At 41.3% G+C, this 72089-nt stretch overlaps 1 protein-coding gene across 1 annotated transcript; it reads right to left on the bottom strand.

Annotated features, from left to right (window-relative positions):
• Positions 1 to 19412: 19412 nt before the first annotated feature.
• LOC311231843 (beta-galactoside-binding lectin-like) lies at positions 19413 to 51659 on the bottom strand (the record flags this gene model as incomplete). Its single annotated transcript, XM_084318464.1, has 4 exons — positions 19413 to 19759; positions 24429 to 24600; positions 27373 to 27446; positions 51642 to 51659. The coding sequence occupies 4 exons, from the start codon at positions 51657 to 51659 to the stop codon at positions 19610 to 19612; spliced, it is 414 nt and encodes a 137-aa protein (XP_084174590.1). The 3' UTR covers positions 19413 to 19609.
• Between the last annotated feature and the right edge of the window lie 20430 nt (positions 51660 to 72089).

Raw genomic sequence — 72089 nt, 5'->3', positions numbered from 1 at the left:
CATTGGAACTTTTTAACTTCAGAGCTGACTTTCATTGTTTGTTTGTTGTATTGGTTGTCCTTTTTATCGTTTTATCGTCAACTGCACTGAGCTGAGCTATATGGCTATATGGGATACCGGCATTTTAATAAAGTATCTATCTAATGGCTCTTCCCTACAGAAGCAATCCAAATTAAAAAGTTTTGATGACTCTGGAACACCCTCCCCCTCAAACAATCAGAGACTCTCCGCGTGGAGAGCCATGCTAATCTTCTCTGTATCGATCGAATTTTATTATGCGTGCTGCCTGAGCGAACACAATGAACACTAGCGGTTGCTAGCTATATAACACCCCTCCCGGGAACGGGCCGTGCTGCCCGGACATAGCGGAACAAATTAATAATAGTAATAATAATAATAATCATTCATTTATTTCGTATAGCGCTTTTCGAGGACCCAAGTCGCCGACAATAGGCAAAAGCAAGGACAGGAGAGGAGAGGAGAGAAGGTAGGGCAGGGGGAAAGCAGGTGGTGGGATGGAGGAGGGTGGTTATGGGTAGGGGAGGGTTTGATTGCTTGGGACAACAGGTAGGTTTTGAGTCGGGAGGTGGAGAGTGACTAGCAACCGCTAGTGTTCTTTGTGTTCGCTCAGGCAACACATATAATAAAATTGGATCGATACAGAGAAGATTAGCATGGCTCTCCGCGCAGAGAGCCATGCTATTCTTCTCTGTAATCATCCAATTTTATTATACGTGTTGCCTGAGCGAACCACAGCGTCTGCCAGCTATATAAGCCCCCTCCTGGGAACTGGCCGTGCTGCCCGGACATAGTGGAACAAATTAATAATAATAATAATAATCATTCATTTATTTCGTATAGCGCTTTTCGAGGACCCAAGTCGCCGACAATAGGCAAAAGCAAGGGCAGGAGAGGAGAGGAGAGAAGGTAGGGCAGGGGGAAAGCAGGTGGTGGGATGGAGGAGGGTGGTTATGGGTAGGGGAGGGCTTGATTGCTTGGGACAACAGGTAGGTTTTGAGTCGGGAGGTGGAGAGTTTGATTGATTGATTGATTGAAAACTTTATTAACAGATTGCAGAATGGGTACAATACAGTACAGCTCAATACACACAATTGTTAAGGGGATGCAGACCAGAGAAAGACTTTCGTCTTGTTTACATCAGGGTCCCCCATTTTCAATTCATCAGGACATATGACATACATGACATACAGATAGTCAGTACTGCTACATCTATACATTTATGACATACCAGATTTGCAAATACAGTACTGTTTGTGATACAGAAGGAGTCAGGAAAAGGGAGTATATACATTTGACGTAGAAACTGTACATTGGAGGAGGTTGGGTGGGGGGGGGGTTGGGTACACTGGGATATTGACAACCATACTGGGTAATCTACATTGGAGGTGGTTGGGGGGCACACTGTATATACAAGCAAAACTGTACATTGAGGGGGGGGGGGGGGGAGACACTGTACAAACAAACAAAATTGTACATTGGACTATTGACAAAACCATACTAGGTAAATGACTGTACATTGGAGGGGGTTGGGTTAGGATATTTACAGGGGCCAGTGTTGAATTGCAGTCTCCCGTAGGTGTCCCTTGAGAGAGGTTTTGAAAGTGGGTAGTGATCCACATTCCTTTACAGCTTTGGGTAGGGCGTTCCACATTGATGTGGCATAATTGCGAAACGTGTTTAGTCCCTTATTTGAGCCGAATCTGGGTTTAACATGATTTGTGGAGCTCCCTCTGGTGTTGTGATCGTGGTATTCACTGACCTTTGGGAAGTATTTTGACATGTACATGGGTACCTTGGTCGTGTAGTGTATCTTGTAGACCAGGCCCATTGCAAGTTGCTGTACTCTGTCGTCTACTCTAAGCCATCCTAGGTTGTCAAAGTGGGCAGGGGTGAGGTGGGTTCTAGGAGTAAGGTCAAGCAGTAGTCTGACCAGTTTGTTTTGAGATGTTTGTAATTTTGTTTTTAGCGCCTTTGAGGTGCTTTGGTACCATGAGGTGCAAGCATAGTCGTAGTACCCCTGAATGAGTGCTCCTGCCAGAGTCTTCAGGGTATTCTTGTTTACCAGAGAGGAGATCCGGTACAAGAATCTAGTTCGTTGGTTGACTTTTTTTATTACATTGGATGCCATTTTGTCACAGGAGAGATTAGCCTCTAGGATGGAACCCAGGTAGGTAATTTCATCTTTTCTTGTGACAATATTGTCACCCACTGTAACTGAGAAGCCGTCGGTCTTGCTGAGTTTGTTATTTGAACCGAAGAGAATGGACTCTGTTTTGCCCATGTGTAATGATAGTTTGTTATCAGCGAGCCATATGCAGATTCTGCCTAGTTCCGAGCTGAGGGTTTTTTCAACCTGTAACTTGTTCTTGTCAGAGACCAGCAGGGCTGAGTCGTCCGCAAACAGGAACAAGTTGCAGTCACAAGCTGACGACATGTCATTTGCATAAATTAGGAACAGTAGCGGTCCTAGTATGCTTCCTTGTGGAACACCACAGCTCACTGTGAGGGGGGGGGATAGGGTACCGTTTACCTCCACCATCTGTTCCCTCCCCTCAAGGTAGGATTGCATCCAGCTCACTGATAGACTATCAAAACCAATTGCTTTTAGCTTGTCAATCAGAATGGAGTGATTGACCGTGTCAAAGGCCTTTTGTAGGTCCAGCATGACCATGCCGCAGTATTTGCCTGCGTCCACCTCTTGTTTGATGTGGTCATTCAAATAGAGAAGGCATGTGTCAGTGGAGTGGGATGTTCTGAAGCCAGATTGGAATTCGTAGATTAGATTTTTTTCCGCTAGGTACTTTTCGACCTGTTCGTAGACTATTTTTTCCATGACTTTCGAGATGGAGGTGAGAATAGAAACAGGGCGGTAGTTGCCTGGGTCTAATTTGCTGCCCTTTTTGTGCAGAGGGGTCACCCTAGCAATTTTGAAGTCCTTGGGGACGTGTCCCTGTTTTATGGAGAGGTTTATTATGTGTGTGATGATTGGGGTGATGGCGGCTGCTGAGTCTCTGAGGAATTTGGAAGGGATGTTGTCGTGGCCAGTGGCCTTGTTAGGTTGGAGGGCGCTCAGTTTATTGAGTACCTCATCTGTTGTTACCATTTCCAGCTTGAAGTCGTCCTTGCGGACCCCTAGGTTTTTGTAGTAAGCTACTATGTGTTCTACCCCATAAAGCCCTGAGTGGGAGGGTAGTTTGTTTACCAGTGTTGTGGCTATGTTTGTGAAGAAAATGTTTAAGTAATTGGCTACATCCAGCTTGTCTGTGATGAGCGTGTTGTCCGTTTTTATGTTTATGTTTGAGAATCTGGTTTTAAGTTTTTTACTGCATCCTAGTTGATTATTGAGTAATTTCCAAAGTTCACGTGGTTTGTTTTTGTTTTCCTCAGTTTTGTCATTGATGAAATTCTTTTTTGCAGTTTTGATCATGGAGTTTACGTCGTTTCTTAGTCTGTTTCTTTCTAGTTTGAGTTCAGTCACGTGGGCTTGGAGTTCACTGCTCGTGCTTTTAGTAAGCTTTGACTGACTTTTACGAAACTCAGACGGAGAGTCTCTGATTGTTTGAGGGGGAGGGTGTTCCAGAGTCGGGGTGCTGACTCTGGAACTTACATGAGAAAGCCTGATCATCAAAACCTTTTAATTTGGATTGCTTCTGTAGGGAAGAGCCATTAGATAGATACTTTATTAAAATGCAGGTATCCCCATAGCCATAGCTCAGTGCAGTTGACGATAAAACGATAAAAAGGACAACCAATACAACAAACAAACAATGAAAGTCAGCTCTGAAGTTAAAAAGTTCCAATGAATAAATAAATAAATAGTGAGCACTATTGCACAGTGTTAAGTAAAAAAATAAAAATTGCACATTGTCCAATGGAGGAGGGTATTGTTTTGAGAGAGTTGGTTGGAGAGACATGCTCTCTGTCCGCTAGAGAATCTATGCCCAGTAAACTGGTTTATGGTAAATGGAGTAAATAAATATTACATGGAATATTGCACAAGGAATCAAGGGATGATAAGCTGCACCTATAGCAGGAGAGGTTTAGCATTGCACCTCCCATGTGCTGACTCTCTGTGTGAGGACTGTGTGCGCAGGACCGAGTCCACAGGTACAAATTTGCGATTCGTAACCGTTTTCTCAACATGCATGTGTAGCCACCTGAATATGTCTGACTATTATTAAGGGTGTCTAACGCTAATCTTTTGCATTCCCTGTGTTCACGAGGACCTTGTAACCGGTTTGAATGAATGAATAAAAACTTTATTTAACAGATTGCAGAATGGGTACAATACAGTACGGCTCAATACATACAATTGTTAAGGGGATGCAGACCTGAGAAAGACGTTTGTCTTGTTTCCATCAGGGTCCCCCGCTCTTGATCATCCCTACCCTGACATGGACACCTAACGTGCGGCTCTCTTTGATTCTCCCTACCCCGACATTGACTCTTAACTTGCTGCTCTCTTTGATTCTCCCTATCCTAAACACTGACGCTTCATAGTGGGACAAGATACATGTGCCGCCAGGGGCGCTGGTGGGCACGGTGGGCAGGGAGCCACAGGTGAAGAAGAATGGGTTCAGAGCACAGTATCGAGGGAGGGGCTTCCTCTTCAGCGTTTTCCACGGAGGAAGAAGGACGTCTGGAACGAGAGCTCCAGAGATTCAGCACGCGAGCAATAAACTCAGTTACAAAACGGGTTATCCTAGAAGTATGCAGTAGTTTAGCGTTTGGTTAATGCGCCAGATAAACTCAGTTACACAACGGGTTATCCTAGAAGTATCCGGTAGCTTAACGTTTGGTTAATGTGCCAGAGACACTGTGAATGAACCAACAGGCGAGCATCGCCGAAGACCAGGTGGTAGATATTGTCCACCTTGCGTTAGCTGTGTATAGGCGTCATAGCAGGGGGGTTCACCACGACCCACAGCTTAGCTTTGTTTAGGCTAGCACCACAGTTTAGTCCGCGTGTCGGCCCACCTCTTCAGCCCAGCAGAAGACGCCACTACACTGCCTGTCTGTTATCGCGGGATCTCCAACGGCCATCTTAACCCCCGGACTAGTGGTGGTGAGAGTAGGCCTGCCATCGTCGATAAGTACAGCAACGCTCCGAGTGCTGAAACGTTATCGGTAGACAATTCACTGTGTGGCGCAGGCTCTCTAAGGGCGAAGATAAACAGTGCTTTGAACGAACGCTGGCAGCAGTGTATAGGGGCGCCCCAACCATTTATTGTTTTGGGGAAAAAGCCGGCTTTAGATAGGACTTTTATTTGCTATTGTGGGCCCACTGTTAATTTCTTTTGAGTGTAATAATAACGTGTGGTTCTTTATAAAATTCCCATTGAACTCCTTTACTATTTACCTTGTGCTCACCTACCGCGAAGCGGAGCAGTAGATAACCCTTAAAGGGAAGAGGTTCTTACTGTGTCTGTAATATAGAGTGAGAGCACTAGGTGCCCAGTGTGGGAATAACTTTCCTCCATGTGTATTGTAGAGCGAGAGCACTAGGTGCCCAGTGTGGGAATAGCTTTTCTAATTGAGTAATACAATTGTACATTGAACCAGACTTTATATAAAGGAGACGTAAATGGGAACACTGTGTGTGAGTCTTTAATGTGCATTTTGTCTAACCCTTTTCCTCTCCGGGTAATGCTCATTATTGTTTAACCCTTTCCCCACCCCCTGCCTATAGTTTATTGTGAAAGGTCTTCACTCATCATTAAGGAAGAGTACTGCTTTGGGGAGCGAATATTCATCCATCTTGCTGCCATCAGGTGTGGGAAGGCTCAGGAAGTATTGGGGGAAGTGTGAGTGTGTGGGGAGCTACTGCTGATCGCCCTGGAGGGCCAGAAGGACCAGAGTACCATCCCTAGGTCAATGAATCCTAGGCCCCATCCACTCCTGCTGCTCGACCTCCACTTCAACATTCCTGGCCTACAGTCGGGGATCCAGCTGGACTCAGCTCTGCTGCATTCTCGCTACCAGGTGGCCGTGTACAACCACTCCCATAAAGCAGGGATCCATAATCCACCCTGCTACACATGCAATTTGATTGATTGTACCCACGTATTCCACAACTCGATCAGTGTATGTAACGGGGATTCCTTTCCTTAACATGACACGTCGGAGGCGGGATTCGAACAGACGACTCTCTGTCTGAGGTGAGATTCAGACACTGTGCCCCCGTGCACCCATCCTCCTTGCACCTGCAACAGAGAACATGGGCAGGTTCATCATCTTTCATGCTTGTCACACTGCTTGCACCCGCATCTGCTGTTCTTACCTTTCTGACAACAGTACGTTTACTTTATTTCATGATTCTAGTCTAATGACACATATATATATATTACTATTGCTATTGATAAACCTAGTTAACATTAATGCCACAAAACGAATGCCTTTGTTAAATCATAACTTTATTTGGGTTATAAGATAAGATATTCCTTTATTGATCCCCTTGGGGAAATGCAGGCATCATAGCAGCATGGGGGAGGGGGTACAGCCTAGGTAGTATAAGACATGGTACATGATTACTAACAATAGACAGGCATCGATTAGATTAGATTAAAATGTATTGCCATTATACAGCACAAGTACAGCGCAACAAAAATAAGATTGACATCCAACCAGAGTGCAAATGTAAACAAGTGCAACAGCAATATACAATGTACAGGGGATTCAACTGGGTATATAATATATAAATGAGTACTATTGCGTGTAGTGCTAATCAGATGTATGGACAGAGTTGTAGTATTAATATGCAGAGTGACACAGGTATAAAGATAGTATGGTAGCAGCATAACTAGTAAGAGTAGGTAAGGGATATGTACAGATATAGATATAGTATCTACAGATATGTAAAAATAATTATATGCAGGTATGTACAGACAGAGTGAAGTCGATAGATATATATACGGTAAGATATATGGTATTATACATCATTATTGTACATGTTATCATACAGAGTTATATGGGTTATATGCAGGTGTATAAGTAGCTATATAGAATAGGTATATTCAGACAGATGAGAAAAGATAAGATAAGATATTCCTTTATTGATCCCCTTGGGGAAATTCGGTATCATAGCAGCATGGGGGAGGGGGGAGGGGAGGTACAGGTAGTAGAAGACATACAGGTACAGGTCACAGGATTATAGTACAGTGGAGAAGTAAACATTTTAATAGAATAAAAAGGCAGTGTAAACAATATACAATATAATTAACTCTGGACATGCGCATATGGGCAACAAGGTGCGAGATGAGGGTATGTATGCCCTCTCAGTTATTTTGCCCTACAATAAATATAGTTACAATATATAATCTAATAATCTAAATCGAATCTAATATATAATCTAAAAATGCTGAATGCTAAAATACTAAATGCTAAATATATGCTCTGATGAAGCATACAGTATTCACATAAGGTGCGGTATGTGTGGTACTCTCAAGAATATGTGCATAATCTTAAATAAACAGGTAATAAAATAGACATAAAATAGGCATGATAAAATAGACATGCTAAAGTCCTTAGATAATGCAATACAATGTTAGCTATACGAATTAAGGCACTGGGTCCTATGTACACTACTATACAATATACAGTCTTTACTCTATATCCTTATGCTATACTTGCCATTTCTAAGCTATACTATACAAGAACCACATCACTTCTATTCTGTTCTAAGGAGGGACTTACTGTGGAATATAATATCATTCACCAACAACTGAACAACAAACTTGTTGTGGTACTTAGTCTAGTCTTAGATTAGATTCAAATGTATTGTCATCATACAGCACAAGTACAGTTATTATTATTATTATTATTATTATTATTATTATTATTATTATTATTATTATTATTATTATTATTATTATTATTATTATTATTATTATTATTATCATCTTCTCCGCATTGGTTGAGCGTAGGTGCGTCGGGTGACTTCACAGGTCAGAGTTCATTTGAAATTTGAACTTTGACCAAGCAAGTGATACAGTATTCCTTCTATACAGGGGTGTAAAAAGTAGCCAGAAATTATACTTAAGTGAAAGTATGGGTACCGTCTCAAAATCGTACTCAAGTAAAAGTCAGAGTATCTGGCTAAAAACACACTTGAGTAAAAGTCAAAAGGTTTCTACTTTTAAATGTACTTAAGTACTAAAAAGTAAAAGTAAAAACTTTCTTTCTGACCTTCTATTCTTCTGATAGCAGGTGTTTAATCAAATATCCCTGCTTTCTAGTCTTGCACAAGGACCAATCAGCATGGGTATGGGCGGGTTAATTTTCCATGATGGGGATTTGATTGGCAGCTGTTTTTAAATAAAGTTCTGCCGCAGGATTAATAACGTTAGTTCGGCCAGAGAAACAAATATACTCATTAAAATGGTTGGATCTGCGAGATTTGTACTTTGTCATTTGTAGGTCTGCATTTTAAATGTAAGTCGTAAAAAGTATGTTTTTTTCTCTGAAATGTAATTGAGTAAAAGTACAAGTATACAAACCTAATAATACTCGAGTAAAGTACAAATGTCCAAAAACAGTATTGTAACAAAGTACAATTACTCAATTACTTTACACCCCTGCTTCTATAAGGCAAATGGTGTGCCACAGTTTAATGTGGTTTTGAATGATGATTGTGAGATGAAAAAACAACCATACAGTCTCCTGCAGTGTGATGAGGCTTCAAACCAAAATGTAGTAAATTTGTTATTATTTAGTTGTATGTAGCTCACTTTATTAATACACATGAATGAACAAAATGTGGACGCTTCACGATTATGCGTGTCATTCCTGCGCGGAGAGCCATGCTAATCTTCTCTGTATCGATCCAATTTTATTATGCGTGTTGCCTGAGCGAACACAAAGAACACTTGCGGCTGCTAGCTATATAACACCCCTCCCGGGAACGGGCCGTGCTGCCCGGACATAGCGGAACAAATTAATAATAATAATAATAATAATAATTCATTTATTTCGTATAGCGCTTTTCGAGGACCCAAAGTCGTTGAAAATAGGCAAAAGCAAGAGCAGGAGAGGAGAGGAGAGAAGGTAGGGCAGGGGGAAAGCAGGTGGTGGGTTGGAGGAGGGTGGTTATGGGTAGGGGAGGGTTTGATTGCTTGGGACAACAGGTAGGTTTTGAGTCGGGAGGTGGAGAGTGACGGAGAGTATCTGATTGTTTGAGGGAGGGTGTTCCAGAGTCGGGGTGCTGACTCTGGAACTTTCGTGAGAAAGCCTGATCATCAAAACTTTTTTCATTTGGATTGCTTCTGTAGGGAAGAGCCATTAGATAGATACTTTATTAAAATGCAGGTATCCCATAGCCATAGCTCAGTGCAGTTGACGATAAAACGATAAAAAGGACAACCAATACAACAAACAAACAATGAAAGTCAGCTCTGAAGTTAAAAAGTTCCAATGAATAAATAAATAAATAGTGAGCACTATTGCACAGTGTTAAGTAAATATTTTTTTTTTATTATAAAATTGCACATTGTCCAATGGAGGAGGGTATTGGTTTGAGAGAGTTGGTTGGAGAGACATGCTCTCTGTCCGCTAGAGAATCTATGCCCAGTAAACTGGTTTATGGTAAATGGAGTAAATAAATATTACACATTAAGCTGCACCTATAGCAGGAGAGGTTTAACATTGCACCTCCCTTGTGCTGACTCTCTGTGTGAGGACTGTGTGCGCAGGACCGAGTCCACAGGTACAAATTTGCGATTTGTAACCGTTTTCTCAACATGCATGCAATTTGATTGATTGTACGCATGTATAACACACCTCCATCAGTGTATGTAACGTGGATTCCTTTCCTTAACGTGACAGGCGGGATTCGAACAGACGACTCTCTGTCTGAGGTGAGATTCAGACACTGTGCCCCCCGTGCACCCATCCTCCTTGCACCTGCAACAGAGAACATGGGCAGGTTCATCATCTTTCATGCTTGTCACACTGCTTGCACCCGCATCTGCTGTTCTTACCTTTCTGACAACAGTAAGTTTACTTTATTTCATGATTCTAGTCTAATGACACATTACTATTGCTATTGATAAACATAGGTAACATTAAAGGGGAGATGAAGCATAGCGATATAAACATAGTCATAGCATCAAATTAGTATTTAGATAAACCACAGAAAAAATCACGCTATAAAAATAAGGCGTTTCTAAGAAAAAACGATTTGTTATGTCCATTTATGTAGCATTTATGAACATGTGCGCCGCCATTTTGTTGCTGACGTCACGGTGTTGGTTTGGTGTATACACTGCTGGTTAGCTGCCTATAGTAAACATGGATTGTCGGGTCAGTCAGTAAATAAAATGTTGCCTACCAAACAACGGGACCGCAGTGGTTCTTTTTGTATTGCTCCTGGCTGTTCAAACCAACATGTGAAAGAGAGAGGAAAGTTGGTTCATTTCCACAAACTACCAGTGAAAAAAACAGTGTTATTGGCACGTTGGCTGGCTGCACTCAGGTGGCGCAATCAGCCTGTTGGACAGGGAATGAAGATCTCCAGCGAACACTTCATTGCCTTGGATTATGTTGTTGGGGGTGGGAGGTTTGTCCAGAAGACCACTAATCAGCTGAAGCCCGATGCGGTTCCCTCGGTCTTCGACAGACAGACCGGCGCAGGCAGTTCAGCGTCGGGAGCATTTAGCCTGCTGGCTACCTAGCTCCACTTCAACCAGCGTCGGGAGCTCCAGCAGCTTGTCGATGTGCTGGTAGCCTCGGCAAGCTAACGTTAGCTGGCTCCAGCAGCTTGTCGATGTGCTTATAGCCTCAGCAAGCTAACGTTAGCTGGCTCCAGGCTATTAGCACATCGACAAGCTGCTGGAGCCAGCTAACGTTAGCTGGCTGAGGCTATTAGCACATCGACAAGCTGCTGGAGCCAGCTAACGTTAGCTTGCTGAGGCTATTAGCACATCGACAAGCTGCTGGAGCCAGTTAACGTTAGCTTGCTGAGGCTATTAGCACATCGACAAGCTGCTGCAGCCAGCTAACGTTAGCTTGCTGAGGCTATTAGCACATCGACAAGCTGCTGGAGCCAGCTAACGTTAGCTTGCCGAGGGTACCAGCACATCGACAAGCTGCTGGAGCCAGCTAACGTTAGCTTGCCGAGGCTACCAGCACATCGACAAGCTGCTGGAGCCAGCTAACGTTCTTGGGTAATTATTCTCTGGCCTGCAGTCGGGAGGAGCGAAAGAACGCTTATCGCCTGGTGATCTCCATGATGAAGTGGAGTCCTGGGAGAGCATGCGAACTCCGGTTACCAGCCGGGAACATGTTTAGGGTGATCTTCCAGGACCCCAACTCCCCAGCCGACTGCCAAGCTGCTAACCCTGTCAGGCCCTTAGCAGATAGCAAGGCCTCTGCACCTAGCTTAGCCCCTGCTAGCTTACTCCAGATCACCTATGTAGCCTCTGTAGCTGGTGCCTTAGCTCTTCCTGCTAGTATACCCTCTACAGCTAGCACACCCCCCACTGCTAGCAGACTCTCTGCAGCTAGTACTGCTAGTACACGCTAGAGTCCCTACTGCTAGCGCCTTAGCCCCGCCGGCTGGTGTAGCCCTAGCAGCTAGCACAGGCCCTGCAGCTAGCATTACCCAGGTAGCTAACCCAGTCTCTACTGTCAGCTTAGACCCTGCTAGAGCAGCTCTAGCTGCCCCTGTTCCTCCTCCGGCTCCCGGGGATACCCTGACGTCTAGTCCGGGTCGTGTTCCTGCTCCTGTCCCCGGGGACTCTCCTGCCTCCGGCTCGTCGTCTGGTACCGGCTCGTCGTCTGGTCCCGGCTCCTCGTCTGGTCCCGGCTCCTCGTCTGGTCCAGCCCTGCGCCGTGGTCTATGCAGTGGTCTACGCCGTGGTCAACGCCGAGGTCTGCACCAAGGTCTACGCCAGGAAGGACCCCCGTCCGGGGTCCTGCACCCGGTCCCGAGATCTGCACCTTGAGAGTCGTCTGGCCCAGCCCTGCGCGTGGTCTACGCCGTGGTCGACGCTGTGGTCAACGCCGAGGTCTGCACCGAGGTCTTACGCCAGGAGGGACCCCCATCCAGGGTCCTGCACCCGGTCCTGAGATCTGCACCTGGGGAGTCGTCTGGCCCAGCCCTGCGCCGTGGTCTGCGCCATGGTCTACGCCGTGGTCGACGCTGTGGTCAACGCCGAGGTCTGCACCGAGGTCTTACGCCAGGAGGGACCCCCATCCAGGGTCCTGCACCCGGTCCTGAGATCTGCACCTGGGGAGTCGTCTGGCCCAGCCCTGCGCCGTTGTCTACGCCGTGGTCGACGCTGTGGTCAACGCCGAGGTCTGCACCAAGGTCTACACCAGGAGGGACCCTCGTCCGGGGTCCTGCGCCCGGTCCCAAGATCTGCACCTGGAGTGTCCCCCGTTCAGGGTCCTGCTCCGGGGTCGTCGCCTCCGCCCCTCTTCTCCTGGCCCCCTGGTTCGGTCCCGAGGTCTGCACCTGGAGTGGCCCCCGTCCGGGGTCCTGCTCTGGGGTCGTCGCCTCCGTCCCTCTTCTCCGGGCCCCCTGGTTCGGTCCCGAGGTCTGCACCTGGAGTGGCCCCCGTCCGGGGTCCTGCTCTGGGGTCGTCACCTCCGCCCTTCATCTCCGGGCCCCCTGGTTCGGTCCCAGGGTCTGCACCTGGAGGGGCCCCCGTCCAGGGTCCTGCTCTGGAGTTGTCGCCCTCGCTCCTTTGTTCCGGCCCCCCTCATCGGTCCTCTGTCCCCGTCTCCAGCCCCCCTTTCCGGGCTTCTGTCCCTGTCTCTAGCCCGCCTCTCCGGGCCTCTGTCTCTGTCCCCCTCTCCGGTGCCCCTGGTCCCGTGCCCTGTGCGCCCTTCTCCGGGCTCCCCTCTGGTCCTGTTCCCCGGCCCCCCTGCTGCTGTGCCCCTCCTGGGTTATTTTCTCCACCACCCGGCTCCTGTTTTCCGTGTCCTCGTCCCCAGTTTTTTCCGGGGTCTCGGCCCTTCGCCCTGCCTGTTCCGGGTCGATCTTGTGGGTCGTCTGGGAGCCTCCCCTTCGGGGGGGGGGGTACTGTCATGATCTGAACTTTCTGGACAATCCTCTGGCACCACCTTGTGGTTTATCGGGGAATGAACTCCTGTCTACTGTAGCCTCAGTCCTTGTGTGGTTCTATTTGTCTGTTCTCTGCCTTATTACTGCGTATGATTTGGTTTCTGTAAATATTCCTGCCTGTTTAGTCTAGTGTCCCTGTCTTGTGTTATTCATTCCTGTCATGTATTTGGTGTCATTGTTTGTCAGCATGTGTTGTCTGTCCAGGTGTTTCTCGTTGTAATTAGTCTCCCTATATATTCTGTTCTTCCCTGCCCTGTCGGTTCGTTATCATATCAATGTTTGTGATTCCATGCAGCACCCTTCTGTGCTCTCCACGTTTCCTGTACCCTGTAGTATCGGGTTTTCGTATTATATTCTCTGCCAGCATTTGCTGATGTCTTAGTTCTTGTTTTGTAGTGTAAGCCTTGTGTAAATACAAGTAAAGCCTTTTGTTGAACTACATCCCGTTGTGTCTTGCCTGTCTCTCTACCCTCGTCCTGTGTTTGCTATTGGGCCCACACCACCACCACCGAATCCTCACAATGTCTTCATTCCTCTTGACCATCACTCTATTGTTTCAGGGAGTGAATGATGACATCGGCCGCATCATGATTTGTGAAGGTACCCGATAGCCTTGGGACTTGTAACATATGCATAAGGTAAGTATATTGTCCTTTTAGATGGGAGTCAGCTACTAGGTTCCTGCCCACTGTTGTGGAGCCTGATGGCTGCTGGTATGAAGGACTGGCAGAGGCGGTTAGTTGTATATATATACAGTATATACATATATATATAGGTGGTTAGTATGTATATATATACAGTATATATATATATATATATACATATGCAGTAAATATAAATATATAGGCAGATGTCTTTGTCGTAGAATCTTTAAGGCAAGTCAAATATACTTTTTTTGTTGATTTTGAGATTTTGTTATATTTTGCTTCCTAAACATGTCTTCTATGAAACTAGTGACAATAAAACGTCAATAACACACATTTAGTTGTTTATTTTACATCATTTTGCCTTATTGCATCCATAAATGTGCACATATTTAATGGGGAAGTGCCTCATTTGCATATATAAACATAAATTTCAGAAAACTTGCAATATATTTTTTCTTAGTTTATATGTACATAACAAATTGGGAAAGTTTCATAGTGATATCTATTCAAATATGTTTTGCCTATTAGGGGGTACTACACTGTACTACACTGTTTGTAGCCTGTGTGTAGTTCTGTTCAGTTCAATAACATCATTATTATTATTATTATTCAGTTATCAGGCATGTGTTTAGGTTGTCTATTACTAATGGTTTGATTAGGTATTGTGTTTGTAAATATCTGTTTAAAAAAAAAGTATGGCATTTTACAATACAGAACTTTGAAGGCGTTTTCCCAAAAATGAGTTTTAAGAGTTTTTCCTCATACTCTGAGCCAGAAATCTCCACTTCAGTAGCACTCACATACACCAAACCTTCCAGTTCTATTCATATCTATGTTCTGAAGGTATTTACAGAAGGGTTTGTTGATATCGCATTCATACCCTGATTTATATCACATTTTATTCCTAAAAACATGGCGAAATATGGAATTTTACCATAAAAATTGACTGAATGGAGTATTTTCTGATTTATGGAGTGATAAAAAGAGATATCCAAAATCCCCTCTGTAATAACCTTTGGCTCTAATATGTCAACAAAATGAAACTATAATTTAGAAAATGGCTTTATCCAATGTTCAGATTTCTGTCCTGGAATTATATGCAAATTAGTGAATATTTAAGTAGATAATGCCTCATTTGCATATTTAAACATACAATTTCAGAAAACTTGTAATACAAAAAAGTCTTGTCTTAATATAAGTAATCAACTGGGGAAGTTTCATTGTGATATCTATTAGTAAATTTTTTACCCTATTCACCTGCAGTGTCTCCCCTTAATCTGAATATGTGACAGGGCCCCCTTTTCCATGATATCAAATTATTATACAGTATTTCAAAAGTATATTATTATTATGACAATGATTATCATTTCAGTCCACATATACTTAAAGTGGGGGTAAAGTGAAAATTATGTTTTTGTCACACCACAGAAAAATGTGTTATTAGCCACCCAGCCACATTTTAATGATTAAACAACTGTAGTATTATGAGGGGGGGCGGTCAGATCACACTTGATTGACAGCTCCCTCTCAGCTCAAGTGCCATTCTATTTTTCCATTCAATCACTAAAAACGTCTAAGATTAAGATTAAATTGGACTTTTTGAAGAAGTCTTTTATTCACTGCACACATTGACAATGTCATCATGCTGTGACACACACATGCGATGGGCGGCACACACACAGATACACACATGCAATTTTCTTTTTGGGTCGCTGATGAAATCTTCCTCTCTGCGTTTGACCCATCCCGACCGTCATCCTTCCGCCTCAGGGCAGCCGGGAGCAGATAGGGGCTGTGGCGTGGGGCCGCGCCCCCGGGGACCAATCCAAGTGCTCCTGTCCGTCTTCGTCAGGAACGCGACGAAGCGATATGTTGTGCATGTTTTTCCATTAGGTTTACTTATCGGGAGGGGAAACCCTTGCGAGCACGGGGAGAACATGCAAACTCCACACAGAAAGGCCCGGGAGACACCCCACTTGGGTAACTGGCAACAAACCCTGGACCTTCTAGCTGTGAGGCGACAGTGTTAACCACTACACCACTGAGAGAACAGAGAGACTCCGGCTCAGCTTCTTTCCCCAGGCCATCAGAACACTGAACACTGAACACTGAACACTGTTCACCACTCACAAGTACACATGAGCACACACACACACACACACACACACACACACACACACACACACACACACACACACACACACACACACACACACACACACACAGACACACAGTCACACACAGAGACACACACACAGAGACACACACACACACACACACACACACACACACAGACACACACACACACACACACACACACACACACACACACACTCATGTGGCAACCGCTAAAACAATCACTTTAAACAGAATGTCACTTTAAAAAATAGAAAGTCACTTTAAAGGAAGGAGGTACTGTATAGTATAGTTTATATACATTAAGAGTTACAATTGTAAATTGTATATTGTACAGTAGTGTATATAGGAACCAGTTTCTCAGGACCCCGTCTTTTTTTTTTACCATGCATATCTTGTGGCTTACCTGTTTTATTTTTTCTATGCCTATTTTTATTATTGTATTTTGCACAATCAATGCGGGCATGACCACCCGCATTTCACTGTATGCCCTGGTATGTATGTGACAAATAAACCTCTTGATTCTTGATTCTTGACTGTACATAGTTCAGTCTTTTCACACATTTTCAGCAAGTATTTTCTAACATGTATAATCTGATTGGAATGGAAACAAATATCTGAATTAGCTTCACCCAGATTTGAATATATAGTTACAAATTAAAAGTCTCAACCATGAATACCCCTCAGAAAGTTAGAAATCGCATTACCCAGAGATGAAGCTTCCAGGCGGCCAGCAGAGCTTAGCAGAGCTAGCTCGTAGCTAGCACAGAACAGCCCAGAACCAACCACCAACCAAGTTCAAGTTCAACTCAAAATATTTGCTGTACATATGAAGAATAATAACAATAATAATGATGATAATCATACAGATATTTTATATCATTGGAAAGCCCTAGTTGTTAGCTTCAAAATGGTACCAAGGTACTTTGAAATACCCAGTAACTAATAATCTATCACAAACCGATGTAAGTTCAAGTTCAGGGATTTTCTAAATGAGCCTGCAGAAGTAGGCGGGTAGTGTGGTAGTGAAAGGTTAACCTTCTGTAGTGTGGTAGTGAAAGGTTAACCTTCTGTAGTGTGGTAGTGTAGTGAAAGGGTTAACCTTCTGTAGTGTGGTAGTGAAAGGTTAACCTTCTGTAGTGTGGTACTGTAGTGAAAGGGTTAACCTTCTGTAGTGTGGTAGTGAAAGGTTAACCGTCTGTAGTGTGGTAGTGAAAGGTTAACCGTCTGTAGTGTGGTAGTGAAAGGGTTAACCTTCTGTGTAGTGTGGCAGTGAAAGGGTGAACCTGCTGTTGTGTGGCAGTGAACGGGTTAACCTTATGTATATTGTCACAGTGAAAGGGTTAACCGTTTGGTAGTGCGACAGTGAAAGGGTTAAAGACCAGTCTACGGTGGGTCACTGGGTTTACAGACGCCACAGGCGCCTCAAAATGGTGGATTCTCACCGTAGTGAGAGAGTGATTAACATGGACGTTCCAGTGCAATAAACAGCCATGTGCTGCATGTGAATGATGTTATGAAACAGCACTACGGTGGGTGTAGCGTGAGGACTAGATAGTGTGTGTGTGTGTGTGTGTGTGTGTGCGTGTGTGTGTGTGTGTGTGTGTGTGTGTGTGTAGCATGATGACTAGATACTGTGTGTGTATGTGTGTGTGTGTGTGTAGCACGAGGACTAGATACTGTTTCAAGTTTCTTTAATAGTTGTCATACAGAAGTACAGAATACTTTTGTACAAAATGCTTCTTACTGTTGCGCTCCAGAGACTGTGCATGACAAGATAAGTATGAAATAAAAACATAGTAAAAATAGTAAAAATTAGAAGTAAAAAAAGAGGTCACAGTGTTCAGTTTAGACATATGTACAATGTTCGTAGACGTAGTTACCATACAATATACAATACTGTGCAGTGTACTAATATACAATACTATATAGTGCAAGGCATAAATGGACGAGGTGCAGTTTAGGTACAATTCACAGTAGGTGTACGAGTTGTAGTGCAAATCCTTTATCAATAAATATAAAGTGTAAGTGTGTTTGTGTGATCTAAAGTGTGGAGAGTGGGTGCTGCAGTGTGTTGTTTGTTTGAGTGAGTGTGTGCGTGTGGGTGTGTGTGCTGTGTGCATTTGATGGTTGTTGCATAGTGATTATTGTTCGTTTAGCGATTATCGTTCGTTTAGCAGCCTGATGGCCTGGGGATAGAAGCTCCTTCTGAGTCTTTCTGTGCTCGCCATAAGACTCCGGTATCGCTTGCCTGACGGCAGCAGTTCAAAGAGGCAGTTGTTCGGGTGGCTCGAGTCCTTAATAATTCTCTTAGCCTTCCCCTTGCACCGCTTGTTGTAAATGTTCTGGAGGGTGGGAAGCCCCCCTCTAATTGTGCGTTCGGCTGAACGTGTCACTCTTTGTAGTCTGCTACGGTCTTGTGCAGTGCTATTCCCAAACCAGGAGGTGATGTTGCCGGTCAGGATGCTCTCTATTGTACATGAGTAGAAGTTCCTAAGGATCTTCTGACTGACTTGGAACTTCCTTAGGCGCCTGAGGAAGTAGAGGCGTTGTCGTGCCTTCTTCACAACACTGTCAATGTGTGTGGTCCATGTCAAGTCCTCGGATATGTGGGCTCCGAGGTACTTGAAACTGTTCACTCTCTCAACTGGTGCCCCGTCGATGCTGAGGGGGCTGTAGTCCTTGACCCCCGACCTCCTGAAGTGTGTGTGTGTGTGTGTGTGTGTGTGTGTGTGTGTGTGTGTGTGTGTGTGTGTGTGTGTGTGTGTGTGTGTGTGTGTGTGTGTGTGTGTGTGTGTGTGTGTGTGTGTGTGTGTGTGTGTGTGTGTGTGTGTGTGTGTGTGTAATCTATTGGAGTGTAAACCCATCTAGTTTATCCACCTTTTTAACCCTTTCACTGCCACACTACCAAAGGGTTAACCTTTTAACTGTGACAATACAGAAGGTTAACCCTTTCACTACCACACTACCAAAGGGTTAACCATTTCACTGCGACAATACCGAAGGTTAACCCTTTCACTACCACACTACCAAAGGGTTAAGCATTTCACTGTGACAATACAGAAGGTTAACCCTTTCACTACCACACTACCAAAGGGTTAACCCTTTCACTGAGACAATACAGAAGGTTAACCCGTTCACTACCACACTACCAAAGGGTTAACCCTTTCACTACCACACTACCAAATGGTTAACCCTTTCACAACCACACTACAGAAGGTTAACCATTTGTAGTGTGGCAGTGAAAGGGTTAAACAGACCCGCATCATCGTGATTGAAATTCATAGCTATTGCTATTGATATATAGTAGTTAATAGTATCAGATTGCGAGTTACATGAAAATAGGGTATGTTTTGAGGAAATATAACAAACGTATTCTGAAAATACAATGTATTTTGTATCTTTTCTTTTCTGTTTTATATATTTTATTAGCATTACTGTAGGTCAAATAACAATTTATTGCATCACTGCAACACTGAGTAGTACAGTAATAATGACAAACCCTTGCGTTTTTGCTTCACAGTGATTTTATTGACGACCGCAGGCTTCAATACCATAGATGTAAGCAACATTCAGACAATCCTTACTATGCTGCCCCCTTCAGACCATTTCCTCTCACTGCACAATAATAGCGACTCTATGACAAAGGCGTTCTCACAGGCCGCTGACGCTGATGACGTCGGTGAAGACGGATCATGTCAGCCCAAACACCAGAGCGTCGGGAGGGTCACGGTATAGTCGGTCAGTCGCTGATCTTGAAGCCGCAGAGCTTGGCGTCGCCGGTGATATCAAAGTGATCGTACTTGACGTCTCCAAGTCGGTTGGGGAAAGACATTGTGTTGCCGTCAGGGAGTTCGATGTAAAAATACTCATTTGTGAAGTTGATGTAGAACTGCAGGAACACGTGAGAAACAAACAAACAAACAAAGAAAGGGAAATAGAATTTGTTTAGTCATACTCAAGGGTGAGTTGAAAAACACCCAGTGGAAAAAAGTGCATTGTTTTTAAGTATGTTTGAGAATCAGTAATAATAAATACAAATTGTAATAAATAATAATGTAAATAATAATAAAAAGTTAAAACATAGGAGCAGCAAAACTGGCTTGAAATACATTTATTCCTTACTATTAACTCATTCAGCGCCATTCACGAGAAAAGTCGGGTTGACTCGCCATGCATTGACAGCCAATCACGAAAAAAGTCAGGTTTTAATCGTTATTTCTTTTATTCGCTATATCCATTCATTTTTCATCCATCCAGCCTGATTTTATCATTGGGAATGGGTCTGAGCTCGCAAAAGGCCAATACCGTCGCCTAACGCCTTCCAGCCGGTATTACACATCATTGGAATCCCTCCCCCTTGGGCTGTACACTGATCTAAGAAGTCTGGTCCAGGTTTTCCTTCTCAGGCATGCAGTATCGTTATAACACATGGACTGGGGAGCAGCGTGGATTATGCGTTTTGGACATATAACGTTGGATCAATAAACGCGATCAATATTTGGAATTGCGATCAGGAATTGGATTAATCTTTTTGCAGTACATCAGATGTGAGGTAAGGACTCTATGTTACCAATCTTGGGTTAATCCGATGTTTCTTTCGTAACGATCACGCATGTGTGTGTGTGTGTGTGTGTGTGTGTGTGTGTGTGTGTGTGTGTGTGTGTGTGTGTGTGTGTGTGTGTGTGTGTGTGTGTGTGTTTGTGTGTTTGTGCGTGCGTGCGTGCGGTTGGCTGCGACCAAGGCACGGAGAAGCGACTTTTCAGACCCCGCTTCTGTTCGTGCATGAGGACACATATAATACCGATAATCTAGCGTTATTTTCAGAACGATTCATAAATCAAGCAACAAATGGCACGATTTCTAAGGAAATGCATTGAAGCGCGGTTTGCTCGAGTTTCTTGAGATAGACAGAAACGCTCTGGAACTATACTCATATTCATCACGGTATAAAACGGAAATGTATGTATGAAAAATCTGTTTTTTGCATGTTGACTGGAAGAAACTCACTGACAATCGACATGTTTATTAGATCCATAGCTATAATATTTCATATAGTTTTAGCACTCGCAAAACACGGCATTCTCCCCATTGCATTACAGTGCTGGCGTTCTAACCAGAAGGTAAACAGCGCCCCCTTGGCGTCCATTGAGTTAAGGGGCACTTCACCAAAACACAATGCAGATTTATTTTGCACATAATCTCACACGCATCCAAAAACTCTAAAAAAGTAGCTTGAATATGGCCAGGGACATTCAATTTAATTAATTACAGCACTTAAAATGAGCTTGAATGTGGCTACCAGTGATGTCATCGGGGACATTGATTTAATGAATCTTGAATGAATTAATGAAATGATGATGAAAAAATAGCAATACCTTGTATTATAGGGGCTGCTACCTTATCATTTAATTGAGCTGTAATTAGCACAACACAAGGATTCAATATCCCAGGATGACATCACTGGTGGCCATATCCAAACTCATTTAATCCCAATAACTGTCAAACGAAATGAATGTGTGCAAAACTGTTTCGTTTTTGGATGTGTGTGAGATTATGTGCAAAATAAACCAGCATTCATTGTCTTTTAGTGAAGTGCCCCTTTAAGACTGTGTCCATCTCAAAAGTAAACTCTTTCAGCAACCAGGAAACCAGGGAGTGGCAACATCACAAGGGGTTGTGATATACTAATAAATCGTGGGATGCCAAAATAATGAAAAGAGGGGGGGGGGGGGGGGGATCACCAAATACACTGCAGTATAAGACAGTGCAGACTGCAACTAATATTGTATAAACAAATACACCAAACAAATACAGGAATACATCTTTTATTCCTGAAATGAAAGTAAAAACCCATGTGGCATATTGTTGTAACAAATTATCTTTCCGATACTATTGTATCTAAATAAATAAATGAGTAAATAAAAAAGAAGACAGAGATCAACAGAGTATTCAGTCCTGCGCAGTAACCCACCTCCCTGCATCACGAAACGTGTATCTTAGCAACTAAATTGTCTCACTATACAGTGTAAAAACTGGGATTGGGGTTAATTCATATTTATTAAATTATTATTAGTAACCTATATACATAATAAAAAAGACGATGTGCTTTTTTGAAATCGAATTGAGCCGAATTAAATGAATTTGAACCATTTATGAATTGCATTTTACAGTTTTGGTTGAATAAAATTAGCTGATAGTTTAAAAATTGACCAGATGACGCTCAGTTTTTTACAGTGTAATTATCATAGACAAGCAGAGTACAAAACATTTCAGATAATCAACACCATGTCCACATCTATGTAGACACATGACCCTCACACCCCCCCACCCCCTCCTAACAGACAGTCTCCTCCCCACCGTATTCTCTGTTAGGATCTATGGGTAACAGTAATGTATATTTGCATATATGTCACAAATGTAACAGTGCTACTTACCTGAATGTCATGTATGTCCCTATGCCATAAATGTCATGATGTCATGTATGTTGTGTATGTCATAAATGTCACTATGAATTGAAAATGGGGGACCCTGATGTAAACAAGACAAACGTCTTTCTCTGGTCTGCATCCCCTTAACACATCCACCGCCATAAACGGCGTACGACGTGTTTGATGTCCATGCTAATTCTGGCAAACCACGCTGTACAACGTTATTGAGATCATATTTCATTTTTTCGCCATGGTATTCATAATTCCGCCACCCAGCCTCTGCTGATACAGTGGGAGCCTGCACAACAGTGCAACGCTTCAATACCGCCGCCTGGTGGATGATCGGGCGAGTTACAACCGGAAATGGATCTGGTGATCTCGGTGCATCTGGGAAATCCGTCCGGCAGTCACATATCGTTGCGGGACTCTAGACACACATCCGTGTATATGGATCGCTGCCATAACTCAATAATCGATATGATTTGGGGCGTTTATTGCGCCATACAAACCGGAAATGGATCTAGTCGATCGACGTCAAATAAGTGGGATCTTTTTTCCTCCAGTCTCATCGGCGAACGGTAAGAGGACAGTAACGTTATTTTCAAGGCGATTGTACATTTCTTTATTTACAAACCATCTGATCAATAAATCAACCCATACTACATAAAGCATTTACTGACGATCACGGAATTATAAACGACCCCCCCCCCCCGTTCATCCGCGCATGATGAGTCATAACGTTTAGGATCGTATTTAGTTGAATTTTTTAATATAGCGTGTATCGGCAATAAACGGCAATCGATATGCGTTTAGGCCTATAACTAGCGTTCTAGGAATTACTGCAGAAAACGATAAGAACATACTTATATTCTAGAAGGTATTTTCGTATGAATGTTTGAATGAAAAAGTATAACGTTCCTACATCCTGAACGATAGATAATCGATGTTGAATGGGCCATAGTAATGTCAATTTAGCAATACAATTTAAAGAGTTATAGCCCTGCAAAGAAGGTGAACATCTCCATAGGCTTACAGTGGTGACAGAGATGGGCATGAGAGGGGCAAACTGAGTGGCAGTTAATGTGTTAACAATTGTGTGTATTGAGCCGTACTGTATTGTACCCATTCTGCAATCTGTTCAATAAAGTTTTCATTCCGGGCGGCTGAGTGGCGCAGCGGACATTGCGCTCGTCACCAACGCAAGAGACACCGGGTTCGACTCCGGCTGTCGGCGTTGCCTCCGGCTTGGGCCAGCCGTCATACTAACTCAATTGGCAGAGTTAGCAGGTGGAAGTCGATGGGGTGGTAATCTGGACGTTGTGGACAGCGACTCCTACAGGTCGGTTGGGGGACGCCTGCACAGCAGAGACAGGAAATGGCGGGGGCAGTGTGAGCCTCCCACACGTTACACCTCGCCAATGAGAGTCCGCGCTGGCAGGTGAAAAGATGTGACAGGCTGCCTCCTCGTGTATCGGAGGGGACGGGTCAATACTTTTACCAACGGATTTCCAGTTCCGCGTGCGCGTTCTGCGAACTGATTGGCCACTGACGTTTCTGGTCGTGTGACATGTGCGGCCAATCGTGTGACGCCTGTTTCTTTCACTGGTTAAGCTTAGGCACTCTTTCGAAGTTGGTTAAGGTTAGAGTTTGTCTTAGAGCAGGGCGATAGAACACCAGCCCTGATTCCAAACTCTAACCTTAACCAACTTCGAAAGAGTCGCCTAAGCTTAACCAGTGATAAACTAGGCGTTAGGTCGTTTGCATACCGTTCGAGGCGGAAATGGGCAAAGACACAGGTGTCACACGATTGGGCACACATGTCACATGACCAGAAACGTCAGTGGCCAATCAGATCGCAGAACGTGAACGCGGAAATGGAAATCCGTTGGTAAAAAAATAGACGCGGAGGGGACACGTGATGCAAGGCTTATATCCTCCCTACAACCGGCCAGTGGGGGGCATATGCGAGCAACGTTCAAGACAGGGGGAGGGAAGAATTGGCACAGTGGAATTGGGATGGGAGAAGAAAATAGAAAAAGAGGAGAAAAAGTGGATACAAAAAAATAAAGTTTTCATTCATTCATTCATTCACTCACTCACTCACTCACTCACTCACTCACACACACACACCTTGCTTTCATCGCCCCGAGAGAAAGGGAAGCTTGAGTCCCGCTGCTCGTCGCCCCAGTGCCCTCCGGAGCAGTGGTTACAGACGATGATGTTGGAGTCGCCGTAGTGTTCAAAGCGGGGGTTGAAGTGCAACGCGATGTTGTCCGAGTCATGCCCGACGTTGATGGCAAAGCTACGGTGGAGTCAGAGGAAGAGAGCGAGGGGAGAAAAGAGTGGATAAAGATGATACATTTACATTTTTAGTCATTTTTTAGCTGACGCTTTTATCCAAAGCGACTTACAAGTTTTGTACGACAAGTCATCAGGAAGGGCACAACTCTATCAGCTGAGTAACAATGTTCATCAAAGTGTTGAGTGTAGGTTAGTTTATTAGGAGGACAAGTGCATGGCAGTAAGGTTAGTTAGGGTTAGACCTTTTTTTTTTTTTTTTTTTTTGAGATAATGATTGATTGATGATACACCAACATCTCCTTAATGATTAAATACAGTACTGGTTCTGATATCTAAAACTCACAACTACACACTCTCAGATGAGGGCGAGTCTAATTGAACCCTTGCAACCAGGGCTTGACATTAACACCCGCCAAATGCGGGTAGAATTCGGCAGTGTAACCCGTTTTAGAGTCGTAGTGAAGTCTCTCTCTCTCTCTCTCTCTCTCTCTCTCTCTCTCTCTCTCTCTCTCTCTCTCTCTCTCTCTCTCTTCTCTCTCTTGCGTCATGTGTAATGATAGTCTCTGTCTCTTTCTCTCTCTCTCTCTCTCTCTTGCATTGGCAAGTAATTTTTTTTAATAAAGATCTATATATATACAGTATATATATATATATTTCTTTTATGTATTTTTATTATATTTTGGCTAAATATGCCTAGTTTTATAAATGTGTATTGATAACATAGTGCTGTAATACAATGTCTCTAATAAATATGCATGATCAAGTTCAACGTGTGCTTTTATTTTGATATTCCTTAATTCCATGTTCAAATTCCGCTAAGTGTGGGGTCGCCAAAAGAAAACCTAAATGAAATAGGGTCGTGGTATAAAAAAGTTTGAGAACCCATGCTTTATTCCACCATCTTGGATCACACTGAATCAGGTCACTTTATAATATCCTTGACGTATCTCAGGATGTTATACTAGCTCAGCTGCGCTAACGAGTTGGTTAGAATGGTAACGGTTATAAGGTAATGCTTTGTGCAACATTGTGTACTCTTGGAGAAAATAAACCAAAAATTTGACTTCATGGCAGCTTTATAAAAGCCCGCCATTGTGTTCGTTGGAATGTCTGACCAAGTCATAAGTCATCATCATCAACCTTTATTTATTCTCGAAAAGACAATTGAGGTCACCCTCATTTTCAATGTCGTTGAGACTTTACAGACATTTCAATGCACACATTTCTACAATATAACAATAATAAATATTAATAACTATCTATATAGTATAAAATGAACATAGGCATAAAATCAGCACACAGATTGACAGAATAAAAAACAATGCATAGATTGCAGACATAAGAATAGGTATAAAAGACATTAAAAGTAGTGCAATGTAAACGTGCAGACTTAATAATGGCATAAAATAAGTATATACCGCTCGAAGGCATGTGAACCCCCCCGGAACAGTCAGTCCCCCAAAACACCCCACACATCAATCCCTACTAGATCCCCATCCAAGACACACACACACAAGTACTGCTACCAGTCTCTGTGGTGGTAGGAGAGTGCTGTTACTATTAGGGCTGACCCCGACTAATCGATCGAAAGGAGCCGTAGTCGACTGCCAACCTCTTAGTCGAATGCATAAAAAATTACAAAACAAAGAAAATATATAAAAAAAAAAAAAATTAAACATTTTTTATATCATTCTTTCCAAAAGCAAATAAGCCTAGAAGCGTGGCTAACACTAATGGCGCGCATACCAGCGAGGCTAACTGCCTAAGAAAACACTGAAGGCACTGAAAGAGGATTTCACCCATCTAATGAACACACTAGAGTAGAGAAATATCAAGATGTATCCATCAGTGGACCAATTGCATGCTTTAGCAGAGGACAAGGAGCCTTCAGTCGACTCCTTCAGACATTAAGCACCCCCCACAGCCCAAATGGAATGAAAAGATGTTATTTTTTTTATATTTATTTATTTATATTTTATATTTATTTATTTGTATTATTATTTATATAGGCCTATGTGATATTTTAAATTCCAAGTCATTGCACATTGTCTTTCGAAGGGTCAAGGGTGGGTATCAAACAGGAGAGAAGACTGTCAGGTTTTAAACTGTGGATACTGTTAAACAGTAATCCAGAACTATTTTATTGCACTGTAAAAAAAAATTACTGAAAAAAACGTCTATATGTCTGCACTTTATGTGCTCATTTCATGTCTATTCTATTCTACTACTTATTGCACTGCACTATTGCACTATTTTACTCTGTCTATTCTATCTTATTCTTTTTATTATTGTCTATTTAAAACTGAATCAAACCATAAACAAGGTGGCCTGGTGGGATGTTAGATAGATCCTAATGTGAAAAACTGTGATTTCATATGTCTGCACTTTATGTGCTCATTTTATGCCTGTCTTTTTCTGTTGTGAAGCACTTTGAGCTGCAGTTTCTGTATGAAAGGTGCTATACAAATAAAGTTTATTATTATTATTATTATTATTATTATTATTATTATTATTATTATTATTATTATTATTATTATTATTATTATTATTATTATTATTATTATTATTATTATTATTATTATTATTATTATTATTATTATTATTATTACAGCATCTGGAAGTGCTGGTGAGTAAGATTGATCACTGCTAGCTCAGGGCGCTTGAGGCAGCACTCTTTCTGCCTGTGTGGTGAACAGCACCATCCATCTGAGTGGAAGACTAACTAACTTCTTAGACTTCTCCGCCAATAGGTCCAAAACACAAGAGGACTTACGTAGAGCTGTCATCACTGGGCTTGACCCAGATCTTGAACTTCTGGCCCATCTTTAAAGACAAGTTGGTCACCTTCTGTAAGTGGGAGACAACAGCAGATTCTATGTGAATTGGGACAGACAGATTGATGAATGGCTAGATGGACAGAGACAAATCGATGAATGGCTAGATGGACAGACAGATCAATGAATGGCTATATGGACAGACAGACAGATTGATGAATGGCTAGATGGACAGAGACAAATCGATGAATGGCTAGATGGACAGACAGATCAATGAATGGCTAGATGGACAGACAGACAGATCGATGAATGGCTAGATGGACAGACAGGTCGATGAATGGCTTGATGGACAGACAGACAGATCGATGAATGGCTAGATGGACAGAAAGACAGATCAATGAATGGCTAGATGGACAGAGACAAATCGATGAATGGCTAGATGGACAGACAGACAGATCAATAATTGGCTAGATGGACAGACAGACAGATAGATGAATGGCTAGATGGACAGACAGGTTGATGAATGGCTAGATGGACAGACAGACAGATCGATGAATGGCTAGATGGACAGACAGACAGATCGATGAATGGCTAGATGGACAGAAAGACAGATCAATGAATGGCTAGACGGACAGACGGACGGGTAGATGGATGGGTAGGTGGATGGATGGATAATCCATCTCAATTCACGACTATTTCATAAACTGATAAACCCTCATTAGATTTTCGCTTTTCCTGACACTGAAATTGAAGGACAGTTTTAGAAGAGCTACTCAAATGTTGGTCAGGCCAGAGCTGTCAGTTGCCAGGCATCCAACAACATACATGTTTGCCAACTGTGGGGACAAAGAGGTTTTAGAGATCCCGGGACAGACCTGTAATGTACTGTAATGTACACAGATAAGAGGGATGTTAATAAAGATGGTCAACAGAGAAGTCGAGCATCAGTGGCACACGTGTTTCTGTATTTGTGATAGTTAAAAAACTAAAAACACACTTGAGTAAAAGTCTAAAAGTTTCTACTTTTAAATGTACTAAAAAGTACAAGTAAAAATGTTTTTTCTGACTGTCTATATTCTTCTGATAGCAGGTGTTTAATCAAAGATTCCCGCTTTCTAGTCTTGCACAAGGACCAATCAGCATGGCATGATGGGTATGGGCAGATTCATTTTCCATTGATGGGGATTTGATTGGCTGTTTTTAAATAAAGTGCGGTTGCAGGATTAATAACGATAACGTTAGTTCGGCCAGAGAAACAAATATATTAATTTAAATGGTTGGTCCTGCGAGATTTGTACTTTGTACTTTGCAGGTCTGCATTTTAAATGTAAGGAGTAAAAAGTATGTTTTTTTCTCTCTGAAATGTAATTGAGTAAAAGTACAAGTATACAAACCTAATAATACTCGGGTAAAGTACAAATCCCAGAAAACAGTACTTAAGTATTGTAACAAAGTACAATTACTCAAGTACTTTACACCCCTGGGATTAGCATACTACATTCATCTTCATGTGAAACAAAGTGACTTACAGTCAGACTGATTTAAGCATCATATCAGGCAATGTGCACCATGCTGACAATGTAGGCTACATACATCGGAAAAGTCATCTTAGCTAAGTAGATCATCTACCAGGGTAGGGCAGAGAATCAGAGGTTGTAAAAGCTCTGAAACAGGAAAGAGCTACATTTGACCTTTGATTCGTGTTTGCAATGGGGACACTGTAAAACCATAAATAGACGCCCACTTGACTTTCAGGATCTTTATCATCCTCTTTGTATGTGTTGTGTGTTTGTGCATGTGTGCGTGTGTGTGTGTGCTTACTCTCAAACGGTTGCAATAATTTTATCAATTCATAAAGTAAATGTCCTCGTTATGATGGGGGTCAATGTTCCAGACACCCCGTGATAATAACAGTACCGCTAGTCCTATACCCTGTACCACACCCATGGAAACCCCTACCCGAGTCCACTTCCTGTTACAATATCATGTCAGATCAATATTGGTTTATTATTGACCAGGCAGGCAGAGCCTCACGCAACGAATAATGTGACATTCATTTGGGGTTTCAACAAAGTGTGTGATATTCTGTTAGACAGAGCTGCCACATCATTTAAGTATGCCCTATCAACCTCCTCCATACCTACCAACCTCCTCCAATGTACAGTTTCTTCGTCAAATGTATATACTCTCTTTTTTTAGACTCTTCTCGTATCACAACCAGTACTGTATTTGTAAATCTGGTATGTCATAAATGTATAGATGTAGCAGTACTGTCTATCTGTATGTCGTGTGTGTCATATGTTATGATGAATTGAAAATGGGGGACCCTGATGTAAACAAGACGAAAGTCTTTCTCTGGTCTGCATCCCCTGTATTGAGCTGTACTGTACTGTACCCATTCTGCAATCTGTTAATACAATTTTCAATCAATCAATCAATACTAGTACACTAATCTGTAAATATAAAATGTGTATGAAGATTATTGTTTGAAGAGGGTAGAAACATCATAGATGTATGCATCATGTGTTCCGTCACAAGTGTGAATTAGCTCGTTCGATTTGTGTTGGATTCCTGTGCAACACACACATGCTGTTATTCCCGCTCTAAAACAGACATGCAGTTGAACCTCTTTCAGCATCGAGAACCCATGACCTTCTGTGAATGAAGTGTATTCAAAACACTGAACAGTGAACACTGATCTCTCCACACACACAAGCACACATGAACACACACATGAACACACACATGAACACACACACACACACGCACGCACGCACACACACACACACACACACACACACACACACACACACACACACACACACACACACACACACACACACACACACACACACACACACACACACGCACGTACGCACGCACACACGCACACACCACACGTCCTCACTTGCACTCTCTCACACACCCCACACACTACAAAAAAGGTCACTTTAAAAAACATAACTGGATATTTGTATATATTACCTTTATTTCTTAAGCTTAGCATTGTATTGTATTTTATTCTTATGCCTTTTTATCATGTCTATTTTATTATCTATTCAATTTTATTATTCAATTTTATTATTTGTATTTTTTGCACAAATCAAGGCGGGGCATGGCCACCTTCATTTCACTACATGTCCCGTGTCTGTATGTGTGTGGCGAATACATCTCTTGAAATCTTGAATCTATTCCACTTACCATCTTGGCTTTCTTCAGTGGGAGACGGCTCAGTGGGAGAGAGCAGTGCAGCTGCTTGTGTAGCTTATATACTGTGAGCGGCCGTGACACCGTGGCCAGGAGGCAACCAATCGGAAACGGGTTGTGAAATAAAAGGTAGCAGCAGAGAGAGAAGTAGGATGTGGAATTTGGAGCGTTCTGATTGGCCGAGAGGTTTAAGGGGGCGGGACTTATGTGTATGTCATACCTTATAAGGGCATATATCAAAGTTTGATGGATTGTAGCCACGCCCCCTTTTTGAGATGATTTATGACCCCCCTAGGGCTTCTCTGATTGGTCTAGGATGTAAGGAGGCGGGACATCCGGTTTTGAGGGCGGGTCATCCGGTTTTCGGAAGGGGAGGAGTTTTTTTTTTATTTTATTTTTTTTCAAAAAGAGTGTATTCCATGTTTTTACAGAATATGTATTTCTGTATTTCCAAACGTTTTCAGAATATATCATCACAATTAAGTTTTACAAGGTTGAATACATTATGTGTATTCCAAAGTCTTAAGAATTTGTGTATCTTCAGAAAGTGCATTTATTTCAAATGGTGAGTGTATCTTCAGAAAGTGCATTTATTTCAAATGGTGAGTGTATCTTCAGAAAGTGCATTTATTTCAAATGGTGAGTGTATCTTCAGAAAGTGCATTTTCTTCCAAATGATGTTTGTATCTTAAGAAATACCCTCTCTCTGTCTGTTTGCTGTTGGTGTGTGTCTCCACTCTGTAGGCTGTGTGTTCTCTCAAATGTCTCTCAGTAGACTGAATATTTCTCCCTCTGTCTAACTGCAGCTTCTCTGAAAATTCTGATGGTGACAAACCCTGTAGATGTCATACGAGGCTGGTGAAAGACTACGGCCAATGAGATGACTCAAAACCATCTGCCAAAAGCAGATTTATGACTCTGCGACTTCCCGTTTCTGTAGAAAAACGGCCCCCAAGGTGTCTGTGTGTGTTTTCTTAATGCCAGATGCCAAATGTCACAATCTTTAGATAAGTGTATTCCAAATTACAAATGTAATGTGTCTAATGTGTTTAAGCAAAAGTCTAAATAAATGTAAAATACATTTTTTTGTATTCCAAATTACAAATGTATGTATGTATATTAGTTTCATGGATAAAGACATAATCTTTATACACTTGTGTTTAAGCAAAAAGAAAATTACAAATGTAAAAAATTAAAAGTGCACCATTACATTAGCATGCAAGGGTCTAGGGTTTGAATATTTCGTTAATACAGGTGTTTTATATTATACACATTAATTATTTTAGAGTTATTATTAAAAGAGTTGGGCTGAAAATATAAAGTACAGAAAAGATCTATGTGTGTCTGTGAGGTGTGTGTCTCTGATCGGGGGTGTGAACAGGGCTCTCTTAGGTGCTAAAACACAGCATGAGGCGTGAAGATTAGGGCACATGCATACTTGGAGTAAAAAATGTAAACTCAACACACATTTACAGTCATCATACAAATGGTTTATATCTTTGTAACATGTACAAGTAATGTACAACATTATACTCATAGGATATTTTTTAGTTCACACAATGTTTTCACACATATTTTAAAAGATTTCCCCATAAACAGGCATATGTCCTATAAACTAACCTACACTTTGATGAATATATTTTTATAAAATATAATTATAATTTGGATAAAAACGTCAACTAATTGACTAAATGTAAAAGTAATACCAACTAATTGACAGTTTGGGTGGTAATTCTTATTTTCTTATTTCGTAAAACTAAAATTAAAAGGCTACAGATCATAGAAAAACTTATGTCTTGTTTACATCAGAGTCCCCCTTTTTTCAATACATCCAGACATTTAGGACATAGCAGATTTACAAATACAACACTGTTTGTGAAAACAGTCCTGAAAATATCTGTCCAAGCTGTTTTAACTGTTTCAACCATCTTTAATTAAGACTTATTTTGGATATAGATCACTTCAAGGCCTGAATGTCCATACACTGTAGCAATGCTAAGCCTGCATTTTCAGGTCAACTTCCCTTACCAACATGCACATCTAACCCCTCTTTTAATGTCACAGTAACCTGAAATAGCACAGAGTGTGGGGAAAAGGCCTTATTCAAAATAAAAAAACTTTGAAACTGTACCCATTCTCCAATCTGTTAATAAACTTTTCAATCAATCAATCAATATATGATTAGGTATAAAAGTTAAAGACATGATAGATTAGAGTTGGGGCGAAAATATAAAGTGCTGTAAATATCTATCTTTTTGAGGATCTGGGTGTGAAAGGATCTGGGTGCTGCAAGGAGGTGTGAAAGATTAGGGACCAAACAACCTCTGTATATTTGCTTGTAATACTCTGCATTTACTCTAAACAAAACTAATAAAGTCTGTATTACAGCTAACTCTTTAAGTTTCAATAGTTTGGATTTAATACATAATTCATTGGTATGTTCTCTTGAATCTACATTGTGAACTATTCTTACTGCTCTCTTCTGTAATATAAATAAGGGCTTTATGTTGCTTTCATACGTGTTACCCCACACTTCCACACAGTAACTCAAATATGGTAGGATGAGTGAACAATATAATATTCGCATAGAATTATAATCAAACACATTCTTTGCCTTGTTCAAAACAAAACACTCTTGGCTACCTTATTTTTTTATGTACATTATATGTGGCTTCCATGTCATTTTCTCATCCAACATAATCCTTGGATTCCTTTGTCAATACATAATGCCACATTGTCCTTCTTTCGATTAGTAAATATCATACATTTCGTTTTTCCAAATTTAGGGATAGCTTATTGTTATTAAACCATATCTTAAGTTTACACATTTCATTTGGAGCGTTCTGATTGGCCGAGAGGTTTAAGGGGGCGGGACTTATGTGTATGTCATACCTTATAAGGGCATATATCAAAGTTTGATGGATTGTAGCCACGCCCCCTTTTTGAGATGATTTATGACCCCCCTAGGGCTTCTCTGATTGGTCTAGGATGTAAGGAGGCGGGACATCCGGTTTTGAGGGCGGGTCATCCGGTTTTCGGAAGGGGAGGAGTTTTTTTTTTATTTTATTTTTTTTCAAAAAGAGTGTATTCCATGTTTTTACAGAATATGTATTTCTGTATTTCCAAACGTTTTCAGAATATATCATCACAATTAAGTTTTACAAGGTTGAATACATTATGTGTATTCCAAAGTCTTAAGAATTTGTGTATCTTCAGAAAGTGCATTTATTTCAAATGGTGAGTGTATCTTCAGAAAGTGCATTTATTTCAAATGGTGAGTGTATCTTCAGAAAGTGCATTTATTTCAAATGGTGAGTGTATCTTCAGAAAGTGCATTTTCTTCCAAATGATGTTTGTATCTTAAGAAATACCCTCTCTCTGTCTGTTTGCTGTTGGTGTGTGTCTCCACTCTGTAGGCTGTGTGTTCTCTCAAATGTCTCTCAGTAGACTGAATATTTCTCCCTCTGTCTAACTGCAGCTTCTCTGAAAATTCTGATGGTGACAAACCCCGTAGATGTCATACGAGGCTGGTGAAAGACTACGGCCAATGAGATGACTCAAAACCATCTGCCAAAAGCAGATTTATGACTCTGCGACTTCCCGTTTCTGTAGAAAAACGGCCCCCAAGGTGTCTGTGTGTGTTTTCTTAATGCCAGATGCCAAATGTCACAATCTTTAGATAAGTGTATTCCAAATTACAAATGTAATGTGTCTAATGTGTTTAAGCAAAAGTCTAAATAAATGTAAAATACATTTTTTTGTATTCCAAATTACAAATGTATGTATGTATATTAGTTTCATGGATAAAGACATAATCTTTATACACTTGTGTTTAAGCAAAAAGAAAATTACAAATGTAAAAAATTAAAAGTGCACCATTACATTAGCATGCAAGGGTCTAGGGTTTGAATATTTCGTTAATACAGGTGTTTTATATTATACACATTAATTATTTTAGAGTTATTATTAAAAGAGTTGGGCTGAAAATATAAAGTACAGAAAAGATCTATGTGTGTCTGTGAGGTGTGTGTCTCTGATCGGGGGTGTGAACAGGGCTCTCTTAGGTGCTAAAACACAGCATGAGGCGTGAAGATTAGGGCACATGCATACTTGGAGTAAAAAATGTAAACTCAACACACATTTACAGTCATCATACAAATGGTTTATATCTTTGTAACATGTACAAGTAATGTACAACATTATACTCATAGGATATTTTTTAGTTCACACAATGTTTTCACACATATTTTAAAAGATTTCCCCATAAACAGGCATATGTCCTATAAACTAACCTACACTTTGATGAATATATTTTTATAAAATATAATTATAATTTGGATAAAAACGTCAACTAATTGACTAAATGTAAAAGTAATACCAACTAATTGACAGTTTGGGTGGTAATTCTTATTTTCTTATTTCGTAAAACTAAAATTAAAAGGCTACAGATCATAGAAAAACTTATGTCTTGTTTACATCAGAGTCCCCCTTTTTTCAATACATCCAGACATTTAGGACATAGCAGATTTACAAATACAACACTGTTTGTGAAAACAGTCCTGAAAATATCTGTCCAAGCTGTTTTAACTGTTTCAACCATCTTTAATTAAGACTTATTTTGGATATAGATCACTTCAAGGCCTGAATGTCCATACACTGTAGCAATGCTAAGCCTGCATTTTCAGGTCAACTTCCCTTACCAACATGCACATCTAACCCCTCTTTTAATGTCACAGTAACCTGAAATAGCACAGAGTGTGGGGAAAAGGCCTTATTCAAAATAAAAAAACTTTGAAACTGTACCCATTCTCCAATCTGTTAATAAACTTTTCAATCAATCAATCAATATATGATTAGGTATAAAAGTTAAAGACATGATAGATTAGAGTTGGGGCGAAAATATAAAGTGCTGTAAATATCTATCTTTTTGAGGATCTGGGTGTGAAAGGATCTGGGTGCTGCAAGGAGGTGTGAAAGATTAGGGACCAAACAACCTCTGTATATTTGCTTGTAATACTCTGCATTTACTCTAAACAAAACTAATAAAGTCTGTATTACAGCTAACTCTTTAAGTTTCAATAGTTTGGATTTAATACATAATTCATTGGTATGTTCTCTTGAATCTACATTGTGAACTATTCTTACTGCTCTCTTCTGTAATATAAATAAGGGCTTTATGTTGCTTTCATACGTGTTACCCCACACTTCCACACAGTAACTCAAATATGGTAGGATGAGTGAACAATATAATATTCGCATAGAATTATAATCAAACACATTCTTTGCCTTGTTCAAAACAAAACACTCTTGGCTACCTTATTTTTTTATGTACATTATATGTGGCTTCCATGTCATTTTCTCATCCAACATAATCCTTGGATTCCTTTGTCAATACATAATGCCACATTGTCCTTCTTTCGATTAGTAAATATCATACATTTCGTTTTTCCAAATTTAGGGATAGCTTATTGTTATTAAACCATATCTTAAGTTTACACATTTCATTTGGAGCGTTCTGATTGGCCGAGAGGTTTAAGGGGGCGGGACTTATGTGTATGTCATACCTTATAAGGGCATATATCAAAGTTTGATGGATTGTAGCCACGCCCCCTTTTTGAGATGATTTATGACCCCCCTAGGGCTTCTCTGATTGGTCTAGGATGTAAGGAGGCGGGACATCCGGTTTTGAGGGCGGGTCATCCGGTTTTCGGAAGGGGAGGAGTTTTTTTTTTATTTTATTTTTTTTCAAAAAGAGTGTATTCCATGTTTTTACAGAATATGTATTTCTGTATTTCCAAACGTTTTCAGAATATATCATCACAATTAAGTTTTACAAGGTTGAATACATTATGTGTATTCCAAAGTCTTAAGAATTTGTGTATCTTCAGAAAGTGCATTTATTTCAAATGGTGAGTGTATCTTCAGAAAGTGCATTTATTTCAAATGGTGAGTGTATCTTCAGAAAGTGCATTTATTTCAAATGGTGAGTGTATCTTCAGAAAGTGCATTTTCTTCCAAATGATGTTTGTATCTTAAGAAATACCCTCTCTCTGTCTGTTTGCTGTTGGTGTGTGTCTCCACTCTGTAGGCTGTGTGTTCTCTCAAATGTCTCTCAGTAGACTGAATATTTCTCCCTCTGTCTAACTGCAGCTTCTCTGAAAATTCTGATGGTGACAAACCCCGTAGATGTCATACGAGGCTGGTGAAAGACTACGGCCAATGAGATGACTCAAAACCATCTGCCAAAAGCAGATTTATGACTCTGCGACTTCCCGTTTCTGTAGAAAAACGGCCCCCAAGGTGTCTGTGTGTGTTTTCTTAATGCCAGATGCCAAATGTCACAATCTTTAGATAAGTGTATTCCAAATTACAAATGTAATGTGTCTAATGTGTTTAAGCAAAAGTCTAAATAAATGTAAAATACATTTTTTTGTATTCCAAATTACAAATGTATGTATGTATATTAGTCTCATGGATAAAGACATAATCTTTATACACTTGTGTTTAAGCAAAAAGAAAATTACAAATGTAAAAAATTAAAAGTGCACCATTACATTAGCATGCAAGGGTCTAGGGTTTGAATATTTCGTTAATACAGGTGTTTTATATTATACACATTAATTATTTTAGAGTTATTATTAAAAGAGTTGGGCTGAAAATATAAAGTACAGAAAAGATCTATGTGTGTCTGTGAGGTGTGTGTCTCTGATCGGGGGTGTGAACAGGGCTCTCTTAGGTGCTAAAACACAGCATGAGGCGTGAAGATTAGGGCACATGCATACTTGGAGTAAAAAATGTAAACTCAACACACATTTACAGTCATCATACAAATGGTTTATATCTTTGTAACATGTACAAGTAATGTACAACATTATACTCATAGGATATTTTTTAGTTCACACAATGTTTTCACACATATTTTAAAAGATTTCCCCATAAACAGGCATATGTCCTATAAACTAACCTACACTTTGATGAATATATTTTTATAAAATATAATTATAATTTGGATAAAAACGTCAACTAATTGACTAAATGTAAAAGTAATACCAACTAATTGACAGTTTGGGTGGTAATTCTTATTTTCTTATTTCGTAAAACTAAAATTAAAAGGCTACAGATCATAGAAAAACTTATGTCTTGTTTACATCAGAGTCCCCCTTTTTTCAATACATCCAGACATTTAGGACATAGCAGATTTACAAATACAACACTGTTTGTGAAAACAGTCCTGAAAATATCTGTCCAAGCTGTTTTAACTGTTTCAACCATCTTTAATTAAGACTTATTTTGGATATAGATCACTTCAAGGCCTGAATGTCCATACACTGTAGCAATGCTAAGCCTGCATTTTCAGGTCAACTTCCCTTACCAACATGCACATCTAACCCCTCTTTTAATGTCACAGTAACCTGAAATAGCACAGAGTGTGGGGAAAAGGCCTTATTCAAAATAAAAAAACTTTGAAACTGTACCCATTCTCCAATCTGTTAATAAACTTTTCAATCAATCAATCAATATATGATTAGGTATAAAAGTTAAAGACATGATAGATTAGAGTTGGGGCGAAAATATAAAGTGCTGTAAATATCTATCTTTTTGAGGATCTGGGTGTGAAAGGATCTGGGTGCTGCAAGGAGGTGTGAAAGATTAGGGACCAAACAACCTCTGTATATTTGCTTGTAATACTCTGCATTTACTCTAAACAAAACTAATAAAGTCTGTATTACAGCTAACTCTTTAAGTTTCAATAGTTTGGATTTAATACATAATTCATTGGTATGTTCTCTTGAATCTACATTGTGAACTATTCTTACTGCTCTCTTCTGTAATATAAATAAGGGCTTTATGTTGCTTTCATACGTGTTACCCCACACTTCCACACAGTAACTCAAATATGGTAGGATGAGTGAACAATATAATATTCGCATAGAATTATAATCAAACACATTCTTTGCCTTGTTCAAAACAAAACACTCTTGGCTACCTTATTTTTTTATGTACATTATATGTGGCTTCCATGTCATTTTCTCATCCAACATAATCCTTGGATTCCTTTGTCAATACATAATGCCACATTGTCCTTCTTTCGATTAGTAAATATCATACATTTCGTTTTTCCAAATTTAGGGATAGCTTATTGTTATTAAACCATATCTTAAGTTTACACATTTCATTTGTAATTTGGAATACAGACATTTGTATCGACAGCAAATAAAACAAATTGCAATATGTTTGACACTTCACATATATCATTAATATATATAAAATAAAAAGTATGGGCCCCAGGACCGAACCTTGAGGGACAACACATTCAATATAGTTGGCTCCACCTCAAATGTAATGTTCAGAAAATGTGTATTTTTAGGTCTTTGCTGTTGCTGTCATTTTGACCATCTAGCTAAAAGAGGGGTCAATGATCGCAAATGAATACATGGTAAAAAAGGTCTACCAATTGTCAGGCAAGAATGCACTTCTAATATGTTACACACTAGTAATACAGCCATAATATTTCCAAATAGTATTGTTCTAAACAGTGTATTACAAATACAGTGTATTTGTAGCTAATGTAGACAATAGGCAATTATATAATTGTCACCTGAAAACATATTGTTGTCTATTTTCAAGATAGCCACTTAACCAGTTAATCGCCACCCCTCTCACACTGCATGTTTGTAATTTAGAAATTAAAATGTGATGATCAATCGTATCAAATGCTTTTTTAAGTGTATTTCCTATTCCTATTGTGTAATTCCTTTCATCTACGGTTGTGGTTATTTCTTCATATATATTCATTAAGGCTAAGGCTGTTGATCGATTTGCCCTGAATCCATACTGACTCTCACTCAGAATCTAAGAATCTAAGAATCATGAATCAAGAATCTTGAAAAATTGTGAAAGCAAAGACACTGGTCTGTAGTTGGTAAAACTGTGTTTGTCCCCAGATTTAAATAGAGGAATAATAATTATTTGAAAAAATTAATAGAAATGTCCCACAGGGATAAGGTTTATCTTATCTAAGTGTGCTAGTGTTTAATAGTGTATAGGGACATAGTGTGTAATAGTGTAATATTGTCATAGGGTAGTCCTAGTATGTAATAGTGTTATATAGTGTAATATTGTGCAAATGTGTAATAATGCAATAGTGTAATAGTGTGTAATAGTGTAATAGTTTAATACATTATTTTGTTTCCTCAAACAGACATGTTCATGTAACTTGCATCAATCCAGTTTTCAGTCACCTTTTCAGTCACCTTTCAGCCAACTGTGTTGAAGATTTGTAGCATGGTCCTAGGATAAACATAAATTATAGACATCTAAAATCATGAAACAGGTCGATTTTTAGTAGATTTAATCAATAGTCAGAAGGATAATGCTATTTTAGTCAAGGGTTGAGATATATCACCCCCATGACACATCCCTATTTTGTAAGACAAACAGTTTGATGTTGTAATTTCAGTGATTAGGCTCGCTTGCCTGTATACATTTTTATCAATCTGCTTTTGGTGTATTTTTTAGGTGTTTGGTTATGTTTTTATCTGTCATTTTGATCAGGTCTAGCTAAAAGAGGGGATTTATGATCTCAAATGACTAAGGTTTACCAATTGTCATGCATGAATTTCAACTCTAACGTGTTACATAAGTAAAACAGACTATTTGCAAACAACATTGTTCTAAAACAGTGTATCTACTACAGTGTGTATTTATATTTTAGCTAAATGTAAAAAAACATGAGAACACAATCCTAGTGAATTCTGAATTTGATGTTTATTGGTTGAATAAACATAAATTATAAAACATCTAAAACCATGAAACTGACTGATGCACTTAAAACAGACATGTCAACATAGTTTTTTTTACCTGTTTGCATAATGATAAGGTATAAAAACAAAATGCTTCAATACAAATGTATTTTTTAGAAGTTTAGTAATATCAAGCCCCAAATGTATTTTCTTTAACCTGATCTAAGCTACATTATACAACTCATGTATGAATTACTTTGCAACGTCTAGTTTTTTAGCCCCCCAGAGTTTTATGCTCTCAATATTATGGATATGCATTAAATCACACACGATAGGAAATATTCAATCAACTCAAAGATGATGGTTCTAAGGTAAATAAAATGTAATTCAGTCAACATAGTTAGTGTATAGTATGGCTAACATGTATGAAAGTTGTTGATACAATATTATAATTCATAATTCAATTCAAAATAATTACCGGCGAGGTTGTTTGATTTTTGTCCCGATGATTGAAGGAAATTCATTTTTAAGAACCATTTAGCATGAAATATCTTAAAGATGTATTTTATTCATTATAACCATGAAAATAATGCAATGTTAGGTTTTACCGTGATTTTAGTGTTCACAGATAGGAATGTATCATTCACATTCAATTATCCAAATGTACTCTGAACAGACTTGTGAAGTTAGAGATAGGAATGTATTATTCACATTCAATTATCCAAATGTACTCTGAGTAAAATTTACTCTGTGAAATGTACTCTGCGAAATGTACTCTGCGAAAGTTCCCTGCAATATGCAGGGTTTTACATAGACTAGCAAAAACAATTCATATTGTTTCAGTGATGGCCTGGTTGATAGCTACATTGTCGACATGTCTTATTTTTTATTCTTATTTCAGTGTATAGTGAATCCAGGGGTATAGTGGAGCGATTATATTTTGTTTTTATAATATTTTATAATATCAAAACATGTCTTATGTTCTATAACATGTTCTTATATATCTACAAGTCTTATATAGAATGCTGTAAAAAGAGTCCTACTAATATATTTCACTTAAAAAACTTGTACAGAAAGATAAATATCTGACCCCCGGAGCCCTGTCAGAGTGTATACAGGTTCTGTACAGTATACCATATGCAAATCCCATATGGTCTAGCGGTAATGATGCCCTGCTTTCATCAGGGAGACGCGGGTTCGACTCCTGCTATGGGAATAACACTTTTTTTCTATACATAACAAATGTGTTGGTATGTTTTATTGTAACTGTTTGACTGTTTTTAGTGCAACACTACTGACACCAACATCTAAGAAGGGTCTAGGGTTATCTCCTCAACACTAGGTCGGAGATGCATTTAAGTCCTATTGATAGGTTTTTCCATACTTTTGCAAGGATATGTATGACTGTGTTGCATTCAGTTATTTTTAAATTTGGTGGACTTTATGGTATTTTATGGTTTATTTATGATTGTGATACTTCTTATTGAATTGTTTAAAGAATATGTGTTTAACCAGCGTATAGTAGGACCTTACAAATATGATTTGATCCCAACAAGTGGTGACATTTCGAAGTCTTTAAGGGATCACATTCACATAGCTGAATATAGTTAGACAACAGGATAATATTTGTATTATTACTAGGATGAACTTAAAATCATTCAAAACAATTATTACATAACAATTATTACAATGAAACGCAGATGGTTATATTATAAATGTTTTATTAAAGAATATTACAAATCATGCTGCAACCTTTTTTATCAATAATATAAGCGTGTATAACATCAATAATGTGATTAATATCTAAAGTTTCTAAACACTTATGATTTTTCAGCTTAAAAGCCGTAACATCCACTATTACGGTGTATAAACACAACAGGTGTGCTCTGTTAAAATGACCATTCATATGATCTAAAATAGTAACTAAGCCGTTTTCAGATAGAAGACTTTCATCCTCTGAGAGTGTCTCTATCATATATTGCCAATTATTTAACAAGCCTTTCTCTCTCACCAGCTTCAACATATTTTCAAAAAGCCTTAAGCGCAGGCTATTGACATTCCCGGTTACCCATCGATGTACAATTGTCCTGACAGCTCCGCGGCTGTCACTAAGGCTTTAAGAGTAGATACTTTGATTGGGAAGTGGAAGGTTTTTCTTCTAGTAGGACACAGTCTCTTAACCGTACCCCCGGTTGGGGATGGCAGTCCTGATGCTATGTTGGTTACATCAACGATAGGTATTTCTTCGGGGTCAGGATGGAATACATCAGATTCTGATGTAGGAGGGGTGTAGCAGGGGCTATTAGGAGGGGTGTAGCAGGGGCTATTAGGAGGGACATCCATATGCCTGACGGGGTTTGGCGGTGATGAAACCGGCGACAAAGTCTCCCAAGGACCCGTGTACCAGGGGCTATTAGGATTCGTACACCTGACGGGGTTTGACGGTGGTGAATCCGGCGATGAAGTCTCCCAAATCGTTGAAAGAGGGCTGTATCTAGTCCTAAAGCTGTCTAGGAGGCTTTGCAATGAAGGAGTTTTAGTTGAACCATACAGGGGTAAGGGTAATGTCTCAACTTCCTCGTCTGGAGCGTATAGTGGAGACAGGCTATCTAGTGTATCCGAGGCATGCTTAGAAGGATCAGCCTCATACCAAACAAAGTTTGATCGCGTTGAAGGAGGGTCCATGAATCTATAACCGCCAGCGGGTATTGTCTCAACATCGTCAGGCGTGTTTAGTGGAGACAGGCTATCTAATGTATCCAATGCAGAGTTAGCAGGATCAGCCTCATGTGCCACATACAAAGCCATGATTGCTATCTAAAACTACAAATGCACTGTAAGTCTTTTTAAAGGAGGATTTAGGGTTGACACGCCCCCTCCGGCGCCCCCTCGATGGGTCAATCGTACTCCAGGTCCCCTGATTCGCTCTGTAAGAGCCGTCTAGCCTCGAACACCTCTTGAAGGACCTCCCCGCATGTCTGGAGACATTGCAGCCATTTGGTTACCGGAAGTGAGAAGATGAAATACTCAAGAGTTGAATTATACCGCCTGGAGATGGCTAGATCAGGCTCTACATCAAGTGTCGGAGTACTTTTTATAGATATCCTAGCCACGTAATGCACATACCCGTACCCTAGCCGGCTATGGCCTATTAACAGAGTGATTAGCTGTCCGCCCTTAAGCGTTTTACCCACTAATCCATCCATAGACTTAAAAGAAGCCTTTTTCATTGCCCAAAATTCCGTCTCCTTTAGATACATCTCAGGCCTGCTTGCAAAGCCCTGGAAATCCTCCACGGTCATCTTGTAGAACAGTATTCTCTCAGCTCTAGCATCGTATTCAAATCCTAGGACACCCCCTAGGACCGGGCATAGTTCGTTAAAGATCTCTCTACCATATCTGCAAGGTGCAAGTAACATGGTTTTAATCCTGGTAGCTCTGTCCGTAACATGGCCAACCGTTGTAACTAGACTGCTCGCCATTTTATTTTTTAGGGTCTCTCTAAGAGGTAACTCTCTAAATATATAGGTTTCTATCCTACACATCTATAGCGTCATACAGACCCGTCCGCAGGTTCATCCCCACCCCCATACAGAAATACACACCCTATATCACCTGTTGTTTAAAGTATCAGGATCGTAGCATAGGAAATGGGGAATTTCTTCAGTAGGACTACCAGCTGTATTACGACCTCTATAAACTATGATATCGCATTGCTTTTAAAGCATGCTATAGCTAATAAAGTCAACGATGCCCACTTGTACACTGTAAACGGGAATGTCAATAGCCTGCGCTTAAGGCTTTTTGAAAATATGTTGAAGCTGGTGAGAGAGAAAGGCTTGTTAAATAATTGGCAATATATGATAGAGACACTCTCAGAGGATGAAAGTCTTCTATCTGAAAACGGCTTAGTTACTATTTTAGATCATATGAATGGTCATTTTAACAGAGCACACCTGTTGTGTTTATACACCGTAATAGTGGATGTTACGGCTTTTAAGCTGAAAAATCATAAGTGTTTAGAAACTTTAGATATTAATCACATTATTGATGTTATACACGCTTATATTATTGATAAAAAAGGTTGCAGCATGATTTGTAATATTCTTTAATAAAACATTTATAATATAACCATCTGCGTTTCATTGTAATAATTGTTATGTAATAATTGTTTTGAATGATTTTAAGTTCATCCTAGTAATAATACAAATATTATCCTGTTGTCTAACTATATTCAGCTATGTGAATGTGATCCCTTAAAGACTTCGAAATGTCACCACTTGTTGGGATCAAATCATATTTGTAAGGTCCTACTATACGCTGGTTAAACACATATTCTTTAAACAATTCAATAAGAAGTATCACAATCATAAATAAACCATAAAATACCATAAAGTCCACCAAATTTAAAAATAACTGAATGCAACACAGTCATACATATCCTTGCAAAAGTATGGAAAAACCTATCAATAGGACTTAAATGCATCTCCGACCTAGTGTTGAGGAGATAACCCTAGACCCTTCTTAGATGTTGGTGTCAGTAGTGTTGCACTAAAAACAGTCAAACAGTTACAATAAAACATACCAACACATTTGTTATGTATAGAAAAAAAGTGTTATTCCCATAGCAGGAGTCGAACCCGCGTCTCCCTGATGAAAGCAGGGCATCATTACCGCTAGACCATATGGGATTTGCATATGGTATACTGTACAGAACCTGTATACACTCTGACAGGGCTCCGGGGGTCAGATATTTATCTTTCTGTACAAGTTTTTTAAGTGAAATATATTAGTAGGACTCTTTTTACAGCATTCTATATAAGACTTGTAGATATATAAGAACATGTTATAGAACATAAGACATGTTTTGATATTATAAAATATTATAAAAACAAAATATAATCGCTCCACTATACCCCTGGATTCACTATACACTGAAATAAGAATAAAAAATAAGACATGTCGACAATGTAGCTATCAACCAGGCCATCACTGAAACAATATGAATTGTTTTTGCTAGTCTATGTAAAACCCTGCATATTGCAGGGAACTTTCGCAGAGTACATTTCGCAGAGTACATTTCACAGAGTAAATTTTACTCAGAGTACATTTGGATAATTGAATGTGAATAATACATTCCTATCTCTAACTTCACAAGTCTGTTCAGAGTACATTTGGATAATTGAATGTGAATGATACATTCCTATTTGTGAACACTAAAATCACGGTAAAACCTAACATTGCATTATTTTCATGGTTATAATGAATAAAATACATCTTTAAGATATTTCATGCTAAATGGTTCTTAAAAATGAATTTCCTTCAATCATCGGGACAAAAATCAAACAACCTCGCCGGTAATTATTTTGAATTGAATTATGAATTATAATATTGTATCAACAACTTTCATACATGTTAGCCATACTATACACTAACTATGTTGACTGAATTACATTTTATTTACCTTAGAACCATCATCTTTGAGTTGATTGAATATTTCCTATCGTGTGTGATTTAATGCATATCCATAATATTGAGAGCATAAAACTCTGGGGGGCTAAAAAACTAGACGTTGCAAAGTAATTCATACATGAGTTGTATAATGTAGCTTAGATCAGGTTAAAGAAAATACATTTGGGGCTTGATATTACTAAACTTCTAAAAAATACATTTGTATTGAAGCATTTTGTTTTTATACCTTATCATTATGCAAACAGGTAAAAAAAACTATGTTGACATGTCTGTTTTAAGTGCATCAGTCAGTTTCATGGTTTTAGATGTTTTATAATTTATGTTTATTCAACCAATAAACATCAAATTCAGAATTCACTAGGATTGTGTTCTCATGTTTTTTTACATTTAGCTAAAATATAAATACACACTGTAGTAGATACACTGTTTTAGAACAATGTTGTTTGCAAATAGTCTGTTTTACTTATGTAACACGTTAGAGTTGAAATTCATGCATGACAATTGGTAAACCTTAGTCATTTGAGATCATAAATCCCCTCTTTTAGCTAGACCTGATCAAAATGACAGATAAAAACATAACCAAACACCTAAAAAATACACCAAAAGCAGATTGATAAAAATGTATACAGGCAAGCGAGCCTAATCACTGAAATTACAACATCAAACTGTTTGTCTTACAAAATAGGGATGTGTCATGGGGGTGATATATCTCAACCCTTGACTAAAATAGCATTATCCTTCTGACTATTGATTAAATCTACTAAAAATCGACCTGTTTCATGATTTTAGATGTCTATAATTTATGTTTATCCTAGGACCATGCTACAAATCTTCAACACAGTTGGCTGAAAGGTGACTGAAAAGGTGACTGAAAACTGGATTGATGCAAGTTACATGAACATGTCTGTTTGAGGAAACAAAATAATGTATTAAACTATTACACTATTACACACTATTACACTATTGCATTATTACACATTTGCACAATATTACACTATATAACACTATTACATACTAGGACTACCCTATGACAATATTACACTATTACACACTATGTCCCTATACACTATTAAACACTAGCACACTTAGATAAGATAAACCTTATCCCTGTGGGAAATTTCTATTAATTTTTTCAAATAATTATTATTCCTCTATTTAAATCTGGGGACAAACACAGTTTTACCAACTATGAATGAATGAATGAAAAACTTTATTTAACAGATTGCAGAATGGGTACAATACAGTACGGCTCAATACATACAATTGTTAAGGGGATGCAGACCTGAGAAAGACGTTTGTCTTGTTTCCATCAGGGTCCCCCATTTTCAATTCATATAGTACAGACCAGTGTCTTTGCTTTCACAATTTTTCAAGATTCTTGATTCATGATTCTTAGATTCTTAGATTCTGAGTGAGAGTCAGTATGGATTCAGGGCAAATCGATCAACAGCCTTAGCCTTAATGAATATATATGAAGAAATAACCACAACCGTAGATGAAAGGAATTACACAATAGGAATAGGAAATACACTTAAAAAAGCATTTGATACGATTGATCATCACATTTTAATTTCTAAATTACAAACATGCAGTGTGAGAGGGGTGGCGATTAACTGGTTAAGTGGCTATCTTGAAAATAGACAACAATATGTTTTCAGGTGACAATTATATAATTGCCTATTGTCTACATTAGCTACAAATACACTGTATTTGTAATACACTGTTTAGAACAATACTATTTGGAAATATTATGGCTGTATTACTAGTGTGTAACATATTAGAAGTGCATTCTTGCCTGACAATTGGTAGACCTTTTTTTACCATGTATTCATTTGCGATCATTGACCCCTCTTTTAGCTAGATGGTCAAAATGACAGCAACAGCAAAGACCTAAAAATACACATTTTCTGAACATTACATTTGAGGTGGAGCCAACTATATTGAATGTGTTGTCCCTCAAGGTTCGGTCCTGGGGCCCATACTTTTTATTTTATATATATTAATGATATATGTGAAGTGTCAAACATATTGCAATTTGTTTTATTTGCTGTCGATACAAATGTCTGTATTCCAAATTACAAATGAAATGTGTAAACTTAAGATATGGTTTAATAACAATAAGCTATCCCTAAATTTGGAAAAACGAAATGTATGATATTTACTAATCGAAAGAAGGACAATGTGGCATTATGTATTGACAAAGGAATCCAAGGATTATGTTGGATGAGAAAATGACATGGAAGCCACATATAATGTACATAAAAAAATAAGGTAGCCAAGAGTGTTTTGTTTTGAACAAGGCAAAGAATGTGTTTGATTATAATTCTATGCGAATATTATATTGTTCACTCATCCTACCATATTTGAGTTACTGTGTGGAAGTGTGGGGTAACACGTATGAAAGCAACATAAAGCCCTTATTTATATTACAGAAGAGAGCAGTAAGAATAGTTCACAATGTAGATTCAAGAGAACATACCAATGAATTATGTATTAAATCCAAACTATTGAAACTTAAAGAGTTAGCTGTAATACAGACTTTATTAGTTTTGTTTAGAGTAAATGCAGAGTATTACAAGCAAATATACAGAGGTTGTTTGGTCCCTAATCTTTCACACCTCCTTGCAGCATTTTGACACCTAACACCCCCCCTCTTCACACCCAGATCCTCAAAAAGATAGATATTTACAGCACTTTATATTTTCGCCCCAACTCTAATCTATCATGTCTTTAACTTTTATACCTAATCATATATTGATTGATTGATTGAAAAGTTTATTAACAGATTGGAGAATGGGTACAGTTTCAAAGTTTTTTATTTTGAATAAGGCCTTTTCCCCACACTCTGTGCTATTTCAGGTTACTGTGACATTAAAAGAGGGGTTAGATGTGCATGTTGGTAAGGGAAGTTGACCTGAAAATGCAGGCTTAGCATTGCTACAGTGTATGGACATTCAGGCCTTGAGGCGATCTATATCCAAAATAAGTCTTAATTAAAGATGGTTGAAACAGTTAAAACAGCTTGGACAGATATTTTCAGGACTGTTTTCACAAACAGTGTTGTATTTGTAAATCTGCTATGTCCTAAATGTCTGGATGTATTGAAAAAAGGGGGACTCTGATGTAAACAAGACATAAGTCTTATGATCTGTAGCCTTTTAATTTTAGTTTTACGAAATAAGAAAATAAGAATTACCACCCAAACTGTCAATTAGTTGGTATTACTTTTACATTTAGTCAATTAGTTGACGTTTTTATCCAAATTATAATTATAATACATCTCTGTCAGCGGTGTAACAATATTCATCAAAGTGTTGTATGTTATAGTGTAGGTTAGTTTATTAGGACATAATGCATGTTTATGGGAAATCTTTTAAAATATGTGTGAAAACATTGTGTGAACTAAAATATGCTATGAGTATAATGTTGTACATTACTTGTACATGTTACAAAAGATATAAACCATTTGAATGATGACTGTAAATGTGTATTGAGTTGTCCCCTAATCTTCAAGCCTCCCATGCTGTGTTTTAACACCTAAGAGGGCCCTGTTCACACCCCGATCAGAGACACACACCTCACAGACACACATAGATCTTTTCTGTACTTTATATTTTTAGCCCAACTCTTTTAATAATAACTCTAAAATAATTAATGTGCATAATATAAAACACCTGTATTAACGAAATATTCAAACCCTAGACCCTTGCATGCTAATGTAATGGTGCACTTTTAATTTTTTACATTTGTAATTTTCTTTTTGCTTAAACACAAGTGTATAAAGATTATGTCTTTATCCATGAAACTAATATACATACATACATTTGTAATTTGGAATACAAAAAAATGTATTTTACATTTATTTAGACTTTTGCTTAAACACATTAGACACATTACATTTGTAATTTGGAATACACTTATCTAAAGATTGTGACAATTGGCATCTGGCATTAAGAAAACACACACAGACACCTTGGGGGGACGGTGTGGTCTACAGAAACGGGAAGTCGCAGAGTCATAAATCTGCTTTTGGCAGATGGTTTTGAGTCATCTCATTGGTCCTAGTCATTCTCCAGCCTCGTATGACATCTACGGGGTTTGTCACCATCAGAATTTTCAGAGAAGCTGCAGTTAGACAGAGGGAGAAATATTCAGTCTACTGAGAGACATTTGAGAGAACACACAGCCTACAGAGTGGAGACACACACCAACAGCAAACAGACAGAGAGAGGGTATTTCTTAAGATACAAACATCATTTGAAATAAATGCACTTTCTGAAGATACACTCACCATTTGAAATAAATGCACTTTCTGAAGATACACTCACCATTTGAAATAAATGCACTTTCTGAAGATACACTCACCATTTGAAATAAATGCACTTTCTGAAGATACACAAATTCTTAAGACTTTGGAATACACATAATGTATTCAACCTTGTAAAACTTAATTGTGAAGATATATTCTGAAAACGTTTGGAAATACAGAAATACATATTGTGAAAACCATGGAATACATACAATCTGAAAATAAAAAAAACGTTTGAATCTAAAATTTTTTTGAATCTTTTATTTTGAAAGATTTTTTTTTTGAAAAAAAAGTAAAACTTTTATTTTGAAAACCGGATGTCCCTCCCTCAAAACCGGATGTCCCGCCTCCTTACATCCTAGACCAATCAGAGAAGCCCTAGGGGTCATAAATCATCTAAAAAAGGGGGCGTGGCTACAATCCATCAAACTTTGATATATGCCCTTATAAGGTATGACATACACATAAGTCCCGCCCCTTAAACCTCTCGGCCAATCAGAACGCTCCAAATTCCAAAAAGGGGCGTGGCTACAATCAATCAAACTAAAAGGGTGTGTTTTGCATAAGTTGACACATGCCGTATCCTACTTCTCTCTCTCCCTGAGTCTCTTCCTTTCAAAAGACTACACTCACTTTTGGATGTGCCACTTCCTCCTGTCAATATGTGCCGGTTTCCGACTCAATACCCTGAGATTTCTATAATCTTATATTTCACTAATAACAGTTAAAATAATTGGTAAACAAACGTAATGCTGAAAATATACACTTTTACTGTATATCTCGGGCTTAAGAGGTTAACCCTGTGAGGCCCAAATTAAAAAGACATTAGCAACTTCAGAGGCCAGAGTGTGGGACATATAAACACATTTACTATCAGGGGTGGCTACGTGGCGTAGTGGGCAAGGCGCTCGCCACGAAATGCTGGAGACGCTGGGCTCGTCAGTTCGAGCCCAGCGCTCCACATTTGCTTTCAGTTTAGCTGGTCGTCCGTACTAATACACATTGGCCGTATTAGGGGGTGGGAAACTGATGGGTGGGGATCGGGCGTTGTGGACAGCGACTCCTACAGGTCGGTTGGTGCGCCTGCGCAGTAGAATCAGGAAGTGTCGGGGGCAGCGTGAGCCTCCCACGTGTTACTCCTCGCCACTGAGAGATCGAGCTGCGCAGGTGAAAAGATGCGACTGCTGTTACCTCAAGTACCGGAGGGGACTTGTGCTATGTATGACTTAGTCCACATTGCAGCCGGCTTGTGGGAGGCAAGAAACAGCGTCCGTGACAGGGGAGGGTTGAATTGGATGATACGAAATTGGGATGGGAGAAAATATAGAAAATGGGAGAAAAAGTGGATAAAAAAAAAAAACACATTTACTATCAAATAGCATTGTGAGGCTGAACAACAGGACCAATTGACTATACATGTGCTTAAAATTTTTTAAATAAACATAATTTTTTTAAATGGCTAAAAGTGATTTTGTAATTTTGCAACCTTGGGTCTCACAGGGTACTTTTAACACTATGGCCGCCAAGGACGCCTTACCTCGTCATTCCCCGCCATGCTAATTCTGCCAATGACGCCGTAACACGTCATTGAGATCAATATTTCAAAAATCTGTGATCGCAATCATATTTCTCTGGCAGAGACTTGAGATCTACTGTTGATCCCCTCTCAACTCTCCAACGGTTCAAGAGCGCCATCTGGTGGCCGATCGGCGGATCGCCCAAACCGGAAACCGGAAACAGAAACTGGTGCTCATCCAAAATCGGTCCGACCACTCGCTATAGGTCCCGAGACTCGGGCTCGACACAATGGATAGAGATCCGTTACCAATAACTCGATAAACAACATGATTTGGACGTATATACTATTATACAACCTGGAGATGGATTGCATATTTCAACATCCCATAATAGGAATATTTTTGCTCCACGCTCATCGCCCAACGGCCCGAGGAGACTGGGGTAAGATTCAGCGTTTTTTTTTACCGTGTTCGATACAAACTGCTCTAATGATCATATCACCCACACTAGATGAATCATCTAAAGTTGGCCACGGAATTATAAACGACCCCCCCCCCATCCGGTCAACATCAGATGATAAGTAGTAACTTCTAGAAGCACGTCCATTTGAAATTTTTTATCTCGCGCCGATCGCTATCGAACTGTATTTGATCATCAATATAATGCATTTAGGGCTATAAATCACGTTCTGCAGAATGCTGCAGAAAACGATAAAAACATATTTATACTTTAGACCGTATTTTAATATGAATATGTGAATGAAAAAGTATAACGTTGCTACATCCTGAACAATAGATAATTGACGTTGAATGGGCCATAGTAATGTCAATTTAGCATTACAATTTAAAAAGTTATAGCCCTGCAAAGAAGGGGAACTTCTCCATAGACCAATAGAGCTGGCAGAGGATGGTATAATGATGTACATAAGCCTGGCAAAGAAAGTGTTAACCCTGTGAGGCCCAAATAAAAAAGACATTAGCAACTTCAGAGGCCAGAGGGTGAGACCTACATGTATAAACACATGAAGGGTGCCGTGACTGAAAAAAAAGGTTGAGAAACGCTGGTATATGGTGTGGCTCTTTGTGGTACCACAGTAATTTTTGTGGCTCTTAGTCTCTGACTGGTTGGCCACCCCTGCAATAGACTAACATTACACCTCTGTGATTTAAATGTGTCCTTACCTTAGACTCGAGGGTTGGATGCCGTTCCCTGTTGGTCAGTCTGTCTGTTCTCTATCTTCTGTTGTGTTTAACGTTATCCTCTTCAAATAGTGCAGCATGTTTGCGAGTGCTCCCTTGACTGAGAGTATGGCCAGTACCGCGGCAACTTTTATTAAACATTCTATTAAACATTCTGATATTTTCGCTAGTACTCAGAAGATGCGCACGGTCCCACCGTTTGTCCGGGACAACTAATGTTGACGTACAGAGATTCAGAGTTTACAGTGTGACACTGCAAGACAGGAACTGTCTGTATCAGATGGAATAACGTTACTATTAGTTTGGGGAATATATATATCTTTTTACTTGTCTGTTCGGACAAGTTAAAGCTGTATTATGCTTGTCCGACCATTTTTTTTTTACTTGTCCCGGACAATCGGACAACCCTTAATGTCAAGCCCTGGCTGCCACTTCTTCGGTTTAGCACAGAGAACAGGCCACAGGTCCTTGTCATTGATGGTGCTGTTTACCACAGCTGCCTCGAGTATCGTATCCAGAAATGTGTCATCCTCACAGATCTGGTACAGATTAGTAACCCGAGCTTCTAACTCCATGATTTTCTCTTTGAAGTTGAGACAACTAAATCAAATCAAATCAAATCAAATTTATTTATAAGGCCCGACAACACACGTTAATGTCCCCATGGGCCGTACAGGTCTTCTTTAAACAAGTCAAGAAGAAAACATAACAATAAGTCAAGAACAGAACAAGAACACCATAAGGTCCAAACATTTTTAGATGAATGCAAAAAAATTAAATTAAATTAAAGAATGCAAGCACTCCCAGACATACCCCACGCGAAGGTAAGGAAAAACTCACTAAAACCTAACCATAGGGAAAAAAGCTCCACAGGCAGTGTGGAGGAGAGAAACCTTAGAAGGGCCATTCAAGGGGGGATAGTAGTGTTGCAGACGGACAGTTGGTAAGCATGCACTCGTGTGTAGTGAAACACAGATGAGTGCATGCAATAGCAACTGAACATTTTGAAAGATTAAAGATAGAGCTGATAGCGGATCTATTTGAGGCACAGGGGCGGCGCAAAGAGAGTCACGTCCTCCCCGTCTTAGTCACGGGACATTCAACACTCCGGTCATTGCTCAGGGACAGCCGGAGACAGGGAGATAGGGGGCGGCGCAGAGAGGGTCGCGAACTCCCCGGCGGCGCAGAGAGGGTCGCGAACTCCCCGACATCATCGCGGGACGTCCGGCACTCCGGTCACCACTACGAGACCTCCGGAGACAGGGGGGCACGCAGAGGGGGTCGCAACATCACGGGATGTCCGACACTCCGGTCAGCACTCCAGGACAGCAAGTTATAGGGGGACAGGGAGACGGGACAGGCGTTAGACAGCTCATGTGATTGTAGTGGGCGGACATAGCAATAGATACAAGTGGTAAGCATATTATGTGAATGGAGTAGATATATGAAGTAAGCATATTATGTGAATAGAATAGAAGTACTTAACCCAGCAATGAACTAATACAGTCTGCCAGATACTGTGTGTGTATGTCGTCATTTTGCCTTATTTCTCTGGTCTCTTCACTGAACTAAACTGAAGCTAAGCTAGGGACTTTGAAGCTGTTGGTTGTTGTGGGCCTTGTTGTCTTTCGCTAGTCACTTCACAACCGGGGTCTAGGGTAGTCTCTTTATGAAATAATCCTTGCCTTCAGCAGTGCAATCCTCTCTCCAGGTGCCGACACAGTCATTTGTGTTTAGCTGACAAGACAGAGACTCCCTTCACCTCTCTTTGTCTCCCTTCATCTCGCTAGTCCTCCCACAGAGAGATCCTGCTACGCTAGTCCTTTCGACGATGCACTGCGGTCATAAATCTGAGTAATATAGATTAAGGGTTCTAGAGAAGTACCATCATACGAACTGGAACTTAACATACTGAGTATTTAGAATTGAAGGGTTATAATTAATCATTAATTATAACGTTATGGTAGCGATAGGGCAGAGCGATAGAAAAAAGCAGCCGAAAGCAGGAAGTAGGTACTGTATATGAAATGTGGTCTTATCTTGACAATTAGGCTACCATTTGTTTTAACAGTGGTCTTCTTTGTTTACACCTGTCACCAAGGTATCACAACCAATCTGACAATGATATATTTTGTTGAAAATTGTCCTTGTAATATGTAGCAGTACCCTAACCCTATCTTTTTAAACAAGAATTTGTCTGTTGTCAAGGCAGAAAACCAATGATCTGTTGAACATTACAGATCACGATTTGATAGTCTTAACAATGGCATAGCAGTCAGTGCTGAAATCGAATCATGACCTTAAAATCGAAAGTCAAATTGAAACGTGGATTTGGAGTATTGTGACGCGCTTTCTTCATTTAATTTCAAACCTTTATTTAAACTCAAAAGGCAACTGAGGTTTCCCTTATTTACAGTCACGTCGAGTGTATATACAGAGTTAAGCAAAAAAAAGGCATACAAAATCACACAACATATACAATCATAACAATTAGACACGTAAGGATAACAATAAATTAAAACATGCACAACCTGATTGACAATGGTTGGAGATAATGGTTTCAAACTCTGCAACAGAGGGGAGAATCTCAAGCTTTAAGGACTGTTCTGTTGGAGTTCATTCCCTGAGCTAGAGGGGCATCATAGCAAAATGCAGATTTATCCTGTTCAGAGCAAACTCAAGGGACCCTAAGGACCAGCCAGTCACTAGAACGGGTTCCATAGGTACCAAAATTCCATTCCAATAATGATGTAGTATAAGAAGGTAACTTACCAATAAGGGCCTTAAAAATGAACAAATACCAGTGTTTGTTGCGCCTCTCCATCAGCGAGGACCAACCAACCTTCTCAGGACACAGTCATGAGTGTCGTATCTATCATTACTAGTCATGAATCTGAGGGCAGAGTGATATACAAAGTCCATGGATTTCAGGGTTGATGCCGCAGCATGCCTATAAGTTACATCACCACAGTCCAAGACTGATAAGAAAACTGCTTTGACAACTCTCTTCCTACTAATCAAAGGAAAGCTGGTTATGTTTCTGTATAGGAAGCACATTTTCTGTCGCAACTTGGAGGCAAGGTTGTCCACATGGAATTTTAATGTAAATGTATCATCAAGCCACACCAAGATATTTATATTCAGTGACTCTTATCAATGTTAGAACCACTTTCGGTAGATATGTGTAAACCATCATATTCAATGTTTCTGGCTCTAGAAAACAGCATACATTTAGTTTTACTAGCATTACTAGCAAATGATATTATTTCAGCATTAGATATGAAGAAACATTGTGCTGCCCTCTTTGTTGATTTATCAAAAGCCTTTGATACAGTTGATCACTACTTACTTCTAAAGAAACTATCTAACATTGGGTTGGATGATAATGCCTGTGTCTGGTTTCAGGATTATCTATCTTCTAGGCGGCAGTGTGTGAAGTTAGGTCAAGTCCAATCTGAATTCTTGGCCATGACTAACGGTGTGCCACACGGTTCAGTTTTGGGTCCTGTCCTTTTTACAATTTATATTAATGATATTGTTTCTTCTTTTCTTTGTATGGATGTCATACCCATTTGTATGCTAATGTGATGACACAATTGTGTACTGTATTACTGACTCTGTACAGTTGGCCATTGAGAAATTGCAACATTCCTTTTATGCTCTATGCCCTTGCTAGTCTTAAATAGGTTCTTAATACTAGTAAGACAAAGTTTATGTTGTTTTCAAGAGCCAGAAATATTAACGTTGCTGATGTGCGTATATGTACAGTCAGTGGCTCTTGTATAGAGAGTCACTGAGTATAAATATCTTGGCCTGTGGCTTGATGAGAAATGTACATTTAAGTTCCATGTGGACAATCTTGCCTCTAAACTGCGACAGAAAATGGGTTTCCTGTACAGAAACAGATCCAATTTTCCTCTATTTAGTAGGAAAATAATTGTTGAATCAGTCTTATCAGTTTTGGATTATGGTGATGTAATTTATAGGCATGCTGCGGCATCAACTCTTAAACCTCTGGATTCTGCATACTGTATCACTCGGCTCTTAGGTTTATTACTGGTGACATATGATACTCACCATTGTGTCCTGTATGATAGGATGGGTTGGCCTTCTCTTACAGAAAGGCGCAACAAACACTGGTATTTTTTTTAAAGCCCTTATTGGTAAACAACCTGTTTATATCTCTTCACTGTTAGATTGGAATATTGGATCCTATTCAACTCGATCGAATGACTGGATGGTTCTTAGGGTCCCTCAAGTTTGTTCTGATCTAGGGAAGTCAGCTTTTTCCTTTGATGCCTCTAACTCATGGAATGTCCTCCAACTCTCTCTGAAATTGGAGGTTCTCCCTTCCCTTGGTATGTTTAAACGTATGATTTCAGACCATTGTGTGACTACCTGTAACTGTTTTAGCTGATCTATTTTTTGTATCCACTTTTTCTCCTTATTTTTCTCCCATCCCAATTTCGTATTGCCAATTCTCCCCTCCCCTGTCTTGAACGTTGCTAGACTATGCCTCCCATTGGTCGGCTGTAGTGAGGATAGAAGCCTTGCATCACGTGTCCCCTCCGGTACACGAGGAGGCAGCCTGTCGCATCTTTTCACCAGACAGCGCAGACTCTCAGTGGCGAGGAGTAACGCGTTGGAGGCTCACGCTGCCCCCGATACTTCCTGTCTCTGCTGTGCAGGCGTCACCCAACCGACCTGTAGGAGTCGCTGTCCACAATGTCCAATCCCCACCCATCGACTTCCACCCGCTACCTCTGTCAATTGAGATAGTATGACGACTGGCCCAAGCCGCAGGCAATGCTGACACCGGGATTTGGGACCGGAGTCTCTTGCATTGTTGACGAGCGCAATCTCCGCTACGCCACCTTGTTTTAGCTGATCTTTTAAAATTGTTTTAAACGTTTTTTATTTTTAATCTGGTGTTTAATTTTCTGTGAATATTGCTTGTATTATGTACTGTTTACATGTTGTACAATCGTCGTTTCTGTAAATGAGGGAAACCTCAGAAGCTTACGATTTTAAAAAAAAGTTTAAATGAAAAAAATTAAGAACCTTACAAATAATTAAAGTTTAATAACAAATAATAATTTATGCATATGTATTGGGAATGTCCCCCTGTTAAGATATTCTGGGAAGAAGTAACCACACAATTATCAGAACTTTTGTTTCTGACCATACCTGTACTGCCTTCGGTATTGTTGCTGAATGATGTCTCTCAGTTATCACACTCAGTACATGTTAAGAGGCTAATCTTGTCCGGTCTTACGGCTGCCAAAAAGCTAATAGCATCACGCTGGATTCAACCGGATAAAATGTGCCTGAAGGTATGGATTCTTACCTATCTAGATGTGATTTATTTAGAGATATCTACCGCACAAATTATATGTGTCAATGAAGCCAACATAGCAACTTGGTCAGATATGGTGGAGAAGATAAAGCACAGCATTTGAATTTGTAATCATTGGTGTTAAACGAAATGGTGGTTACTGTCCAAGGGGGGTCCTGAGGGGGGTGGGGGGGTGGGGGGGAAGGAGAAAGGAAGGGTGCAGAAGAGCTAGCAAGAGCATTTGTATGTATTGTAGTGTATCGTAATTATTATGTATATGTATATCCTTTAATCTACATTTATTTTGATTTAAATACTGGACTATCATAGTCCTATGATTTATTGTGGATTTTTACTTTTAATGTTTGTGTGTCTAGTTTTATGTCATGTCAAAAAAATTCTCTTCGGATCAAATAACAAACTCAGCAAGGCAAACGACTTCTCTGTTACAGTGGGTGACAATATTGTCACAAGGAAAGATGAAATTACATACCTGGGGTCCATCCTAGAGGCAAATCTTTCCTGTGACAAAATGGCAAACAATGTAATCAAAAAAGTCAACCAACGAACAAGATTCTTGTACCGGATCTCTTTGGTAAACAAGAATACCCTGAATACTCTAGCAGGAGCACTCATTCAAGGGTACTACGACTATGCATGCACCTCGTGGTACCAAAGCACCTCAAAGGCACTAAAAACAAGACTACAAACATCACAAAACAAACTGGTCAGACTACTGCTTGACCTTACTCCTAAAACACACCTCACCCCTGCCCATATTGACAACCTAGGAGGGCTTAGAGTAGACGACAGAGTACAACAACTTGCAATGGGCCTGGTCTACAAGATACACTACACCACTAAGGTACCATGTACATGTCGAGGTACTTCCCAAAGGTCAGTGAATACCACAACCACTAGGGGTGCACCGATGTATCGGTCGGGTATCGGTATCGGCCGATAAGTGCCTTGTTGACTGCAATCGGCCTATCGGCCGATAAGCTCAAATGTGCCGATGGCAGTAGCCGATAAATATCCATCAATTTGTGTAGCGTCAAAAGACAAAAAAAAGTTCACTCGCGACCTACCTGCACAACGCCGTCCCCAGTCCCCCACACACACACACACAAGCTACTGCATCAAAGTTACTACTTATGATTAACAAGGCATTCGTTTTGTGGCATTAACGTTATATAGTTCGTGTTACACGTTCAATAACATCAGCAAATTATTATTTACCCGAACATAGCAAGTAAGCAAGGCATTACTCCGTTCATAGCTCAGTTCCATTCCGTTGCTCATTCCGTACCCATTCTGCAATCTGTTAATAAAGTTTTCAATCAGACAAATGTATAGAAAGGCTTTGTTTTATTATAACATTCGTTGCAGTAAAATCATTATGTCTCGTTTGGTCATTCTGGGGAGCGCTGGTCGGCGGGCAGCTAACGTATTAGCTTCGGACGGTAAGTTTGTTGTTGTTATGGTTTGTAACCGACCCCAATCGCACAACACAAGACAGGTATGAGAGTAAGCCAAAACAGGGCAAATATTTATTATAGAACAAAAAGCGGCACAGTCCCTTTAAGGGAGAACACAAAAACACTAGAGTCAAAGAAATATTGAAAATGCGGCACTGTGCCTTTAAGAGGCGAACAGGCTAAGGGACTAAGGCTAAGGGACAGGGCCAGGGCTAAATGTCAAGGACCAGGACCAGGGGCACTGGAGAGGGGGACAGGGACAGAGGCCCGGAGAGGTGGGCTCGAGACAGGGACAGAGAACAGGGTTAAGGCCTTGGACAGGGCGAGGGCCAGAGCTGCTTACAGGGATGAGGACAGTGTTCCGACGGCGGAGGCCTGGCACGGGGACAGGGGCCCGACGGCGGAGGCCTGGCACGGGAACAGGGGCCCGACGGCCTGGCACGGGGACAGGGGCCAGACGGCGGGGCCTGGCATGGGGACAGGGGCCCGACGGCGGAGGCCTGGCACGAGGACAGGGGCCCGACAGCGGGGGCCTGGCACGGGGGCAGGGGCCCGACAGCGGGGGCCTGGCACGGAGATCCTCCTCCTCCTCCTCAGATGTCCCACTCCAGGCAAACGGCGACAGGTGGTGATGGCTGGGCCGTCGTCTCACGCCGGAGACGCGGCAGGTGATGGTGACGTACAGAATGGTAACGTCCAGAACTCCATGAACACTGAACACAGATACAGATACAGAGTCCAGAACACAGAGTCCAGAACACAGAGTCCAGAGTCCAGAACACAGAACGACCCGACAAGGACTGGAGGGGAGCCTGCAACCTAAGTACTCTTCCCGAGCAGATTGCAAACTCCCAACAGGTGCGTGAAGGTAGAGGAACAAGAAAGTCCAAGGGTGGGGGCTGGTGAAGAGAGTAGGACACAGGGAAAAGTTCTCGCAAGGGTGGGGGCTGGTGAGGTGAGGAGACAGGGAATTAAAGGTCCAGGGAACAGGCGAATCCTCACAGTTGTGCTCTCGCAAGCAGATCAATGGCGGCATTGCCGGAAGTAAAAAACGAATAAACGCGTGCCGATTGGTGGTAAGAACAGCAGGAGGTGGGTGCTAGCGGTGTGACGTAATTGGCAGATTCGACTGTCAATAAAGATTGTTCTGTTGCAGTCACCATGCATTGCTTTGGTTGAGAGAGATGGTGCTCTCTCTTATTAAAACTCATAAGTCATAAACAAGTCTTGAGCAAGACAAGAAGTTAGTCTGTAAGGTTATGAAAGCCAGTGAGTATATTAAAAAAAAAAGTTTGGGAACCGCTGCTCTAAATGTTTTGATGAATTGAAAATGGAGGACCCTTATGTAAACAAGCTGAAAGTATTTGGCTGGTCTTCATCCTCCAGTCTTATAGTCTTAGCAGTTGTATTAAGCTGTACTGTATTGTACCCATTCTGCAATCGGTTAATAAAGTTTTCAATCAATCAGACAAATCATGTATAGAAAAGCTTTCCTTATATTATAACATTCTTTCATATAACAAAACAATATATTGTTTTTAAGAAAACGTTTTAGCCATATGCTTGACTTTTAGGCATGTCAACAAATAAAATAATAATAAAATGAATAAATAAAATATTAAATAAATAATACACGTCTCTCTTTTTGTGTTACACCAAATTATGCTCACTGAGAACATATGCCTCTTTACTTACTGGCCTCTTTACTTACTTAAAAAAGGAAAGGAAACATCAAGAAATATATGTATGGCATTCCATACCATGAATATTCTCTGTAACGAACACGAGAATCAGCGCTCAATAACGCAACAGGCCTAGTGCTGATTCGAACATTATATTCGGTAACAAACTTCTCAATCAAGCACAGCACAGATATATAAATATATAGCCAATATATTTAACATTGCAACAAAGAAAAAAAGGTTGTAGAATACACGTGTATTCAATAACTGAGAAATGAATAGAACACGTCACATTGTAAAAGGAACATTAAAGTGAGAGATGTTTAGAGCGGCTTCGCACGTTGTTTTAGCCTACTTCCGATTCTTAAGAAAAAGCGGCATGTTTTTCTTGATAAATAGAAGCACCTCTGCTTTGTCGCAGCTCAGTCTGTTTCTCTTCTCATCTATAACATGAGACGCAGCACTGAACAGCCGCTCGCTGTCCACGCTGGTGCATGGGGCAGATAGGTATCTGCGTGCCATCTGTGCCAGTACAGGGAAACGGCCGTGATTGACGATTTGATGTATTAAAATCCCTGCTTGAGGTGCCTCCCCTTGAAATATCAATGGAGCATTTGTTGCAAATAGCATAGCGCCCGTTTTCTTTTACTGACACCGTGAAATGCGCCCATACAGCCGACATTTTCTTCGTATTTGTTTTGTGTACAAGAAAAACAGCACGGTACCGTAGATATTTCAGACACCCCCGCTTTTCTTTCGTTGAAATATAAATAACGTTACATTCAGAGAGCTGACTTGATTTTTCTGACTAAAGATTATGTTCCTTACTTCCTTAAAGTTCCTTTTTGCGGCCTTGAGAAGCGTGCGCACACTCACAGCTGAGATGATGTTCCTTTTTGCGCCTGACGAGAAACATACTGAATTCTGCTATTATTTTAGGCATGGCAACAAATTAAATAATAATAATAAAATGAATAAATAAAATATTAAATAAATAAATAGGCTACACGTCTCTTGTGTTACAAATTGTGCTCACCGATATGAACATAGGCCTCTTTACTTACTTAAAAAAAAGGAAACATCAAGAAATATGTTTATGGATTTACAGGTGCAGCTCAATGAATTAGAATATCGTGGAAAAGTTATTTTATTTCAGTAATTCAATTCAAAAAGCGAAACTCTCGTAGATTAGATTCATTACACACAAAGTGAAATATTTCAACTAGCCTTCATTTGTTTGAATTTGGATGATTATGTCTTACAGCTCATGAAAGCCCAAAAGTCTGTATCACCAATAATTTTTTTTTAAATAAAATAGATGTATTTTTCTTTTGTATATAGAAATGTCGGCCTTCTGAAAACTAAGTATGTTCATGTATGTTCACTCAGTACACTTGGTTAGGGCTCCTTTTGCAGTGCACAAATGACTGCATCAATAATACAGTGAAATATACTGACTTTTCCACGATATTCTAATTTATTGAGCTGCACCTGTATTCACCATGCCATGTGTTTTATTTTATAATGCTCATGAGTCATACAATACAAGTAAACATTATCCTCGCCTTAGCAGCACACAACAATTAACCAGCTATATCAATAAGCAGCAGTTATTAACGAAAATGTTGGTAACTCTAGTCATTTTACTCAAATTGCAACAAATAAAATACTTCACCACACGAAAGAACAAAATGAGAATTACATGCATAGGCTCAGAAACAGATTATATTTATTAGTAAAATAACACCATAGCACCGCCATTAGCCTTTTCATGTCACGCACCGCCAAAAGGGTGCTTGTGCACATATAAAGTAGTTAAAAAAAAAATATAATAATATTAATATTTTTTGCCACAAATATCGGTATCGGTATCGGCCGATTGTGTTAGTTGAACAATCGGTATCGGTATCGGCAGCAAATTTTCATATCGGTGCACCCCTAACGACCACAACACCAGAGGGAGTTCCACAAATCATGTGCAACCCAGATTCGGCTCAAACAAGGGACTAAACACGTTTCGCAATTATGCCACATCAATGTGGAACGCCCTACCCACAGCCATAAAAAAATGTGAATCCAGGCGGCTGGGTGGCGCAGTGGTCTAATCGCTCGTCACCAACACAAGAGACACCGGTATCGAATCCGGCTGTCAGCGTTGCCTCCGGCTTGGCCGGCCGTCATACTGGCTCAATTGGCAGAGTCAGCGGGAGGGAAGCCGGTGGGGTGGTATTCTGGTCGTTGTAAACAGCGACTCCTACAGGTCGGTCAGGGCACCTGCACAGCAAAGAAGGGATGTGATGAAGGTAGTGTGACCTCCCACGTGTTACACTTCACCAATGAGAGTCCGCGCTGGCAGGTGAAAAGAGGTTGCTGGCTGTCTCTTATGTGACGGAGGAAGCATCTGATAGACTTCAGGACTCCCTAGACCGACCAGTGGGGGGCACAAGGCGAGCAACGACCAGGAAGGGGAGGGGGGAATTGGCATGATGACTAAATTGGGATGGGAGAAAATCAGAGAAAAACAGGAGGAGAAAAAGTGGATAAAAAAAATGTGAATCCCTACCCACCTTCAAAACCGCTCTCAAAGAGCACCTACGGGAGGCTGCAATTCGAAACTGACCCCTGTAAATGTCCGAACTACCTCCCACCCACCCACCCCCTCCTAATATACATTTCCCTCCCCCTCGTATGTATATATTTACTGTTAGGATCTCTGTTTAACAGTACTGTATATTTGCATATCTTGTATGTCACATGTAATAGTATTGTATGTCATAAATGTCATGATTAGATTAGATTAGATGTTTACATGTGTATGTCATTATGAATTGAAAATGGGGGACCCTGATGTAAACAAGACGAAAGTCTTTCTCTGGTCTGCATCCCCTTAACAATTGTGTGTATTGAGCTGTACTGTACTGTACCCATTCTGCAATCTGTTAATTAAAATGTTCAATCAATCAATCAAGGTCTGGTGTTGAGGCCTCTCCCTGAGAAGCATCAGGTGGGGCAGTCACAGGAGTAGCAGGCGGGGCAGTTGAGGAAGCAGTAGGCAGGGAACCTGCAGGGGGAGCAGACAAGACAGAGATCTGGGAAGAGGGGTGTTCACTTACCGGCTCCAGCACCAAGGTGCTAAACATGTTGGAGAGCTGTAGGACCTTCTTCAAGGGTGGTGGGGCACGGCAGGAACCCCTCTACCTTCTTACAGCAGACCAGCCCTCTATCTGCAGAGTCCAGTGCCGCCAGCCCATGGTAGATTGTCTTTATCCTCATCAGTAGAGTCATGGGAGGTGGCGATGATGGATGGTGCAGGCTGATGAATTGAGCTGACCAGATTGTCCAAGAGCTCTTCAACCTCTTTGATCTGGTAGAGAGTTGAGATTCTTCCCTCCAGCTCTGCAATCCTCTGGCTCAGGTGTAGACGGCCAGAGCAGTTGGGCTGGTTGGATACCGGGGCCATTAGCTCACTGCGGTTGTTCACACGTTGGTTGATGTTAATTCTCCAGATTGACCCTCCTCTGGCCTTGCGACTAGGCGAACCTAGCCCTGAGCCATTTAGCTGCAAAGATAACACAGGATAGGTTAGTTAGCTAACCTAGCCACAGTACAAAGAGCAGTCTGGACGGGGGTCAAACCAATACAATCAACAATACCAAGTGTAACTGAGGGGTACAATTCCCTGACTGTATTGAATAAGTATGGTATCATTAAACCACTACTGAGTTATGTACATTACTACTGGCCATACAGTACACATGTATGTGAGATGAACACCCCCACAATAACACGGCTTCACAAGAAATACTGTTTAGAAGAATATTTATTAGAAGTAGGGATGCCCCGATCGATCAGCCCCCGATCGTTATCGGCCGATAATCAGTATAAATATGCGATCGGGGAATTCCGATAATTAGTCATATTCGCCGATCGCGGAAACTGATCAAGTGGATATCTCACTCGCTTGTCTCAGACGCACAGGACCTGCAAACTGCTCCTCCTCCCTAGCCCCGCCCGTACCCGTGTAGAGTTTGTAAACACGGAGGCGGACCTCCTCTGCTGAGTCTAGATAGTGCATTCAACCTGAGCTAACGTTAGCTACCTAGCTATCGTTACTGTTTAAACAAAATTACCCAGTCAACTATTCACTTTTAGTAGGCATTGTCTAACGGTATTTAGCCGGCTAGCTACTGATAGCTCCGGATATCAACAAATGCCCCAGGAAGTCCAGTAGCCCATGTTGATATCTCCGTTAGCTTGCGTTAGCTGACGTTAGTTCACGGTTCAAAACGAAATGTCCGATTGAACTAAATAGTTGTCTTAACGTCATCTAGCCGGCTAGCAGTAGCTACAGATAGCTCCTGATATCAATGTCTTATAACATTGATTGAATGCGTATTCGAGCTGAGGGCATGTTGAATGTGAAATGACCAAAGCATAACGTTACCAATAGGGTCCCGCTGCAGCGCCGGAGAATCCTTTTTGGAGCTAGGGCTACTAGAGTACACACAGACAGTGGAGCTGTTTGCAGATAGCGAGCATTTTGACTTGTTGCGTGGTGGCGATGTCTCGCAGATAATACAACTACAAGTCTAATTATATAATATATATATTTTATTAAAAAAAAAAAAAAAAAAAAAAACGTTTTATATAAAATAATTTTTAATTTCTTTTTAATCAAAAACGATTGGTATCGGATCGGTATCGGTCGATATGGCTCACGACGATCGGTAATCGGTATCGGTGGCAAAAAACGTGATCGGGGCATCCCTAATTAGAAGAGCACCAAGATTATCTTACATTACTTATCAAGATTGAGAGTTGCGCTTGTAAGGCGAAGAATGTGCATGAATAGGTCAAGAGCGTAAGTCCATGAGCATATTACGCAGGAGATAATTAATACCACCTGTATCATAAGAATTATATATGGTACACTAGTAGGTCAGCTGGAGATACTAAGGGGGTTCCCTCCGGTTGTAAGCCAGCAGGGGAGAGGATTTGTCGGTAGCAAAAGTCTGGATCAACGAGGAATAAGGAGACTCCAGGTACAGGAGACAGTGCAGTAATCCCTTGATCCGTAGACAAACAACAGCTATTCTCCGGTATGCAGTGCCGCATGGAGGAAAGCTAGCCAGCCTCAGAGTCTTAGAGGCGGGCTCGACGGTGCTCCTCACAGGGTAAATCCCACACGGTAGTGGGTGTAGACGATTCTCCGCTCCAACAGCCACAGGACCAAAGCAAATATAATCCAGCCGAAAAGGGCTATGTAGTCGTCGGGGTAGGTTATCCAGTGTACATATCCACACGGTTCTCGTCTAGGGCTCCTCGGATGACGGCACAAGGTTAGGCCGCCCAGCCTGGATAAGCACACTAGCTCGGTACGATGAAACGTTGGTAATGCTGGTCACTGTAGAACGGTAGCCGCACGATACACTATACATAATAGACTATTACTTAATAATAGAATAGGTCGAACTCGACGATACAGCGTTAAACTCTGACACTTCAGCTATCGATTCGCACGCGGTCTCAAGGCTCTATTTCGGGGCAAAACGGGCCCACTTCACAGCACGTTGTATCGTGGTGTGAGGCTTCAACTTATTGGTTAACATACTGCTGTATCCACCTGCGACGTATTTATACGTAAGGTGAACAATCTAGTACCAGCCTTATTTCTGTCTCGTATTCCTGCGCAGAACCGGGCATGTCCAGGCATGTCTTAGCGGTGACTTTGAACTAGACATTGGGGGGTATGGCCGTGGCGCCTAGGGGATCGCTGTCCAACAGGAGAACGAATATTATGGTCTGGCCTGTACTAGGTAAAGGGATATTCCGTGTATATGTGCAAAGAATATACAAGGGATATCAGACAATATACAAATACTATACAATATATCTCAAGTAATAAATATATATATTCGGTTTAATCTGACCCTTCGTAACAGCCGCCTCCTAATTAGTCCGCACCTAATTAGATAAGCAGAGACAGATTAACCGCACTGTCCACTACTCAATGTCCGTTGTGAGGAGTCGGGCAATTCACAAAGTCAGGGGGTCATGGTCGTCATCAAGAGAGTCGGGGAGCCTTGGCAACTCTATCAGCCTCGCCACGGGTCGGGTGTATGTCCGCCCTTGGACGAGCACTTCTGCCGCTCTGACCTTTCCGTCGGCACCAGTGATCACTTTGCTTACGCGGCCGGCCGGCCACATAGCTCGGGGTAGTGACTGGTCAATAATCATGACGACTGTGCCCTCCGTCAAATTGTCTCTTTCTTTTACCCATTTCTGGCGGGTCTGTAGAGACGGTAGATAGTGGAGGAGGAAACTGTTCCAAAACTTGTCAGCCAATACTTGACTGTACCTCCACATTCTTCGGCCGTTCGCTTCTTCAGGTCTGTACACTGTCTGTGGGAGCGCGGGGTCCAGCCGCCCAATCAAGAGAGTGTTGGGGGTGACTGGGTCGACATCTGCTACATCACTTGAGACGTAACCGAGGGGTTTTGAGTTCAATACTCCCTCGATCTCCGTGAGGACTGTCGTGAGGACTTCTTCCGCCACGGTCTGGGCCCCAAGCACGGCGTACAGGGCTGTCTTTATTGAACGTACTTCTCGTTCCCAAGTTCCACCGAAGTGAGGTGCATTCGGGGGGTTAAACTGGAAATCAATCTGAGAGGGAGCGAGGTGGGTCTTAAGTTCTGGGCCCATAGCTTGGAAGCTCTCTCTCAGCTCTCTTTCTCCGCCTTTGAAGTTTGTCCCGTGATCAGACAATAATATAGACGGTTTTCCTTTCCGCGATGTGAATCTCCGGAAGGCCATAAGGAATGAGTCCGTACTCATGGTTGGAAGGAGTTCTATGTGTATCGCTCGGGTGGTCATGCATTTGAATACAATACCCCACCGCTTCTCTGTCCCTCTTCCTTTCTTTACATACAGCGGGCCGAAACAGTCCATACCGGTGGAGTGAAAGGGCTTGTCGCCGAGTCGGAGGCGACAGGGGGGTAGGTCAGCCATCCGGGGTATACTGGGCTGTGCTCGCCACTTGCGACAGTCTAGACAGGTCCGCTGGAAGCGTCGTACTGCTTCTCTTCCTTGCAGTATCCAATAGCGACGTCTGATCTCCGCGAAGACTCTCTCTGCCCCGGCGTGGTGCACGTCCTCGTCGTATTTCTTTATGATGAGCTCTGTGACCTTGTGTCGGCTGTTTAAGACTATCGGGAACTTGACGTCATCCGTTAAGTATGGGGCTCTCCTCAGACGACCACCCACTCTGATGAGATTATGGGCGTCGCTCTCAGGGGCCAAGTGGAGCAGTCTGCTGTCTGACGGGACTGGCTTTGATCCCTGCAGACAGTCTAGCTCGTCGGGGAACGAGTCTCTTTGGGCTCGCTGTAGCAGAAGGAGTTCTGCTTCTTCGTAGTTAGCTGCATTAATGTCAGTAGTGGACGGAACCTCTGGGTGGTGCCACAGGAATGTCTTTAACTGCGCACTCTCAAGGGTGGGGCAGTCGTCTATGTTGGGATCTGTGGGGACTAGTGTGTGTGTCAACCCACAGAACATAGATTTCTTCTTCTCTGCCTCCTCTTCACTCGCCTCCCGTGGGGTGGGTGTAGGCCACTCTTCTTCCGGGAGCTTGAGGAACTCGGGACCGTCACTATAGAGATTGTGACGGGTGAGGTAATCCAGGGACATTCCCCGTGTGATGACGTCGGCTGGGTTCTGCTTTGTGTCCACATACCTCCAGCATGCTGCTTCTGTTAAATCTTGGATCTCTGTGATTCTGACTCCCACGAAGACCTTGTATCTACACGAATCGGACTGGATCCATGTGAGTACGGTCATGGAGTCTGACCACAGGATTGTTCTTTGCACCGGGATGGTGAGTTCACGTTGGATTAACGTGGCGAGTTGCGCTCCTACTAGGGCTGCGCAGAGCTCTAGACGCGGGATAGATTGTTGCTTGCGGGGGGCTATTCTTGAGCGAGCCAGGATGAAGGCAGTATGTATTTCTCCTCCCTCCTCTCGGGCCCGCAAGTAGGCCACCGAACCGTAGGCTACTTCGGAGGCGTCGCTGAAGACGTGCAGGTCCATCTGACACGTCTCCGGCCTCACTGTGGGTGGGAAGTAGCTGCGGCGTATGTTGACACCTGGGAGCGAGCTGAGTTCTGTCTCCCACTCTCTCCATGTGGAAGCAAGGTGGTCGGGTATGGGGTCGTCCCAGCCCTGGTCCTTGTCCCATAGCGCTCGTACAATCATCTTTGCCCTGGTGGTGTAAGGTAGAATACATCCCAACGGGTCATATTGTCTGGCGAGTGTTCTGTATACACTCCGTCTTGTGGTCGGTAGTGAAATCGACCTTCCCTGCTCCTTGGTCAGGGGTGTGTGTCTATAATGGAGCGAGTCTGTTTTGAAGCGCCAGACTAGTCCTAATGTCATTTCTTGGGCTTCTCCTGGGATGGTCGCCATCCAGGTCTCGCTGCTTGCTGCCTTGTCCTCTGGGGAGAGGCTGCACAATACTTGAGGGTCGCTGCTGGCCCACTGCCGGAGATCAAAGCCGCCTTTGATCAGAGAGGCACGGAGCTTGAGTAGGAGGGCCTCGGCTTCTTCTGGCGTCGAGACGCTTTGCAGACAGTTGTCCACGTAGAAACTATTTCCTACACTTTGTCGGACCTCTTCATCAGCTGCTGGGTCCTCTGCGACGTGTTTTTGCAGTACGAACGTAGCACAGCATGGGCTGCATGTGGTTCCGAAAGGGAGGACTTCCCATTGATAGATGGATGGTTGCTCATCCCCGATCCTCTCGCCGCTTGTCCTCTTCCACTAGTCGCACCTGCAGGAACATCCCTTTGATGTCGCCGCTGATGGCCACCTTGTTCTGGCGGAAACGTAGCAACACGCCTAGTAGAGAGGGGCCGAGTGTTGGGCCGGGCAAGAGCTCTTTATTCAGATTTTGTGATCCGATCTGGTAGCTGCAGTTAAACACAATACGATCCTTGCCGTTGTGGTGGACTTTGTGGTGCGGCACGTACCATGATTCGGTCGTCTGATCGGCCTCTTTAATGTCAATTCTTTTTATGTGTCCCGCTGTGATTAGCTTGTCAATCTCAGCGCGGTACACAGTAGCTTGAGCGGGGTCTCTGGCTAGGCGCCGCTCTGTGTTCGATAGATACCGCTCCGTCGCTTCTTTTGGGGCGTGGAAGGTAGGCATACCCTCTCGCCTCAGGAGTGGAGTTGCGTATCTCATCACTCCGTTGACTTTGACTCTCTTTGTCCCCTGCTCGAGGAGGGCTATGGCATAAATGTCTTCCTTGGAACAAATGTGTTTCTTTTCGTTCTTAAAGGGCATTGTCTCTAGTGTCCATAGCCTCTCGACGTGCTGTAAGAGGGCGGTGTCTTCTTCTGTCACTCTGGAGTGGAGGCAGCGAGTGGCTGCTGTTCGGTTGGGAGACCTGGAGAGGGGGCCTTGTAGTGTCCATCCTAGGCAGGTTTCGACTGCTGCTGGACAGCCTCTGGGCCCAGTGTGGACCCGGTCCATCGGGACGATGAGGTGTGCATGGTCGGATCCTATCAGCAGGGTCGGGGTGGCACCGTCTATGAGCGGTATAGGTAGTTGACGCAGGTGCACGTATTTGTCCATCAGCTTGGCGATGGGGTAGGTGTACTGCGACAGGCCTATGTCTTGGCTGGTGAAAGCGTTAGTGATCCTATACCGTCTCTCTGGCTGCCCGCTTGCTGCGATAGTGAAGGAGACGTTCTCACCCTTGATCGTCTTCAGGTCTCTTCTTATAGTCCGAATCGTCATCGTTTCTTCGCTCCCCCGCAGCCCCAGCTGGGCCGCAGCGGACGCGAGGAGAAGGGTCTTCTCTGACCCGTCGTCAAGGACGGCGTAGGTGTCCATGACCTTGTCCTCGTAACTCAATGTTTGTTACGCGGACCACCTTCAAGAGCACCCGGGCGCCCCCGCTGCTGGCGGGGTCAATGTACATAACACTTGCCTTTGTGCTGCTTGAGGGTGCGGGCTTTCTTCTGTTACTGTCATGTAAAACGTCCAAGTGGGCTCCGTCACACCGACTACACCTCTTCTTTAGGCGGCACTCGGCTGCCATGTGACTGCGCGCACAGCGGTAACAGCGGCGGTTGGACATTATCCATTGACTCACCTCGTCGGCGGTCATCTTCTTGAACGTGTCACAGTGTGACAGCCAGTGTTCCTTTTCGCAGTACTGGCATACAATCTTCCACTTCTCTTTCGTCGAGAGGGTGCTGTGGTTCTTGTTGCGCGGTACTGATTCGGCTTGGTGCATGACGGTCACCAGCCTGCGGTTATCGTTTGATCTCCTAGGTCCCTCTCTGGAGCTTGGTACGCTCCGCACGAACGTATCCAGTCGTAGGCTGCTGACTTCTCTCGCCAGGAAGTCGGCCAGGTCTAGGAGGGATGGCTCGGGACCGTTGGGATCACGGTGGTCCTTTTGCCGCCTGAAGCGCTCTTGTCGGGCGGGCGGAAGCTTCTCTAATATTCTCTCAACATTAGAGTTTGCGTACAGTTCGTGCCTACCCTTTTCCTTTTGTGCCCCCAGCATCCCTACCAGGGATTGTACCTTGATAGAGAGGTCATCTAATGAGCGATTGTCTGTGGCTGGGGGTAGACGGTCAATATTCCTTATCTCTTGTATTACGTAGTCCCATATGCGTCCATAACGTTGGTCGAGGGCTACTAGAGCCGCGGTGTATGGGGTACTTGAGTTGGAATATGCCAGCGCTATATTATGGGCTCTGGGC

This window comes from Notolepis coatsorum (assembly GCF_963971535.1).
Source record: "Notolepis coatsorum genome assembly, chromosome: 7".
Taxonomy (NCBI): Eukaryota; Metazoa; Chordata; class Actinopteri; order Aulopiformes; family Paralepididae; genus Notolepis; species Notolepis coatsorum.
The sequence above is the reverse complement of the archived record's forward strand: the minus strand, read 5'-3'. Positions and strand labels throughout refer to the sequence as shown.